General features: G+C 33.1%; 1 protein-coding gene across 1 annotated transcript; it reads right to left on the reverse strand.

Annotated features, from left to right (window-relative positions):
* Positions 1-6,748: 6,748 nt before the first annotated feature.
* LOC129219463 (60S ribosomal protein L13a-like) lies at positions 6,749-53,950 on the reverse strand. The gene is made up of 6 exons (XM_054853858.1): positions 53,850-53,950; positions 53,192-53,264; positions 23,110-23,175; positions 17,198-17,445; positions 8,359-8,481; positions 6,749-6,895 (listed from the first exon to the last, which is right to left on the reverse strand). Exons 1-6 carry the CDS (start codon positions 53,868-53,870, stop codon positions 6,809-6,811), a joined length of 618 nt encoding a protein of 205 aa, XP_054709833.1. The 5' UTR covers positions 53,871-53,950; the 3' UTR covers positions 6,749-6,808.
* Between the last annotated feature and the right edge of the window lie 18,139 nt (positions 53,951-72,089).

A 72,089-nucleotide genomic window follows, 5' to 3' on the forward strand; every position in this document is an offset into this window, starting at 1 on the left:
AATTCATTTAATGCGCAATAAAGTCAGGTATATAAGACAGTTTTGCATTTATATGTCTGTGGGTGTACGCAGGATTTTCTCCAAGGACTAGTTCAATTTTTCCCAAATACTTTTGAACTTTCTATCCCCCCCCCCCCTCAATCGCCCTCCCAAAAAATGGGCAGTCGAAAATTTCAACTAATGCAATACTTTTTTTGTATCAATATAATAAAAGCTAAAAAAATTTGGAAAATGTTAATAAATTCTAAATAATGTACGGTCGTTTTAGGCAAACGAATTTTTAAGGTTTCGAATTTCTTTTATTTTAAAGGAGATTAACCCCCTCTCTCCACCTGATTATACTACTGATTATCACTATTCATTACACGCCCGTTATTTATCGTTAAGGGGCGTGATAAGAGAAATGAGGACTGTAATGTGCTTCTGCAAGTAAAGTTGAAAAACCTTCAAGCGGTTGGGGAAAGTGGCAGGATTCTACGCATTAGGATAATTCTGTGTGCTTGTGTTCCCGTGCTCCCATAACGCTACAGAACGTGTGCACGACATTGTTTCACGTACACATAGCAATATACTCAAATCGTGTATCTATTAATCCGAAATGCAGAACAAAAAAATGTCCGTCTTTGAAGATAACTCTGTACTACCTTTGAGGTGAAATTTTGCGCAATAACAACTTTCGACCGATGCATCGGCCAGGCTGATACATCGGCGCTGATAGTTCAAAAATTTAGCCATCGGGATCGGCATCGATGCTAACATGGAGAAAACATCGGCTCATCGACCTTAAAAAACATCTAAATGCCAATGTATGACCGATGTTTTTTGGAAAAGAAGGGGGGGGGAGGAAGCTAACTTTTATTTATCTGTTGTTTACTGCAGAGTTAGGAGTAAGTACAGCATATGGCCCGAAGTCAACCAGCAATGGGACTAACATCAATTTCGGAGCATGCCGAATTTTGGGTCACTTACCGAAATTTTCCCAACATGCATAGCAGACACTTATTAAACAATCACTTTGTCGAGAGTTATAAGAATTTTACGCTCTTGAATTGAATTTTGTACAAAAAACGAGGTTCAAATTTGGGCGGGTCACTCAATATGTGTTGACGGGCTGCCAGTTGGACAGCCCTGATATAAACAATATAATCGAAATTTAAAAAAAAAAATTATATTAATTCGAATTTTTGGCATCTTGGATTCAAATTATGTTATTCGCAATCACGAGCGTGTGTGTGTATGAATGAGCGTGTGTGTTTGTGTAGGCGCATGTGTGTGGGTGCGCGTGTTGTGTATGTAAACTGTGTGTGCGTGTTGTGTATGCAATGCTATGTGTGTACGCGCGTGTGTGTGTGTAGGCGTTCGTGTGTGTGTGTATGTAGGCATATGTGTTTGTGTATGTAGGTATATGTGTTTGTGTGCAGACATGAGTGTGTATATGTAGGTATATGTGTTTGTGTCTGTGTGCAGGCCTGAGTGGGTGTATGTGTATGTGTGTGTGTTTGTGTCTGTGCGCAAACATGAGTGTGTGTATGTGTGTGTGTGCGTAGGATATGGACGCAACCTGGAGACGGTTTTTGCAAGAGGAGCAGCATCGTGAGGCCGGTCGACGCGACGCGACGGTGGTGCCGGCAGAGGGAGGTGGTGGGAAAATAAAATGATAGCACGCCAAAAACAGTCAAATGAGAACAATAAGCAATCGTGATTGCTCAAAAAAATTACTCTGCAGCTATTAAGGGAAGCGGCTAAAGTAAACAAAATCACGAAATTTAAATACTATTGAAATCTTTATAATCTTATTGAGAATTTAAAAAATATTCAAAAAACTACATAAATGCTTTTATTCTTTCAAGCCAATGGGGTCGTTTCCAAAATTTTAAAAGTATTTTTTTCTGAAAGAGCATGCTTAAAAAGTCTCTGACCAGTTTTTTAATAATTTGTTTAAATTTAATATTTTAAAAAAATTACTTAAATCGGTGCGCTTTTATTTTTTACATTTCTTGCCTTTGACATCACAAATGATGAAATGCCATTCTGTGTTGCCATTCACAGAGCAAAATATTTAATTCGCATCTTTACTCACGTGTATTGGCAACGATTTGGTTGATAGCAAGCGTAGAGCCCAATTTTAATTCGCTTCTCAATTATTATAACGTGGAAACGCGTTACAAAGATGCGCCAAAGAGCTTAATTTGTGACGTCATCAAGACCACGCCTTGTTTGAAAAACCGGAAGTTTAAAAAAATTAATTAAAAAATAACTGTTGGGAAAATGAAAGAATTTTCTGGGTCCATGTTTTTTTTTTTGCTCATTCTATCAATTTCAGTGACTAAAAGTACTACTTTTGACTGAAGGAAAGAACCCCATTATATCTTTCAGATAACTAACGAGCATTTTAATCAGATTCAGGATTTGTGAGCAGCGGTGCCCCATAGTTGTTGCAAATTATTTACATTATCTAAACTCAGGGGCGTAGCTAAGGGGGGGGTTTTGGGGACAAAACCCCCCCGAAAAGTTAGTCTCAAAAAAAAAAAAGAGAAAAAGAAGAGAGAAGAGAAAGGAAAAAATTCCAAGCGATTACACACACACACACACACACATATATATATATATATATATATATATATATAAAAGAAGTAACCCCCCCCACCCCCCCGAAAGTCGGGTCTAGCTACGCCACTGTCTAAACTCGCATTTTTTCTGACAATTCTTAATACCACGCAGTTTTATTAATTTATTTATTCATTTATTTTTCCTTGAAATTTAGTTCAAAATTACTTCGAGCCTCGGGGGTGTGCAGCTGGGGTTTTATTTTTTAAAATTCGAATTACTTTTTTTATAAATAATTTTTTTAAACCCAAATTTCGCGTAAATTGCCTATTAAAGGGGTGAAAAATCACTTGCATATATTAATATTACATATCGTTGGAAAGAGTAGAATTTTCCACATTCTACGCAATTTGTTTCAATGCTCTAACTTATATACGGCGGGAAATATTTGCGTTTATAGCTCGAACTGTTTTAGGCTTAGCTAAAATTTAAGCACTACTTTATTAAATCTAGTAAAAAGCTTTATAAAATCAGTAAAAAGCGAAGGAATAGTCCCCTTTTTAACCTGTTTCTAATGGTATGCGAGGGGCTTTTTTTTTTTTTTTTGTTAAGGAACGAGAAAAAAAGGAAAACACTTTTGCAGGTTCGAAATTTTTTTCTGAAATGTTTCGAAATGTCGAGTAGAAAGAAGGGGAGGGGGAGAGAAACTCACCGGTTCGCGAACATGTTTCAAAACTGTTTGCTGGTCCGCGGGTCACAATAGGTTCAGAAACGTTGTTTTAGAGAACTATTTACAGTTTTTAGAACTTGTTGGGTAGTCTTTTTTAAAAATCAATTTTTCTAATTTTCTGACGCCACATCAATTTTATTATTTATTTTTCTTTTATGAAATAAATTTATTCATTTAAATTTGTACTAAGCAGGAATCAATGTTCGAATTTTGGAAATTAAACACAGATACCTTACCACTCGTCTATCGATAAATATCTAAATATCTTACACAATGAACTATAATAGATTTATACATCTAAACCTAAATAAATATTTTCTGATTAAATTTTTACTGGCATATTTTCTTACTGTAATGGAAGCTTCACAATTTTAGACGGTTTTCGGAGACTTTAGATGAATAGCGGAGGAGGGGTGGAGGGAGGAATCTTTGGCAGCAATTTTACAAAATTGGACTTCTAAAATATTTTTCGAAGAACTTTAATGATGTTGGGAGGCGGAGTTAGGAGAATTTCCTGGGAAACATTTTAAAATGGAAGGCCTATTATCGCGATTGTAGACTATCCTTTGGTAAGTAAAAAAGATCGAATTCGAAGACTCTCCCATGTCAGTTTTTAGAATTTGCAGTTCCAAAAAAGCTATTTTAGACGATTTCCGGAAGTATTACGTAGAGAGGCCTATGGGTTTTCCTCTGAATATTTTTTGAAATACATTTACTACTTTCATACCGGCTTAAAAACGCGATTGCAGCCCGTCGTTTGTAACTTCAGAGATTTTAAAAAATCGAAGTTCCGAAAATGCAATTTCAGGTGCCACTTAGGAAAGAGATGATTTCAGTACAGCTTCTTTTCGCTCTCCTTGGCTTTTCTTTTCCAAAAACATTTAAAAGTAATACTTTTCGGTAAAAATATTTCTGATTTCTCTCTATATTTTTAATTATTGAAATACAGTAAGTCTCTAGATGAAGTTTTGCTTTACTTCCAATTTTCAAGATGTTGGTGTTCGCAAAATATATTTTATAGAAACATATCAAATTAGTAACGGGCGGCTATATAATTGCTGTTCAAAGGAAGATCTGAAGGACCACCAGCGGCAACATATTCCAGGTAACAAAATAGATGATTCCCATGTAAGAAAACATACAAGTTCCTTTCCTGTTATATCAAGCCATTATACAAGAATTCATAATCCCAGACGCAGATACTTAAATTCAGATCTTTCTATTGCAAAAATGTATAACCTGTATGTCGAACAATGTAATGAAGAGCCTATTGTACCAGTGAAGGAAAATTTTATTACCATATATTTTCGACAAAATTTAAGTTACATTTTAGGCAACTTTCAAAAGATACTTGTGCAAAATGTGATTACTTGGTAATGAAAAAACAATGTACAATAGATGAAGAAAAAAATGCAACTGAAGTTGAACATGATGAACACTTGCGAAATGCAGAAATTGCCCGTAATAGTATGGTTAATGATCGACTAAGAGCTTCAGACGAAATATACGTGTTTGGTTTTGATTTAGAAAAAGCATTACAATTTTCGAAACTATCCACATCAGTGGCTTATTACAAGAGAAACATATGTATACAAAGGATTTTCAAAAAATTATATGTATACAAAGGATTTTCAAAAAATTATAATGTGTTCAGATTCATGTTCAGGACAGAATCAAAATATAAAAACTTAAGTTTACTGAAATTGGTTCAGAGTGAAGATATAAAAGCTGAATCAATTGAGCTTAAATTTTTATTAAGTGGGCACAGTTATTTTCCCAATGATGATGCTGATTTTGCAGTTATAGAAGCTTATGCAAAAAAAATTCCGTATATTTATAACCCAAGTGACTGGTATCATATAATACAAAATAGTAAAAGAAAGAACCCTTTCAGAGTTGTCGAAATGAATCCACAAGAATTTCTTTCCACAAAACCATTCAAAGAAGCTGTTACCAACATAAAAAAAAAACAAAAAGTGGACTAGCAGTCAATTGGCTTAATATGAGATGGACAAAATTGGAAAGGTCAAAAGCAAGCAGCATTAAGTTCAAACATAATTTTGACCTTTCATGTAATTGATATAAAAAAAAAAATAATTCAACCTATATTATATCCTAATGGCAGAACAATTTCAAGAGAAACAAAAAAAGACATGTGTTTATATATACCTCCACTTAAACAAGACTTTTACAGGACATTAAGGACGACACGTGGAGATCAAGATTTACATTTAAATAACTCGGAAGATGTTTTTTATGATGAATAAACATAAAACGTATGACATTAAATGTTATTTTATTATTTTACATATTTTTTTCAACTGCCAAAAGGTACGAGTCCTAAAATTTTTTAAGATGCTGTCATTAATTCAATAAATACTTACGTTTTTATTTATACATCCTGTACACATCTTGTTTTTTTTTTTTTTTTTTTGCAGAGTTTATACCTCGAGCAAAGACTTGATACACTTTTCTGATTAAATTAACAAACCAAGAAATTTAAAAACTAATGTATCAAAAAAACATTAATTTTCTCAATTTTTGTGTTTTGGACTTAACCGCATTGGCTTCTGAGCGGCTCTCCTATGTCAATTGAGAATAGATAAAACGTAGAGAGAGATAGAGAGTGAAGCCTTCATTTCTTGAAAGCAACGATTTTAGGTCCTGAGATATATTTTAAAGTAAAGTACTGGAAGGTTCATTTAAAACGTGTGTTCTGTCGTCGTAGTTGAACCATGCGACCGGATCGGTGCTTTAGGTTTTCCTAGAGCCGCTATATAAATAGGCCGACACATCAGTTGAAGTTTAGCCACTTCCGATCGGATTTTTCATTGTTGCACTGTTTGGGTTACCACAGCAAAGTTCAGGATTTCGTCAAATTTGCATAAAAGAATATTTTATTAACAATTCATGTGCCGCTAATAAATGCTTACAGTGAACAATCACCAACGCGGTAACTCGCCAGAAAAGACAACCACTCAAAGAAGTGCTCCAATCCAAAAAGGTTGATCTTAAGCTGATGCGTCGGCTCGTATATATAGGGGCCTTGGGTTTTCTTAATCAAATGATCAGAATGTACCGTACCTAGCAACATTTGTTTCTCGGCTCAAATCCATCAGAGTTTTGGCACCAACGTCAAGAATACAAATGTGACGACCAGTAACAGGCTATGGGCCCAGCTAAGCTGGTCCTAGTCAATTAATTGGTAATCAATGAAGATCAATGGCCCTCTTAAAGTCATCCACCCCCTTGCTCATTACCGCCTCTTCTGGTAAGCTATTCCGTGCACACGACACTACTAAAGTAGTAGTTTTTCCTAATTTCCAAGTTAGCTTGAGATTTGAATAGTGTGGAAAACGTTTAACACAAAGCTGAAAAGACCGAAAAAATTAAATTTCATGTTGAACATATTTCGTGTTAAAAGATTTATATTATTTCTGTTATATTTCATACCTTTAAGGAAAATATAATAAAAATTTAACACTTTAACCACACTCCAAATATTGTACATATTTTATTGAACAGTTTTTATTAAACATTATATCCATATGACTGCAATATCTTTATGTGTGGCGCAATCTTCTTGGCTACTTTCTCTTTAGCAATCTGTTTCAGTTTCTGGAAATAAAAAAGAGATCAGTTGACAGCAGCACAAAGATTTTTTTAAAATACAGCTGAAAATTGAACTAAAGGAAGAAGAAAATGATAAACTGAAAAAAAGAACTTTGCTCACCCAACACATTAGGGGAGGGAACCAACCCTTTTGAAAATCATGTTTCCATTTATTTTTATTTTCAATATTTGAAATTTAAAAAAAAAAAGATTGATTTGGTGTGGGGTTTGGCTGGGCCTAATTAGCATAGGATCAGCTCTGATGATGCTCATTCAATTTTCTTTGTTTTCCAAGCAGATCTATTAAAATTTTAGTGTATTCCAGAATTTCCAATGTGTAAAAAAAATATAGTACAATGGGATGGTTTCCATCCGTCAAAAGTACTACTTTCAGTCACTGAAGTTGATAGAAAGAGGGGGGAAAAACCATGGAGCGACTAAAAACTTATTTTTCAAAGCCATTAATTTTTTCAAATGTCTGATTTTTCAATAAAGGCATGGTCTTTATGACGTCACAAGTGATGTACTTTGATGCGCGCACTACTCTATTGAAGAACTGAATGTTTACGCTTTGCTGTCAATGTGTTGCCAGGTTAGGGTAATTTGCCCTGTGCACTAATGGCATCAGTGAATGGCATTTCATCACTTGTGATGTCATGTGCAGAAACGTAAAAAATCCGCAAAAAGTCTGCGCACCCTTTAAAGTAATAATTGTTAAAAACTTTGTCAAATCCTTTAAAAAATGGTCAAATCCTACGTTTTTAAGCATGCTCTTTCAGAAATAAAAAACACTTTTAAATTTTAGGAGAAAAGACCACATTTTATTTCAATTATCACTAGATATGCTGTAAAAATAATCAAAAACTTAAATCTTAGGAGCCAGGGAAAATTTTAGACACCAGACATTACTGAACTTGTATGTATGAAAACATGGCATCGAACCCTGACTTTGAAATTTGTATGAATGACTATTGTTTAAATAAAGAACAATACAGCAAAATCCCGTTACAACGACCTTTGAGGGACCACAAATTTTGTTCGCTATAACAAAAATTGGGTTGCAATGGAATTCAAGCAATGTAACAGCATTTACATACAGCAATTATATGTAACAGCATTATAATTCATTTCATATGCAGAAAATTTATTTTTAAGACAGCTACAGAAATTAAAAATTATTACTTAGAAAAACTCAACACTTTACTTTTTCTGAAACTATGCATCATACATGTTTTATCATCAATATTAAATCTGAATGAAAAGTTCAATCCAAATTTTCGTTTGGATTGGGACTAAAAATTCATTTCTTTAAAATGGAAATTTCATTGTATTGGTATCATTACAATGGGATTTAACCGTATTATTTGAATTTGGGGTTAAATGAAATGTCAAAAAAAAAAAAACTTTAAAATATATTATAGTAATGAAGAATTACAAGTTTGATAAATAACAAAGTCAAAAGTTAATACCTCATCTCTTTTCTTTTTGCCATAGTAGGCAGCAGATTTAGCTTTCCTTTTAACTTCTAAGGTTTCAATCACCTTTTGATACTTCCACCCAACTTCATGAGCCAAGCGACTCAGGCTACAATACTGGAAAGAAAAAAAAACACTTAAAATATTTTTCTTAAGCTAAAAGACTTGCTGGTTTATTTGAGACTACAATGAAATATTGATTTCATATGCAGAAAATTTATTTTTAAGACAGCTACAGAAATTCCAAATTATTACTTAGAAAAACTCAACACTTTATTTTTTCTTAAACTATGCATCCTACATGTTTTATCATCAATATTAAATCTGAATGATAAGTTCAATCCAAATTATCATTTACAGCGAAACTTGTGATCGAGTATTTCATTGCTCAACTGATAGAGGTTGATGTGAGTGAGGACTAATTCTGTACCCGACAAAAACGGTCAAAGGTCAACTTTACAGGTTTTACTGTATAACATCTAAGAAAGCATTGTAAAGTAATGAAATTCAACAGTTTAAAACTGTCTGATGCATCCAATGAAGAATGATACAAATCATTGCCACTCAAACTGCATCTCTTTTCTTTAGCAAGGCCAAAGGAAGGAAATCAACAACTTCGTTAACACCTGTTGGCGCCAGCCTTGCATGTTGGTTATCAGACATAAAAATTAGATAGCAATAGAAAAATAAAATCAAATATTAGACAAAATTAGACCTTTAAATTGAGCATTTAAAAGATTGCTCTGATATCCTTAACATTATATATTATAATTTCTTATTTACAGTAGACTATCTGAACACCCTAATATTCTGAACATATTTTGAAGGTCCCGGCAAAGCTCCATAAACATAGTACAAGATAAAGGCAGTTTCTTTTTAAAAAAGTAATATTTAGCACAAAAAAGAGTGGAAAAACGGGAGGAATAGGCCTGTGCTCTATTTACGACGCAATAAAATCAAATGTGAAAAAAGCTAGTGCAGTATATGTAGCAAATTAGAATCAAGCGAGAAATTGTACAAATTCATTGTGTTTATGGTAGTTATTGAGAAATTCATTTATTATGTAACACTATGGCGTTTTGTTAGAACAGCCCCTCCTTCCCTTCAGATAATTTATTGCAACAAAAATGAATAGAACACACCTGAAACCAAATTTGATAGACCATATGCTTTTAAAAAAATGTTTCGTAAAAACCCGTCCAAAACAGAAGTCTGGTAACGACCTCTTGTGGGAACCCTGTGGAATTTCAAATATGTAAGCACATCATTAATTCTAATGTTTTATAGCCGAATGTTACGTAAAACCTTTTGATATTAAAGAGAGAAATGCAAGCATTAAGGTCCTACTGCGTTCAATTAACGTTGCACTAGCCACTAATAAAAAATTCAGCATCTTTATCTCAACTGGTTAACACAAGAAAGACAGAGGGGCCTGTGTGGCCCCTCGCATAGTTTGTTGTTTAATAACTCTTATAATATCTAACGGAACTTAATGGAATTTTCTGACTTTTCATTATATGACACTATTTGAATGCTTGTTGAATCATTCGCTCCATAGTACTGTTAATATTGATCCTTATACCTAGAAAGACAGGAGGGGTCACAGTGGCCCCTAAGCATCTTGACAATTAAAAAATTTATTTTTTTCTTTTCTCCTAATTTTTGTAGCATAAAAAAAATGCCATTCACTCTAATTTAACCTGTAACTTCCTTTTTATGCAGCCGATTGGATATCCAAATGCTATAAACAGTACCGACTGCTTACCATCCTAACAGTGGCCATTGCTTTTAGAAAGGAAAACTAATTCAACCTTTTGCCCAGTATAGAGAGAAAAACTAAAAATAATTAAGTTCTAAGTTTTTATTTAGTCATGAAAGAAGGTGTATCAGGCATGTCGACTCCCTGAGGAAGAATTTTTAAAATAATTCACTCCAAAAATGGGTAGGGGCCACACTGGCCCCTTCAGTCTTTCTAGGTATACAGAAAATGTCAGTCGTTCTAGTGTTAAGCCTGACAGCAAAAAGAAGCCGAATGACCTTGAAAACAAACCTCATTGTGTATCATTTGTAATAGGTAGAATCAGCCAAAAAGCACCTAAAAGAAAGAGTCGTTCTCACTTATCATATAGATTACTAAATAATAACAATGTTTTACAAACTATGTTTTTGGTTCAAAGTCATCTGACTTCTCTTCACAGTCAAGCTTTACAGCACCCTTTAAACATAGTTCACTAATGTAATAGAATATAGTGAAGCACCGTTTATACGTTTTTAAAGGGACTGTATGAAAAAGCATACAAATGAAAAAACTTATAATTGCAGGCCGAGCACTGCTGATGGCCTTAGTGAGAAAGGTGACAAATTTGAAAACAAAGGTGACTGAATGGTGACAAAAAAGTAACTAAAAGGTGACCAAAAGCAATTTGTTGAGGACTCGAAAAACAGAAAAGGATTATCCTTTTTTACTGCCTTTTACCAAAATAGCCTATATGCTTTTTGTAAAGATTTCTACAGTTTCACTTTCAATAGATGTTTTAATTTTTTCCATTTTCTCAGTTTCTTCTTCACAATCCTTTCTTTTTTGCTCTTCTTTTTGCTTCTGTTTCAATTCCAAATCCTTTTTCCTTTTACATTCCTCCATGTATGTTGTGTAATTTGCGCGTGCACATTTAATCATTTCTGGACCAATTGGTAAAGAAAGCAAATGAGGATATTCTTTTACAGCATCTTTAACTAAAAATCTTTCAGTCCTTGCTGTCTTATTTTCACCAAAAAGGTGCTTTGAAATAGAAAATAGTCTTTCAATGTCAGCATTACCATGTGATAATGCAAGTGAAGCTTTTATCACCTTAGAAACATTAGGAAACTTTAGATCGTTGGAAGTTGAGTCCTTTTTTGAAATGTGCTGCTGCCAGTAGTTATCAATGGTTTTGTTTTCGGATGCCTCATCATCTTTTTCAGCTGTAAAAGTTTCCATTCATCTTGCAACTTATCGAGTGGGACATTAAAAGGCATGATTTTGGCAACCTTTATCAAATCCTTACAGCTTCTAGATTTACTTCTCTTTCGGATCCAAAAATTTAAAACTTTTCAGTAACCCGTTTGATATGCAACTTTTTCTTTTACATACTTGCATGCAGTCACACAATGCTTTTTAACAGCTCTTAAAAACATAACCTTTTCATTTTCTTTCAGTTTTGACAGTTCATCTGTCACCTGTCTACTAACAACGAGATCTTCAAGAGGTAGTCTGTTACCAACTGCAAACAGTTCATCCGTGTCTACGTTTGAAAAATCAACTTTCTTTATGACAGAGGCTTCTGAACAATGGTCTCTATTTCTTGGTACAATTTATGTATCATAAGCGCTTGGCATTGAAAGCGTTTCGTGAACTGCATAAACAAATCAGCAGATGAAAAGATAAAATGCAGCTCAGCTTTTGTAGAAGGTCTTTTTAAAACATTTGCAACAGCTTTATTGACCTGCATTGCATAGCTGAATTCTTTTTTAAAGGCACATGTTTAAAAAAATAATACTGAAGAGCATCCCACTGTTCCAGTAGTCTGTTTGCTACAGGTCCAAGGGTAAGCCAATGGGTAGTTGTGTGTTTCAGGAACTTGTGATGAGGTGTATTTAGTTGAGCTTGCACTTCTTCGAAGTCCTCCTATTGGGAAGGCCAACCATCAAAATAGCTAGAAGTACTAAGAAGAAGTTCAGATGCTTCTTCACCTAAATACTGCAATGCTTTGACATACGCATTATGCATTGTATGAATACTGCAAGTACCAATATTTATTAGGCTTTTTTCTCATGTCTCAAGGATAATAGTGTCAAACAACCTAAAAACCTTTTTATTAACATAAGAACCATCCAAAGGAAAGCATGAGACATTTATTCATGGATAATTACTCTCGGTAAGTGCTTCACATAGCTTCTCAATTGAAATTTCACCAATTGCCTTGCCCAAGAAGAAAGTTTTGAGATGCCTTGTTGTGATGCAACATTGGCTTTCAGACCAATATTTTATTGTTCGTTGCAGTTTTTTTGTCTTTGACATTGATAGTTTCCTCAAAGCTCAAAGTATAATAGAATAAACATGCTTCTTTTAACATACATTCCCGAAAATAAGGAGCAAGTCCATCTGTAGAAGGGATAGAAAGACTGGTTCTGCTCATAGGGTGCAATTGCAAGTGATAAAAAAAATTCCCCGATTTCCCAGTAGCATAGCTATTTTTCTTAAACAACAACAAGGTGAGGGGGGCACATTTAAGGCTATTTTTTTAAATTAATTTCACTGTTAAAGCTATCATTCAGATACTTTTCAAAGATTTATTTAAAAAAAAAAAAAAATCCTAAGATGCATTTCAAGAAAGGTGACAAAAGTTGCAAAAGGTGACTAAAAGTAACCAAATTTTCAAAAGGTGATTAAAGGTGAGAAAGGTGACTGACTCCTCGGCCTGTAATTGGTTAGGCTCTGCAGGGGCCTATTTAAAAAACGTATAATTGATAAAAACGCCCAAAAGAGAAACGTATAAATGGTGCTTCACTGTATAAGCATGCATTTCCTTGTCTCCTTATATAATGAACAACCCCATAATCTGAACACTTTTGTTTGGTCCCATGAGTGTTCAGAATAGAGTAGTTCACTGTATATTACAAGTATAAAAACTAAACAATTGTAAAATGTTTTAAAAATTAATACAAAATCATTTGAAAGTTGTGAAAATAAATTAACTCAAAAAAGTAGCACTGTTTGATGCAACCTATGAAGAATGATATAAATCATTGCCACTCAAACTGCATCTCTTTCTTTTGCAAGGTCAAAGGAAGGAAATCAACAAGATTGTTAACACCTGTTGGCGCTAGCCTTGCTTACTATTTTTAAAGATCATCATAATAAGCTGAAACATGAACAAAGAAATAGGGGCAAACACACACACAATCAATCAAGAGACACTAGTTTAGACAGGTCAAAAAGTCTTTTTTTCTTGTCATAAAATGTTAGAACTATTGCTATGAACACTTAAAAAACTGAAGAATGGAAAATGTTCACAGTATTTTTTTTTACTGCATTTTTCTCCAAACTACTTTTTTTCAACTAGTGTGCATTCTAGTACAAAATGTTATTGGCCAGTCGTTCTGAAATTTTGTGTGAATATTCTTCAGGGTTCCCCCTCCATCTTGCATATAAAATTCAAGTACTTTTTAAGGACATTAAAAATAGAGACGTACCGAGTACTCGGTAATTACTCGGCATTCGGCCAAATTCTGATCAGATACTTGGCCAATACAGAGTAGTTGCAAAAAATTGAATATTGTCCAAGACAGATACTGAAATTTATTAAAATAAAAGTGCAAGCATTATATTCTGCAATCCTTTACAATTAAAATTTAGAAGTCAAATTTTGAGAATAATGAAGTCTGTAATGCTTCAATGGAATAAATCTTTGTTTCAATGTCCCTAAAGTTAATAAAACTTATTTATTAAAAATTATGCAAAAAAAAGGTAAGTATAGAAAATATGGAATTTTTATATTAAAAATGGATTTTTGCTACAAACAAAAATTAAGTTATAAAAAATATAAAAATACCTTTGCTGAAAAAATAAAAGGAAATAAAAACGTTAAAAGCACAGGACAGGAACACTGCAGACATGTGTTTCGGCGTTACAAGGAATTCCTTTTTCAATGCACAAAATGGGAGCTCGTGAATTTAAACGCATCCGACAAAAGTCCGATTTTTTTGTCGAATGTCTTTACATTCTTTCGCTCACATGTTATGCATTGAAAAAGACATTTCCCTGTAACGGGGGGGGAGGGGGCATAAACACGTGTCTGCAGCGTTCCTGCACATTTGTTTTATCTGCTTTTAAAAATTATTTATGTTTGGCGGACTAGAACTATAATTTGTTTTAATTCCAACTTGATTAATAATACCGTTTATTCATTTATTTTTAATTTTAAAAATATTTTTTTGTAAAATTCTTGACACAAAATTGTTTATACAATGCATAATTAAATTTCAGCAGGAATTTAGTTTTAAAAACTATTATATGGACAATGAGGTCTATTGGGTGGTATTTTGAACTTATTGGTCTACTATTCCAATAAGTTCAAAATTCATCACATGTGTGTCGGTGGTTCTTCTTAAAACATAATTGGTACCTGGTAACTCGGTCGAGTAGTGAAAGACCGATTACTCGGTACTCGGCCAAAGTGCTACTCGGTACGACTATTCTAAAGTTGTCTCTATATTGCTATTGAAGTACAAACATTTAAAAAATGTAGCCGCCCGTAATCCCTTACTGCGATTTAAAATGTTACGAAATTCGCTGTAATCGTTTTGGGAGGGAGCCCCTTTGGGGGGGGGGGCGCAGAAACACATGTCTGCAGTGTTCCTGCACATTTGTTGTATTAAAATTATTTATGTTTGGCGGACTAAAACTATAATTGATTGGTATACAGTGAAACCCCTCCTAACGGACATCCCTCAAAAAATTGTCCTGTCAGTTTCCGCATTAGAGGGATTTTACTGTAATTTGTTTTAATTCCAACTTGATTAATCATACCTTTTATTTATTTTTAATTTAAAAAAAAATTTTTTTGTAAAATTTTTGACACAAACAAAATTGTTTATGTAATGCATAATTGAATTTCAGCAGGAATTTAGTTTTAAAAACTATTATATAGACAAGGAGGTCTATACTACTATTCCAATAAGTTCAAAATTCATCACGTGTGTGTCGGAGGTTCTTCTTAAAACATAATTGGTACTTGGTAACTCAGCTAAGTAGTGAAAGGCCGAGTACTCGGTAACTCGGTACTCGGCCAAAGTGCTACTCGGTACGTCTCTAATTAAAAATTTTCTCAATGACTTCAACTCTAATGAAGGGTATGCAAAAAAAAAAAAATCAAGATTTGCTTCGAGAATGAAGTTTTTATCAATGAACTGTTCAGATTTGATGAGCAATACATTTTGTAAGTTTAAAAATTGAAATTTTTTGAAATAAAAGTCTTGCATTAGTATGAAAAAGTAAATTCTGGAAGAACCGACATTCAAGTGAAATGTTCAGTATTTTAGCTTATCCAAACTTGAATTCAAAGTAGTACTGTATAAGAAACTGAATGGTTGGATCCATGGACCTCATGGAAGGGACACTTATCAATTTAAAAGCTTTATCAATGAAGTAATTAAATAATTCGTAGCCATTGCCAACCATGCAAACTGCATTTGTTTTCGACAGACTCAGAAAAAATGTGTTTCGCCTGCAGAGAAGAAGGGCACTACTTTAGGAATTGTCCGAAAAGGAAAATTAATTCGAACTACAATAACTGGAAGCGTGAACAACACCGGCCAACATGAAATGGTTACGTAAAATCGCGGAAAACTGAAGAAAGTCCAAAATTCCAAAACAAGGACGGAGATGTAAGTTCTTTTCTCGCGAGCAATGACTGCAAATACAAAAACTGTTGAATTTGTGGTAGATTATGCCGCAACAGATTATTTCTGTGCTGATTACTATTGCAAAACTTTAAAAGTTTTCCCAACTCAAAAGCTGTTACTGCAGAAGGTATTACAAAAATTTGTGGTTCGGGTGACATTTCTTTAGAGATCATACAAAAGTCAGGTAATAAAACTCTTTTACCGAAAAATGTAATGTACACTTTAAATATGTCGCAATATTTGATTTTCGGTAGATTAATTGACAAAGCTGGTTTTTCATTAAAAATTAAAAACAGTAAAGCTGTAATAAGAAAACCGAATGATCAGTTTTTCGTAGAAGCACCTTTGGTAAATAATTTTTACATTTTAAAAGCAAATTCAGTGTAAAAACTTCTGAAATTCGTATTACTGTGAAGAATTCAATCATGTTAATGCATAAATGATATGGGCATCAAAATGCTTAAGCTTTAAAGAGCTTCAGTAAATTCAGAAAATGTTTACAGTTTAGAAAACTTAAGTGGTAAAATTGAAAATTGTGACATTTGTCAAACTTTAAAGTCCACTAGAGCTAGTTTCAAAAGTATAAATAAGATTACTACTTATAGTGTGTTGGAACCAATGCATTTAGATTTATTTGGCCCTACTGCAGTAAAATCTTTAGTTTTTAATAAAAATTATTTTTTATATGAAGAAATTTTATTTCTATCAGTTTTGCAAAGATCCCTAAGCATGTCGAACGACGATATCGTAAAACTACCGATACTATATCACTATGTTACAGAATCACGATATTCTATGATGTCTGATCCAGCACAGGGTGTGATATACTGCGATATTGTATACGACATTGTAACAAAGTAAAAACGATATCTCTGCACTATTGATTTGCTAATATCTTCCTATATCGTTTATGCGGCATGGTGAAGATATCGTAGACTACAGTTCTGATATTCCAACATCACTTCACGTTGTCTCACTGGAGACGTAATTGATAAATGCAGTCTTTGATATTTGGCTTTTAAATCGCTTTCACAACCTAAAAACAGCGGTAATAAAAGAAAAAATACAAAAAGTGGGAAACCGCTGATCTGCAGAATATTTTTTTCCTTGCAAATAACCGGAATGTGGTGAAAAGTAGGTTTTTTCCAGAGTCCAAAGTGTTCATGGAAACGGCCCGATTGGGGTGCACCTGCTTCCTAAGCATTTTAAAACAATCATCGACCAGCGTCTGGACACATGTGCTTGGATTTGTAGTCGATGCATCGGTTTAGAGAAATATTCTAAGCGGTTTTAATGATGTGGGATGTACACTGGTTTTCTGCTAGAGGTGTTAGACGCCAGAAATTTAATTAAGTCATGACACACAATAAACCAGCACTAATTTAAATACCTTCCTCCTGGGATGCAGCTTCAGAACTCTTAGAGCTGATGGAACGACCATCCTCTTTTTCTTATCGAAGGGTGGTGGAATACCTTCATACACTTTTAGACGCTCCAAAGCAGTATCACCTCGCTTTGTCTTGTGTGGCAACATGCCCCTTACTACTCTCAAAAATATTTTACCAGGAGCACGAAAGTGAAAGGGACCTCTGGCTGGATTTACGTTACATCTTTTTCGTAAGAATGCCAAATATTTCACTACAAAAAACAAAACATTTAAGTTACATAATAGAAGAAAAACCTTTGAATAAAACAATTTACTTATAACTGTCAACTCTTGATATTTCAAAGTCGTATAGCTTGAACACTAGTTTACTTCACAAGTTTTCTTGAACTTCTGCAAGAAATCTAAGAAAACTTTCAATAGCTCAAACTCCAAATTGAAGTTTTATCCAGTGCTTTGGCTTCCAAGAGTTGACTGTACTGAAACATTGCAAAGATATGAGGGAAGGGGGAAAATAGCACTGGTTATTATTACAACAAAGTAGGGATGCACCGGATAGTGATTTTGCTGGGTACCGGATATCTGATGCCCCCTTACCTGCCGGATTCGCATATCCGGGCCGGAATTCCGGCATTTCGATTGCATTGCATGTTCGCATATTTTTTTACAACGCAGTTTCAAAACAATAAATCAAACTTGTTCCACATATCATTTTTTTAAAAACATAAGTACATTCAAATGTACTTTTTTAGAGCCTCTATATTTTAATTGAGGAATTGTGCTATATATAAATTAAAGCATTAAAATATTGTTTTATTTTGACAGATTTTTTCGAAAGAGACAAACTTTTAGCAAAATTTAATTCTGTATGTAATGTACACATGGTTTAAACTTTTAATTATTCACAGTTGAAATCTTAAAGGTTGTATAATGAGTCGTATTTGTTATTAGATTTGCGGGACGTGTAGAAATTTTTTTAAACTTCATCAAAAAGTAATACATTTTCTTGTTTCCAATTTAGAAATAACAAAAAATAAAACTTTGCTTTGAAATCATTTGGTACCCCCCCCCCAGATGTGATATACCCCCCCCCCCCCCATTCGGCAACATCCGATTTTTTGCACAAAATTGAAATATTTTTCTCGCCAATGAGGCGATAAATTTTTAAGCATGGCATCCCTGGTGAAACTAACCTGCGGTTGGCAACGCGAAGGCAAACTTGTTCGAACTTGTTTACTTGGGTTCTTGGTTTTACGCAGGAGAGATACGTGTTGTTTTGTGCAATATACCTTACAGGAATGCTTATTTTGTGTTAGTTTAGATTCAGTAGTTGTGTTTTGAAGTAAAAACATTAGAAAATGCCAGTTTCTTCAAACTTGAAGGTTAATTAAAAGTTAACTCCAACGTGGTGTGTATCTGTAACGCGCCATTGTCAGATGATGTTTTGTTTTGGACTGAGTGTGAGGATTTATACCATAAAAAGGTAAGTTCTTTATTTTAGAATTCACATAAAAATTCTCACTTCGGAAATTCTTTGTTTTTTACAAATCCTTGAGGGGTTCTTGTAGCTTTTAACTTTATTTTTACTGTATGTTAATTAATTTTACAAAAATAGTTCGGTTATTTTGTTCTAAAAGTTAATTCTTATCGATGCCACGAATTATTTAGACATTAACGTGCCTCCTTTAGGTACTGAATTTTATGTTAACAATTGAAAGTTCTTTCGGTTGTACTCTTAAAAATGCTGAATTTTATTAATAAATCTGCACAATAATGGTGCATATTTCACACTTAAAACTGTGTCATTATTGTACACTGAACGGAAGGAGCCACCCTTGGGTGTACATACACATGAATATGCATAATATACATAATTGTGACCATACTCCGACTGTAATGTATATTAACAGTCGGAGGGATAACCAGGGTTCATACTCTATTTGGATGAAAAAATTCCATGACTTTTCCAGGACTTTTTCATGACTTCAAAAAAATTTTCATGACCTTGTTACATGACGAGAATAGTACAATTTACTATCAAACTTGCCAATTTTTGGAAATGAGCATTGGCAAAACTTCTGTTTGAATGCCACTACCTCATCGAAGCACTTACTTGTGGTTGAAAAAGTATTAGTATACACCTAACAAAACTAAACTATTCTTACTTGTCTTCATCATATAAATTTAAATAAAGTGAAAATACAGTGAATGGAAAATAATGATGCTAAAATGTCTAATAATTTTTCTATAAACAGGCAGAATGATAATGAATGGGACGAAGGTTGAATGAGTCATTACTAAGTTTCAATAAATTCGCTTCAAAAATGCCATTTAGTGTCAACAGTTCATATAATCGTCCAGATAACTTGACAATGACAGTGTTTTGGTTCTTTAAAGTAAAGCGACATTCTTCACTAAATTCCTGTTTCGAAACAACATATTTTTTTTTTTTTTTAAACCTTCAGTAGTGAATAAATCTTCTGATTCAAATGTACTTGTTTACTTATTTGCATTCTCAAATGCATATAAATAGGTTCTGTAATTCCAGAACATAGTGCTTGATCCATGACATTGAACATAGCAGTGGGGCATATGTTGGGCACATACTGTTTTAGAGCAATTAGAATTCCCCTATTTCTCGACTCTATCGCCTGTTATATTTAATAATAAAGTTTTTAAAAGTGATGGAAAAAGAAATTAGATGCAATTGAATTGCATTTTTTTAGTAGGCATGGCAAAATGAAGAACATACAAGTTAACTACTACACAATATAAAATAAAAGAAGTGTTGAAAATAATGATAAACTCAAAATGAGTGATGTTTAATCAGTAAAATCATACTGTGAAAAAAGACAAGCGGCTGCTACTGAAGTGGATGCAATGCGATTTCAAAATTTGGTTTTGTTTTTGAGATCACACAATTTTTCAGTTTTAATAGTTTTTATGAGCAATACTGCTAAATCACTCAAGATTTTTAATGCTCTTTTAGCAACTGTTACTTTCTCTTTGCCCAGGACATTTTTCCAGGACTTCAAATAAATTTCCATGACTTTGAATGAAAATTTCAATTTTCCATGACTTTTCCAGGTCTGAAATTTGCTTACCTTTTTTCCATGACTTTCCAGGATTTCCATGACCCGTACGAACCCTGGATAACGGACCGAGCGGAGCGAGGTCCTGGCGAGCCAGAGTCTCATTACGAAAGTACTATGAGACCGAGGGCTCGTATCCCGGAGAAATGATGAAAAAACAATTAATGCATTCATTTCGACTTGTAATTAATACAATAATTTATTTCATTGTATTTTAATATGTTTACAAAAAAACCCGGCCCTGTACATTTTTGAAGCATATATTCGTGATGTTTTTTGTTGTGCTTTTATGTTGTTTTTATATATATTGTGTTCTGAAGTGCTTTGATCATGTTTTTTTATCTGATTTTTTTCCTGTTGGCGCTAAAATAGCATCGCTAAGAACGATGTATGACATATGTTGTCATACATCGTTTTCTTGGCGACGCTTTCTTGGCGCCAACAGGAAAAAGTCGCCAAGGGTGGGGTATATCACATCAGTTCCAATCATTTTTATTACAGATAATACACGTGTAAAATTCTTGTAACATACAAGTTAAAAAAGAAAATATTAAAACAGGGCCAGTTTGACTCAAAAAACAAATAAACTTAAATAATCAACTTAAAATTTTACTTTAATTCCAGAAATAAAGGTACATTTTCTCTAAAGATGCAAATTAGCATCTTAAATACACGGGTGCCCCCCCTAAGAGCAAGAGTTCATCCCCTAAAAACCATAAATACTCCCCCCCCCCCATATTGGTTTCTTGATGGTTCTTCATCCTTTTAGTATTGCAGAAAACAAAAAGTTTCCACACCGTACTACTCTAAACATTGCTTTGTTTTAGTGCAACTGTTCCGCATTTTTCATTAGTTTCTTTCATTCTTTGTTTTAATGTTCATGAGATATAATGGCAACAAAGCGTGCATTATTAAACTATTAATACACTGTAACTATATTATTGCTTTATTAACATGTCTCTCTCCCATTGACCATTAATTTTGTACATCGTAACAGAGTTTTATGTTGAATAATACAGCTTTTTTATGCAAGAAACGGTAATATATAGTTAAGAAATGGTTCAAAATAGTGTGAGAGGTGTTTACAAATGCCTAAAATTTTTTAGTGTGATTCTAAAAATCCGAATTCATACATTTTTCTACTACGCTTACGTGAGAGGAGTAGTGGAATGCATTCCTCCCGCAAGTCGGAACTTGACTGTATTTTAATTTTCAACAACCCAACTTCAAGCGCTTTGATATGAACCATTTCAAGGTCGACTTTTCACTTCAGCGTGTTAAAGCAGAGAGAGTAATGCCAGAAGCTAGGTTTGAAGAGGAATGGTTGTTTTTGAAGCAGCAATTAAAAGAGAAAGCATCATCGAAAAGTTTATGAAACAGTGAAAGCTTTAACTGGAATTTTTGCAAAAGTAAATTCAAAATTAAATCCTCATTTTGTACTAGATAACGCCACATCAATCCCGGATATCTCACACATTTTTACCGGATAACTGCCCGGATATCCTGCAAAAAACTGTCTGATATCCGGAGTGGCTTGCCGGATCGGATACCTCATAGTTCCGGATAGTTAAAAAATAAGCCAGATAGGCCGGATACCAGATAGTTACCGGATATCCGGTGCATCCCTACAACAAAGTATATACACTCTCATGGGAAAAATAAAGAGGAACAGAATGCATTTTTATCGTCAAAACGTAAAAGTTGACTAGTATCTTTTTTTAAATCAGAAAAGTCAAATTTTTTTATTTTTTTAATTGTCAAAAAATGCAGTTATTAATTACTTTACACTAATAAACCATTAGGGTGTACCTCCTCCTCCCCCGAAAAAATTTACTTTCAACAGTTGAAAGTCTCACCCTCTAAAAAGTTTCCTATAGTGGACATTAAACCATTGGTAAAATTTTATAACTCTGCGAAAATGTTTAGAGGTCCCCTAAGAGTATTGAATTTTGCCTAACTGTCCCAATTTTAGCAAAATTTCACTAAAACAAGGGTTTACGCCCACCAGCGCCCCCTACATTATTTTTAAATGCAACCATTTATACATATACTAATACCTAATTTGCATCGATGTTTAAAAACACCGATGTTAGAAATTAAAACATTAGTTGTATTGATACATTGACCAAAAAACATCTATGTTTCCAAACATCGATCTTTTTATCAATGTATAACATACATTTTTGAATGTACTACCCTAATTTAAGCAGCACAAAAGAATAGGTACCTGACCAATATATTGAAGATACTGAACCTCAAATCATGAGTATAATTTAAAAAGAAAAATTTCGCAACAGCTTGGTATTATAGCAGGACAAAAATTGATAAGAAGACAAGCACCGATTAGTACAAACTAGTGATTGTAATAAGGAAGTATTTTCAATCTGAATGTAACTAAAAATAAATTTACATTAAAAAGAATCTAAGAAAAATTTATCATAGCACTTACTGCCAGTTGAATGATGAGAAAAAGTTTGTGCTAATTATTTTAAAAATACAAAATTATTCAAACAATTATTTTTAAGAGCAAGAAATGTGTTGTACTCTTAGTTAATAATTAAACACAAATTGTAAGTAGTAGAGGGACGATTTGTTGGGAGAAATCTAAAAGTAACCCTGGGTATTGGTGTTGACGGTTTGGAGAAAAAGAAGTTTGTTTACTTTGTCCAAACTTACAATTCTCTGAAGTGAGTGGTTTTTGCATAAAATAAAATATCAAATAGCTCTTTATGTTATGACAGCACTTGACAATGTATTCCCCTTTAGTCATTTGTAGTAAGACACCTTTACAAGGTACATGCAAAATTACAAAAGAAATAAACTTACATTTGTTTCTGAAAAAGCTTCCTGAAATGTTGATTCCTTCACATCTCACAACAACAACTCTTTGACCTAAGACAAATTTTAAAAAATTTCACAAAAATTGGACTTTTCAGAAAAAAAATTTAAATTATTCTCACAAATTAGCATTTTTTAAACAAACATTTTGCCTACACACAGTGAAGCACCGTTTATACGTTTTTGAAGGGACCGTATGAGAAAAGCGTATAAATGAAAAAACGTATAATAGGTATATATTAATGTGTATATTAAACTCTACAGGGGCCAATTTAACAAAACGTGTAAGTAATAAAAACATATAAAAGAGAAACTTATAAATAGTGCTTCACTGTACTTTCAAGTGCTTAAATTCAGGAGAGGATCAAAGAACCGTGAAATTTCTTTAATAGCCTTTAAATTATCTAGGCAGAAGTACTTCGAAACCCACTAAAAGCTAAAGTGTTATCAATACAGGAAAACCTGTGTAAGTTGACCACTTGCGGTGCACTACTTTAGTGGTCAACTTAAACATGTGGCCAACTTTACACATTTTACCGAACTTTACACCCTATTTTTTTTACATACACCACTTTCATACTTTGCTATAAAAAATTTAAAAAAAATTATTTTGTTTCTTTCATACAACTTTTTATTTTTGTGAAATTGTATGGCTAACAAAGATTGACTGTGTTGCTACAAGTTAGCATACTTGCCAACCTTCGAAGGAAAAAAAAACAGGAGATTCCACTAGAGGCCATGATTCACCAGCGCCATATCTTCAGAACAGTTATTAAATTATGGTTTTAAATAACTAACAGAATACTAAATTTAATATCAAATGGGGATATTTTGCAGATATAAGCTAATTGGTAGCAGCAAGAAAAATAGGACCAAGGAGAATTTGCTTAAAGCTTTGTACATTCCCAGTCTTCACCAAAAAGTAGCTACCAAAATTAGTTACTAAAATCTGAAGGAAAAAAAAATCAATACATAGTGAAAATAAAATATAAAACAAGTAGGTATAGGGTAGCACATAGTAAAACAATTCCAAACTTTCAAAATAATTAAAATATTTTCAAGATGCAAAAGGATTAAAATCTGCTACAATATTCGGGAAAGCATGTGCTTCGTTGAACATGCAACATGGAAAGCTTCCAAAAAATTTACTAAATTTGTTATTAATTGGAAAAATTCTTATTCACTGACATTGGTAGATGACTAGAAAGGGGCGCCAGTTATTGAGAAGAAAGTGAAACTTTTTCACGATTAAATGAAAAAAAACTGCAAAAACGGGAGAAAATTGTAAAACACAGGAAATTCGGATATGGAAGCTAAAGACGGGAGTTCCCGTTAAAAACAGTGATGACCGCATGTGAATGTTTTCCCTTGACAGTGGAAATGGAAAACAACCAGAAAATGTTTTAGAGAATTTAATACTTCCTGAAAAGTAATGATAAATGGAATATATGAACATATTACTTGAGTACAAACATGCTGGACTAATATTTACTGTTTATGTAAAGTTCTGTTTCTGCCTGCAAAAAAATTTAGAGCTTGGGCCTAGTCAATCCCTAAATGGTCTTACTTGGTTAGATACCTTCAAAAATTTCTTAATAAATATTATGTTGGCCTTAATACAACTTAATACTTCACTTGTAAAACTTGGAATGAAAAAACATGCCTGATTATTTATAATCTATAAAAATGAGAATTGTTTAGTTGCACTTGCATGTTTCACCCAGTTTATTACAACACTGTTTGATGCATCCTATGAAGAATGATATAAATCATTGCCACTCAAACTGCATCTTTTTCTTTAGCAAGGTCAAAGGAAGGTTATATTAACAAGATTGTTAATACCTGTTGGCGCTAGCCTTGCGTAGGGTTTGTCGGACAATAAGATAGCAAGCAAGAGAAAAATAAAATGAGTACATTGCATTAAACATCAAACAATTGAACAAAAATATTCAATATAGTAAACTCCCAATTATTCTGCTTATCCACAGCTTTTCACATTATAAAAATTTAAAAAGATTAACGGACCAAGATTAACTTGATTGTAGATAATCGCACACATTTAACTAAAGAAGTGCAAAATATATTTCCAGACATTTCTATTTCTTTCTTACCCCTACATTCCAATGAAATTAGACTTTCCATAGTCATCGAAGCCAGTTTATAGTTAAAAACATGGATTTTATATCTCTCCTTTTTATTGCTTCAAATCTACACTACTTATGTGCATAATAGAGTGACCCGATCAGTCTTGTTCAAAAAACTTTCCTACCCTATGTATTTTTGGTGCAAACTAGCTGGATCTGATTCAGGTTAATCTGTTTGTACCATTTGCTTGCGTATGCATCTAATCCACTTGCAATGAGCGATCCTTTTTCAGCTTTTTTACAAACATTTTTCCTGCCGTTTTTATTTTAACTATTGTTTAAATGCATGTGAACTTTATTGGTCTTTTTAAAGCCATACTTCACAACCTTCGAAAAAAAAAAAAAAACAGGAGATTTCACCAGAGGTATATACAGGGTTCATACTCTATTTGGATGAAAAAATTCCATGACTTTTCCAGGACTTTTTCATGACTTCATGAAAATTTTCATGATCTTGTTACATGAAGAGAATAGTACTATTTAATATCAAACTTGCTATTTTTTTTTTTTTTTTTGGAAATGAGCATTAGCAAAACTTCTATGTGAATGCCACTACTTGATTGAAGTGTACACCTAAAAAACTGAAGAACTCTTACCTGTTATCATCATATAAGTTTAAGTTAAGTAAAACTACAGTGAATGATGCTTAAATTTCGACTATTTTTTTATAAATCGGCAGAATGATAATGATTGGGGAAAAGGTTGAATAAATCATTACTAAGTTTCAATAAATTTGCTTCAAAAGTTGCCTTTTAGTGTCAACTTCACAATTTTTTGTTTCTTTAAAATAAAGCCACATTCTTTAGTAAATTCATGTTTCTGAACCAGATATTTATTTAAAAAAAATATAAATAAAACCATTTCATAATAAATAAATCTTTTGATTTAAATGTACTTGTTTACTTATTTGTAAATTTTCAAATGCATATAAATTAATAGGTTCAGAAATTACAGAACATGTTTGAATAATGACACTGAACGTACCAGTGGGTCGCATGGATTAGTTTTGCGGGCCGTATATTGGGCACTACTGTTTTTGAGCATTAGAATTCCCCTATTTCTGTATTCTATCGCCTGACTAAAGGTTGTCTAAAACCTTCAACAAATTGAGATAACGTCTGATAAATTTTAAAATAAAGATTTAGGAGTGATGGAAACGAACTTGGATGCAATGTTTTTTGAGATCGTTCAATTTTTCAGTTTAAATAGCTTTCATGGTGCAATACTAAATCACTCAAGATTTCTAATACTCTTTTTAGCTACTGTTACTTTTTCCCAGAAAATTTTCCATGACTGAAAATAAATTTCCATGACTTAGACTAAAAATTTCAATTTTCCATGACTTTTCCAGGTCTGAAATTTGCTTATTTTTTTTCCATGACTTTCCAGGATTTCCATGACCCGTACAAACCCTGATCATATATTTAAATTTTTAAAAAACTTAAAAATACGAATTAACTAATTTTTTCTGCTTAACAAATTAAAAATTTATGTGTGAATTCTTAAGCAAAATATTTCGCCATTACCCTTTAAAATTATTACTTTTTAATGTAATATATGAACCGTCACGTGCGGGACAAAGGGCTGACTTTTTCGTGGAATGGCCCTATATGTATTTATGCTATAGCTGCATGGTACAAAGTTTGTGCGCCTTGTCAGCAAACAAAAGTACATTTACATGCAAAAATTACAATTGAAAATTTAGATCCTGTAGATCGATTTCCATACATATACAATGTAAGGTGGACTGAGATCTTTTTAATGAGTGATATATCGACAGAAATAGTAGAGTGTGCGTTCGTGAGTTTACTCATTTGATACCCCTAAAAGGAAAAAAGGCGAGAGGGACCAGCAATGGTATGATAGAACGATTGAACGATCATTGTGCAGTAGGTTTGAAGCGCTTCAATATATATATATATTTTCTTTGGGGGGGGGGAGGGGTTGAGATCTGCGTTATGACACATTGGAGCGTCACCCGCGCAACTGCTGTCTGGTACCATCCCTCGCCGCAGTAAACAGAAAAGCCCTAAATTCCCTTTGTATTTCGATTCAATATACGGCACTAATTATTTCGACGATTATTTTAACTTCTTTACCAAAACAATAATCTTCAAACAATATTAGAAAGTACAATGTCTTGTCAGCTTGTTCTTCTTATGAACTTTTTATATGAATGATTAGTATATCACATAGCACAAAGATGACATGCATCAACAGCGAAAGTATTAAAATACAGTGAAATCCCGATACAATGAACTTCAAGGGACCGAAAAATGTGTTCGTTGTAACGGGAATTTCGTAGAAATGAAATCCAAGCAATGTGATGGATTTTCGGGACTGGAATTTTTTTTTAGGGTGGCGACAGGAACTATGAAAAAAAGTTCCCTGACTTTTCCCTGATTTCCCTGATTAAGTTCACCAAATTTCCCTGATTTACGTTACCAATGATAATGGTTTTCTTTCTTTGCTCTACTTGAAATCCATTGCATGTTTGTATAAAATGCAGCATTTTAAACGTTTAAAGTTGTGTAAAGTTGTTGAACAAAAGATATATTTTTAAAAAATGCTACTTTTTTTAATAAAATGGTAAAAATATATCAAGTCAATTTTTTGGGGGGAAAACACCCCTACAAAACAGTATATTAAATTTTTCTACAATAAAAAGATTATAGAAATTTTTTTTAAAAAACTTTATTTCCAGAAACCACTTAGCATAAGAATTTAAAATTACTCTTAAAAACATACGTGTATTTATGATAGAACTAAAAAGGAATTGAAATTATTTTGAACTAAGTTTTCAAACAGTATAATAATTGCTGCAAGAATAACAAGTAATAGTGAAAGAATAGAAGTAATGTAGTTATTCTTATATAACTAATTGACATATTTATGCGAAACAGATGAAATCATTTGACATCCATTCATAGGGAGCTTTTCTCTAATCAAGAACATAGGTTTTAATGAATGAATACAGCATTTTAACAGAAAAAAAATAAAGATATTTACTTAAGTGCACAAGTTAACTCTTAATTCAAATGATTTCAGTATGTAAGGGGAAAAAAAATCTTAAGATTGCTTTTGTAACAAACAACTTTGAAATGCAAGGAAAAAAAAAGAAAAAAAAAAGCAATTAGTTAATTTCAAAATACAGTGATCTCTCGCTTATAAGCGACCTCTGTTATACGCGTTTTTCACTTACGCGCGTTTTCTCGCGGGCCCGGCCAGCGATATAGGAAAACAATGTTAACTCTTGTTCATTTATACGCGAAACCTAAAATGCACCTTTCACTTATGCGCGATAAAAATTTTTCAAGTTTTAGTTTAATCGCCTGTTCACGCTTTGCTTATCAGAAGATTTGTACCCTTCTTGATGTCTCTTGGAATGCTTTCACACACCTTTATTCCAATGTTCAAAATGTTTCCAAGAACGCGTTCTTTCTCTCGCAAGTGTGCGATTGGGGGTGCAATTAGTCTTGTGATTGATATCGAGAGGGGAGAACGGGTTACATGCGAAAAGGTTGACCTTCCTAAAAGTCGTGATGAGCGGAAAGCATTGACATAGCCTATCGGGGATCTTTTGTACTCTTACAGACTAGGACACTGATCACGAGACAGTTTTTAGGTTTTGTGGAATTCGCTTACATACTGTACAGTGTATAAAAAATGACAAAACGTGCAACTTCAGATTTTACATTTTTATTACAATGCATAAATGGAAATTATGTGCGTATTTATTAATTAGTATCAGTAGTGTACTATTAGTATTACTATAACTGTTGATAACTTACTTATTTAAGCTTATTTTTGGGGGTTTTCACTTATGCGCGAATCTCACTTGTGCGCGAAAATTTCGCTGCCCCCTTTGGTCGCGTATAAGTGAGAGGTCACTGTATATAAAAGAAGAATACATCTTGGTTATAAAATTAAAGAATCACTTAGGTCTGAAGAAAAGAAAACCTTTATAGTCTGCGGTGACAATGACAACAAATAGTATAACGGCAAAAACAAAGTTTTTTTTATTGAAAGTTCAATTTGAGCAATTAAATTAAAAACGCGAAGAAGTAATAACTTTTAAGCTTTTATAGTATTAATTCAAAAACCAAAGATTTCTTCTTGAAATCATGATTACAGTACGCTAATTACTTCGAGACAATATAATAAAGGCAAAGGAGCTAAGGCATTAATGAAGGCTTTCTCTTTGCCTGTATGGTTGCTTATTTTACGTAGCATTGAAAGCGTAAAAGGAAATTTCAAGCTAGGTAAAATAAACAACCTAACAGACACAGAAGCAATCTTAGGAAGTTCATCCTGTGGTTAATAAGTAAGATTCAATACTTTGACGTTGAGGAAAAAAGATGCACAAATATGCGGCAGTCTATAATCTCACTTCATTAATTTACTTTTTTTTTTTTTTTTTTTGAACAAATAATTGGCGGAAAAATGCGTAGGGAATTGGAGTACTTAGTTTTGTAAAGCAAAAAAATTTTTTTTTTTCTTCATAAAATCAATTTTCCCCTGGTTTTTTGTTATTTTTTCAAAATTCCCTGATATTTCCCTGACTTGTCCCTGATCTCCCTGATCTGTCGCCACCCTGTTTTTTCATTGAAACGGATATTTCGTTGTATTAGTATTCGTTGTAACGGGATTTCACTGTAATACTTATTCAAGTTCAAGAAAGTATTTACGGAAAAATAAAAAGCTTGTTTACAAAGGGCGTTAAGTGAAATATTTTCATCCTTAAAACAATGCGATTTCGTTATGTAAGGTTTATTATTAAATTCAAGGAAAAAATAAATAGTTATTTCTTCCCAATGTTAAAAACAATTCGGAAGTATAGTTATTTAGAAATAAAATTTAAAAAAAAAAAAAAAAAGACAAACCAGGAGCTTTTAAAATGGGTGCCGTGAAATGTCCAAAGTATCAATTCATATAACATAACAGAGATAGGTTAAGGTGTCATGAGAAAATTTTTAAAAAATCAAAGGATCGAAAAAGTTTAGCCCCCCTCCCCGTTTTCAATAGGACAAAGCTAGGATACTAACTTCTCTTAGCCTGTTACTAATACATTGTTATACTTGATCTGTTATCTTTTCCATCGAAAAGTCAATTTTTGACTAAACGCCTTTTGGAAAAACAAGCTCTTCAAACTACAGTACATATAAGTTCGCACGAGCTTGATTCTCTTCTCCATTTATCGTACGGCCGGATTGTACGAAATTTGCTACACAAGGATATACTAATTACAAAATTAGGATTACAAAATGGGGAGGGATTGTTACTTGAAATTATAAACTTGATAATTTTAATGCGAAGACGACCTTTAATTAAAAAAATAATAATAATAAGTGTAATTTCATGTTGTACATTATTCCTGAAAAATTGACGAATGATATTTCATGTGACTCTCGTAGAAACAGGATTCAAATTAGAAATAGTTTCCCCATCTTCTCAGCCCCGGGGCTGTAGATCGTTTTTTTTTTTTTAATTTAAATAAATACAAATTTGATTCTTCCCCGATTCTTTAAATAAATATACAGTAAACAAAACACCTCATGAAACACGATTTTCTTTTTCTTCAAACAATCATTTTAAACTAATTTAATTTTACACAAGGTTCAAGTAGGAGAAAAAAATAAATGTTTTGACACTTTTAAACCAAAATTCTAATATTGACAAGCTAAGACAATCAAGATACTGTATGCATTAATTTCCATAATTTCGAAGCATAAAATGTACCAAATTTAAAATCTTGCATTTAATTATCAATACAGCATAAAAGGATGATAAATTTATTGAGTTGAGCATCCTTCACATTTACTAGAGAATGTTGCAACAGCAAAAGCGGGAGCCGTCAGAGAAAGTGACAAGAGCGAAATAATAAACATCTGCAACAATTCTTAAACATCTAGCTTATTAAATTTATAATTTGTTCTAGCATGTGCAATATGAAGTTCATCATCAAATGAATTAAATCATTAAGGTATTTTCTTTTTTCAGGTTCGCACTTGACAGACCGGAATTTTGCAATAAATAAAATTTGACATGCTCCAATTTGTTACGTTTAAACGTGGGAAAACCCAATGAATAGGTAATGTAGGAGAAACTACTCTTATTACGCTTTTTCACTCCCCCCCCCCATAGCAGAAGCTTTTCTTTTAAATCTTGGTACTTGAGGTTTAATTAAGAAGTTAAATGATTTTTTCCTATTCCGACTTTTTTGCCTTCTAATTATGTACCAGCATCACAAGATTTTAATTAACAGAAAACTTGAAAATATTTAAATTTCTGAAATTGAAATTAGCGACTGACGTTTTTTTTCCACATAATGTTTCAATTACAAGACAAAATTTAAATTACAGTTCTTATTTTATGTTTTATTTGCCCAACTTTTAGTAACGTTGCTACCGTTATTCCACTAATTTTCATTCAAAATTATCATAGTTTTTTAAACTTTACTTGTAATTAGTATTTCCCTGATCTGCATTAGTTCTAACATTGAGTTCCATAGGTTTGGCGATAAATTGAAGAAATATTGCCAAGTGGCATCATTTTTGGCGCAAATTGTAATGCCGATTAGGTGATAGCTCAATTTTGTGCAGAGTCCATAAAAACTTAACCAAGATCAACAATGGGTTTTCAATTGAGTGCTCACCTATATTTTAGCATGAAATTAGTTGAAAACAATTATAATTCATGCTCTAATTGTCTTGGAATATTGGAGCAAATTTTATCTGATGCAGAAAAATCAGGGGTTTCTATAGATATTTAATTCTAATTTTTGCGAGCGTTTTTTCGTTCTCATACTGGCGGATTGAAGCAAAAATGTCGATTAAAATTAGACTAAACTAGTGATTATTAATTAATTTATTTTGATTATAGAATATTGCATTGTCATCGGGTCAGAGGTCGCATGTGAAAGTTCGAAAGAAACCAATCACAGAAGTGGGTCAAATTTGAGTTGCAAGATTTGAACAAGATATTTTGAAATTTTGAGGTAATAGTAGGAATTGAAAAGAGAAGCCAGAAATATAGCACATGGCCTGATATATAGTTTTAGTATGATAGTTTAACGAAGTAACTTATGTATACTTAAGGCAGACTAACAAAAGCTTTTTGCACTAAGAAAATTTCTTTCCGTAGAAGATAAATTAATACTTTGTGTCAAAACTGCGAAAATAAAAACAATAAACAATGTCTTTTTCCCAGCTTCTAAATAATTTCTGCTTCTAACGAAACCAACATTAAAACTTTTCCATTGCTCCAAGCCAGCAAGAAAGAAAAAACGTTTCTAAGCGCCCTCGCAAAATATCGAAAGGAAAGATAACCTTACAACTAACGAGCAAAAGTTGGAGAAACCCCATAGCGCAAACATTATATTTCGTAATAAACTAAGCAAATAAGCCTAAGGAAGACGTGAATTTTCTTTTTCTCTGCCCTGTATTTTCATTGAATAAAATTCCTTCCAGGAACGCAAAGGAATCATTAGCCAGAAAACCACTCCAGCAGGACGCAGTAAATGCAGATTGCCAGAGGCTTAAAAAATGCATCCGAAGCTTTTTAACAAATGTACAATCATCTCGCAGAAGCTTCGCCTTTAGTTACATTTATGTCTGAAAGAGGAATACTTTGATGATTCAACTTTAGCATGCTCTGAAGAAAATACTGTTACTTCAGTCAAAATAAAGACCAAATTCTCAGAGGAACTACAAACATCAGAAGCTTCAGCAAGGAAAAAAAATCTATTGAATGCAATTTCTGCGACTTATTGAAAAATGTTAACACAATTCTGATGTTTAATATCCGCAAAGCATAGGAAACGCGTTTGACAAGAGCATCGAATGTACTGAAAATAAAAAATGCTGATGAAACCAAGAGTAACTCTAAAATTGAATGCAAAACTTTCGAATTGTAGCTTACTAAAAACAAATATTTTGACAACAGAATTACGAAATATGAGCTTTTGAATTGTTTTTGTTAGAAAAATTTATTGAAAAATAAAATATGGCTGATAAAAGCAAAAGCCACTCTAAAATTGAATGCAACAATTTAGAATTGTGGCAGCGAGAAGTAAAGGGATGTAAGTGGACTTTTTAAAGTTTTGAGTAAAACGGATTTAAAGTTCAGGTCCAAAGTAAGCTTTTATTTATTTATTTTTGCTAAATCATTATGTATAGCAGAACACACCAGGGCTTCGTGTACTAGCTCTTGCCCCAAAGCAGAAGAGAGGTTCTCCTACCATTTTTACTGCAAATTTTTAATCTTGGCATTTAAATCCCTTTGCTTCTCACTGCCTCCATTGTAGCTTATTACAAACAAGTATTTTGGCGATAAAATCACGAAGTACGAGCTCTTAAATTATTGACTAAAAAGAAATACAGAGATAAAAAATAAAATGTGCTGATGGAAAGCAAAAGTCACCATAAAATTGAATGTAAAATTTTAACACAAAACATTTTCAAAGAAAACTACCTCGTTAGAAGTAAAAACGCTTCATAGAACAAAACGATAAACAGAAAATATATACAACATTTTACCTACTGCTATGTATGTGTGTGTCATGATCTTAAATGACATTGAAATGTAACGATTGTGCTGAAAAAACAAATGGCACAAAAAATAATTAAAGCACATTACTGCAATTTTATACTTTAAAAGCAATGCTTTTATCGTTTACAAATTTTATAATTAATTACTATCGTACATTCCATTTTAACATTTTATTGCACAGATTCAAACTTGAAGAGTCAACTTTAATCAGCCATGAGAGCAATGCGTAAAAATTCAAATTTTGCAAAAATAATATCATTTTGCACTAAGAAACTTCTTCATACTCGGATAAACGTAAAAAAATAATAATAAATGCAGAGTATTTATGAAAGGTACAGTAGTAAATGTTGGTTAAAATAATTTTACCACGTTCGATTCCTGATCGTACGTGTGTGTGTGTGTGTGTGCACTAGCTCACTCAAGATTATTTTCAAAGGAATGACATCCTTATAGTATATAGTAGAGACGTACCGAGTAGCACTTTGGCCGAGTAGCCGAGTACTCGGCCTTTCACTACTCAGCCAAGTACTGAGTTATCGAGTATTCGGCCTTTCACTACTCGGCCGAGTTACCGAGCACCAATTATGTTTTAAGAAGAACCACCGACACACATGTAATGAATTTTGAACTTATTGGAATAGTAGTACAGACCTTCTTGTCTATATAATAGTTTTTAAAACTAAATTCCTGCTGAAATTTAATTACTCATTATTTTAAAAAGTTTGTTTATGTCAAAAATTTTACAAAAAAATATTTTTAAAATTAAAAATAAATAAATAAAAGGTATGACTGATCAAGTTGGCATTAAAACAAATTATACCAATCTATTATAGTTCTAGTCCGCCAAACATAACTAATTTTTAAAAAGCAAATAAAACAAATATGCAGGAACACTGCAGACACGTGTTTCTGCATTACAAGGAACGTCTTTTTCAGTGCATAAATTGTGAGCTAAAGAATCTAAAGACATTCGACAAAAAAATCCGACTTTTGTCGGATGCCTTTAAATCCACGAGCTCACATTTTGTGCATTGGAAAATTACTTCCTTGTAACGCCAAAACACGTGACTGCAGTGTTCCTGCACTGTGCTTTTAACGTTGTTTTATTTCCTTTTATTTTTTAAGAAAAGGTATTTTTATATTTCTTATAACTAGTTTTTGTTTGTAGCAAAAATCCATTTTGAATAAATAAGTTTTATTAACTTTGGGGACATTAAAATAAAGATTTATGCCATTGAAGCATTACATACTTCATTATTCTCAAAATTTAAATTTGAATTGTAAATGATATCAGAATATTATATATACTTGCACTTTTTTTATAAATTTTAATAACTGTCTTCGACAATATTCAATTTTTTTGCATTTTCTCGGTATTGGCCGAGTATCTGATATCAAAATTGTACCGAGTACTCGGCAAATTGGCCGAGTACCAAGTAGTTACCGAGTACTTGATACGTCTCTAGTGTATAGCATAGCGAATTCACTGATCGAGTAAAGTTGATGTCATCATTAATGAAACTCGATCCACGCCATGATGATTTGATTTTTTGGTAATATTTGACATGCAGGGAAATGCTTTATTTTGACAGGGCTGAACTGGATCCGATATCTTAACTGTTTTACTGGTAAGAGTCATTTTAGGAGAATGAAGAAACGAAAAAGTGGTCAACAAGTAATGCTATCTACTGGAGTTTAGAATTAATCAACTGGAGTTAGGATTAAAATTTTAACCATCATTATATCACCAAACAGGTAGAGGTGTAGACTGGTATTTTTCTTTGGTAGCCAGTGGCTACCAACACCAAAAACTTTGGTAGCCAAACATACACCCACACATATATATATATATATATACAGAAAAGCACCGTTTATACATTTCTCTTTGGTACATTTTTTGAATTGGTCCCTGCAGAATCCAATACATTTTAATGCATACCTATTGTACGTTTTTCCCCTTATACACTTTTTTCATACAGTCCCTTCAAAAACGTATAAACTCTGCTTCACTGTACATATATTTTATATATCTATGTATTAAAAATCTTAGCACAATAAAAATCAATACCAGTGAAGATTGGTAAGTATTTTCCTTCTCTCATTGAAGAAATCTGAGAAAGATTTGGATTGAAATAGGATGGAGGAACACATTAAGTTAAAAATCTAATATTTGTTTGACCTACTTCACTTTTCATAGAATCCCCCTTGCCAACATATTTGCAAATTTAAATTTGTAGGACCAAATTTTAAAATTCAAAACCACATAATAAAAACAAACTAGAAAAATATTTGTAGTTTGCGAACAAATGGTTATTTTAAAAGTCTGAATTAGAATTGAACTAATAATAAAGTAGCTATCCACTACTCTAGAAATCTGCCTCTCAACATACGACATTTAGTATCGTTTATAGAAATAATACATTTCAAATTCAACAGCAAAAAAAAAAAAAAAAGTTTAGATTTAATATTTTAGGATAAATTAAATTGATTAAAATAAAGCCTGTAAAAATAAATATATGAACAGGATTTATTACTTTTTAGTTATTAAAATATAACTTTCAATTATCAAAACTTCTGAAGTATTCAAAAATGCAAAAAGATTAGCAAAACTGGTGTGCAATGTCGGCACGTTTCCCGAAAATAATTGCATTTATTATTTATTAAAATAAAACTTAAAATAAGCTGACAACTTCCAACTGCCAAAAAAATTAAAATATGTTGGTACAAGATGCAAAAGGAAATCTAAAGCACAAGATGCAATTATCCTCAAAGTGCGATTCCAAAGTTAGCATGGCTCCAAAAATAAATTCTTTTATTAAAGTGGAACATGAAACAAGCTAATCTAAGGTAGCACACATCAAAATAACTTTTGCTTATCAAAAATATGAAGACAATTGTACAAGATGCAAAAAGATTGAAAATTCAACCACGAGGTGCAGCTCCCCGCGAAGTGCGGTTACAAAGGAAGCATGGTTTCAAAAATAAATTCTTTTATAAAAATATAACATAAAACAACTAATATAAGGTTGTATTTGTCTAAATAACTTTCGTCTGTCAAAAATATTAAGATATGAATAAGATGCAAAAGGATTTAAAACTCAACCACGTGGTTATAGTTATACGCGAAGTACGATTACAAAGAAAGCACGATTCCAAAAATAAATCAAGTCTTTAAAATAAACATAAAAATAAGCTAATTTAAGGCAGCCTGTGCCAAAATAACTTCCGATTATCAAAAATATTAAAATCTGTACAAGATCCAAAGGGATTGAAAACTCAACCACGAAGAGCAATTCCCCGCAAAGTGCGATTACAAAGGAAGCGTGGCTTCAAAAATTAATTCTTTTATTAAAATGGAACATAGACCAAGCTAATCTAAGGTAGTATACGTCAAAATAACTCTCATTTGTCAAAAATATTAAGAAATGAACAAGATGCAAAGCTATTGAAAACTCAACCACGAGGTGCAGTTCCCCGCAAAGTACGATTACAAAGGAAGCATGGATCCAAAAATAAATCCATTCATTAAAATCAAACACGAAATAAGCTAATTAAATTTAGCCTGCGCAAAATAACTTCCGATTTTAAAAAATATTTTTAATATTTACAAGATGTAAAAGGATTGAAATCTAAATCACGAAGTGCAATTTTTCGCACGAAGTACGATTTCAAATTTAATATGGCTTCCTAAATAAAAAGTCATGAAAATTAAACATTAAATAAGCTAATTTAACGCTGCATCTGTCAAAATATTTTCAGATTGAAAAAAAATTATATTATATTAAAATATTCGCAAAAGATGTAAAAGGAACAAGGGAAGCAGATTTTCGCGAAGCAAGTCGTGAAAAGTTTCATGACACCCGGTGTAAGTCGGCCACTTTAAAGTAATTTGGTACTTCTAAAAATTGATTTTTAAATCGATAGCGTATTATACAGCAGAAAAATAATGTATTTGGTGCCATGTTTAGTTTGTTACACACGTTACAGTAATCTTTCCAAAAAAAAAAAAAATTCTATAATAATGAAAAATGAACTGACTTGATGCTGGTTGTCTTCGTTTTGAAGAACTGAAATAAAGTCTTGGAAGATGTATCCAATTTTATTCTCTTTGAGCTACCTCTACTCGTCATTTTCAACCTTTTAAAAAGTTATTAGAATTAGCTACGCCGCCGTATTTACGTTTCCCCTCCTCAGGCACTGCAGATGCTGCGGTGTTGACCTTGATTGGGTTCAGGGATCATGTCTGCTGGACCGCGGGGAGGTTTCAGTTTTCAGAACCCCCCCCCCCCCTTCCCGAACAATGCTCTAAGCCCCGAACGCAGTGTAGGTGTAGCAAACGGGAAGTGGTCAACGAATCAGCGAGGAGAGGGGCAACATTTCAACTTTTCTTGAAGGTCAGTAAGTGACCTAGCGTCTAGACGAGTGACTACCACAGCATGAAAAACTGGATCTGAAAGCACAGTGCAATCGATAACTTCAACTTGGGGGGATTTTTTTCCCCTTTGGTCACCCGGTGGCGATCGGCGCTGAAATCTTTGGTAGCCATTGAAAATTTTTGATCGCCAATTGGCGAGTGGCGACCGCTAATCTGCACCTCTACAAACAGGCAATAGCTTCGTTCAAATGTAGAAGTAATTTTCGCCCGTCATACCTTGAAGGGCGATTTTCTAGTTAATAAAGATTGATGAAATAATATCGGCGAAGCAAGCGTACTTTACTTGATGCACTTTTATGTTTACAAAGAGGGAAAAATGGGGAAAAGCAAAACAATTTTAAGTAAATCGAAGTCTGAAATTTTCTCAAAAAAGAAAAAAAGAAAGAAATGTAAGAAAGGTCAGGAAATCTGATCCCTGTTTATACCTTCATATTCTCTTCTCAACAATTTACAGTTCTGATTCATTTGAACAAACTGGTAATTCTCCTTTCATTAGCGCAACTACAATTTTTTTTTCTGAGATAGGGTATGGTTAACAGCAATCCTTATTTGTGTCCCCCCCCCCCAACGAGAGTGTAATTTCTAAAAGGACAGGTAAAAGATAAATAACAGTTTTTCGGAAAGTAGAATTACTTAGCTTCGTGTAAAACGAATGGACGGTTTGTTCTTGCATTAACAGCTAGCTGCATTTACAAATGTTTGATATAGCAATTGTTCCGTGAACCGATCAGAGTTTTGTGATCCCAAAGAGCCATCAGCTTTGTTTGGGCCTTCAAACATTTGCACCAGCGAAAACGAACCCTTTACGAAATTCCCAATCGCTAAAACGCACACTTCACAAAATTATTGAAATGCATGCTCAGCATAAAAAAATTCGTCTAAAATAAATTTATTAAATTATTTACCGTATCCATTTTATACAGCGAATTTTTACTTGGATAATACTTTCTCAAATTTACTGCTACATTATAATTCAATCATACCGTTTATGATGCTAAATTTTACTAAATTGCCAAAACAGTACCAAAAAAAAAAAAAATGATGATGATGATGATGATGATGAAGGAGAAGTCGGTGTTGCTCAATGTTCTAGGAAGAAAGTTTTCCTTTAAAAATAAGTGAAATGTCTAGTTCATTGACAAATGTAGAAATTAACAAGCAATAAAAGACGGACGTAATATTCAAACAATGAAATTTTGCTTGAACAATAAGCATTCGATCAAATTATATGCACGCCACTTATTCATGCTTAAAAACACTTCTGCCTATATTAAAATCGACTAAGAAAAAAAAATAAGGAAATATTGCAAAATTTGTTTGTATCGACACAAAACATTGGGAAGACTTTTTTTTTTCAATACAAGAAATTGTTATGTAGTTAGTATTTTACCTGGAACAAAGAAAGAAATGTTTATTATAAATTGATCACGAATGTATTGAAATGAAGAAATGATTTTTAAGTTTAGTTATTTATACGCTATACATTTTTGAAAACTTCTTTTTTTCGTGCTTTACTTTCTTTAGCTGCTATTATTTCCATTTAGTTATCACTTCTTACCCAAAGAAAAGAGGCTCATGACAAATACTAGCTACTTGATCATAATTTAAGTTGAGAGAATAAATTTAAACCCACACAAACATTTTGAAGCTCCTTTCCCCCCAAGGTAAAAGCACTTCTCAGCGTTATAAACAGTTCCGATCTCTGTCTGTCTGCTAAATATTTAAGACCTCAGTCTGACTGCTGAATTTTTAAGATCTCACTCTGTATTCTAAATATTTAAGCTAAGACACTAACAGAAAATCGCATGAGCATCCCTGCTCGATTACAAACATTCTCTAAAAAAATCAAGTTTTCATTCCAAAAAATGCAGAAAGATTAAGAAGTGGGAAATCTAAGAAACCTTTCAAATTCGAAGAATTATGCCCAAACAAAATATTTTTTTATCGCCACACATGCAAAGAACAAATTTTAAACATCAAGTAAAAAGAAGTTAAACAAAAGATGAAAATGATTGGAGGAATGAACACCAAAAAGAAAAACTTTTGAAAAAAAAAAAGAAAGAACTTCCATTAACAGATGACTCGGAAATTCTTGCTCCGGCTATAAATTTTTCTCTCCCAAGAAAGATTCTTCCTCTTCACTTCGATTCTATTCATTTTATGTCTTTTTTTCCCTCTTATTTCATTTTAGTTTTCTCATAGAATAAAGAATTGTCTAACAGAACACCACATAAATGAAAAGTATTAAAGGATGGCGACGAGGAGGGGAGTGTGCAAAAATCTAAATACTAGTGTTGTTGAAATGCGTACGTAAGAATCTGAGAAAGAAGATAAAACAGTGCAGTAAGCGAAAAATGGAGGAAAAGATCAGCCATCTTTCCATTTCATTTCATATTATTTTTCGTTTTTAACTTTTTACAGTAGAAAAGTTCTATGTGGCCATTTCGAGTTCCTAAAATACCATTTTCTTATGCGAAAAATAAACCTTAAAGGTTCTTTTGCAGAAATGGCAGAACCAAGAAAAGCAATTCTCTGAAATCTTTTTTTCTTAAAAGCATATTCTTCGGAATGCTCGAAGAGTTGGACGGAATGTCAAATGTTCTTTTGAGAATCCGAAAAATAAATGATATAATCGTGAAGGAATATTCAAGTGATGGCAAACATCATAACGTAACCCTTTAAAAATGATGCGTACCTATGATACGTCCTTTTACAAATAAAAAAAAAAGTATGCAGTAGTAAATCAAAGCAGGCTCTGACCATAAAATTATCATTAACAGTTTGAAATACGGGTCATTCCACGTCAAATCAACCACAAAAATGGGATTTTAACACCCACCGTCTCGGAATTTGATAAAACTTGGTATACTTCATCCCTTTATGGTTACAAGCAACACCCTAATTTTTTTTCTTTTAATATCAATTCGTTTTGATTTTGTAGCCTTTTGAAATCTGGCGATTTTGCATTTTTTATCATTTTTGAGACACTCAAACTGAGAAGATGTTGTTTATTAAAAAAATTGTTTCTTGGTAACTAATGCTATAATCTTTTTGAAAATTTTTGCACACAATGTCAAGACTTCGAACATGTTGATACAAAATATCTTAATAGTTTTAGTTTACATAAGAAATTTTTAAAAAATTAGGAAAGTGAAAATTTAAAATTTTTTTTGTTAAAAAAAGGTGCTGACATAATTCTGAATTTCAACAAGAGGGTCAGCTTTAAAAATCATAATTTTTTTAAAAAATGATCATGAATATGTATTCTAACTTATCCAATGAAAAACATTAGGGGACTTTGAGGGATTCTACCCCCCCCCCCCCCATTCTGAAAAAAAAAGCAGGAAACATCATACAGACAATCCCTTCCATATTCTTAAAAATAGAATTGTCAGCAATTACAACAAAAGTTCAAATATACAGTGTGTTGAACATTGAACTCAAATGTAAAAAAAAATCTAAGCTTCTTTTTCATTTGAAATAACTTAAAATATAGGGTAGTTCCACCTCAAATCTACCGTAAAAATGGGATTTTAACACATACCATCTCAGATTTTGATGAAACTTGGTATACTTCCTTATTTTGTGGTAAAAAGCAACCCCTTAGTTTTTTTTTCTTTCAATCTCAATGTATTTTGATATTATAGACTCAAATTTTTTGATTTTGCATTTTTAAGACATTCAAACTGAACTGCTGTTTAATGGGAAAATATTGTTTCTTAGGAACTAATAAATTTACCATTTTGGAAATTTTCAAAAAAAAAATGCTAAGATTTTGAATATTTTTATTAAAAATATTATGATAATCTTGGTTTATACAAAGAATTTTTAAAAAATTGGAAAAAGAAAAATTTTGATTTTTTTTTTGGTGAAAAAAGCCATTGTCAAATTTTTAACATCAGGGTCAGTTTTAAACATCATGTTTAACAATGAAAAATGATCATGAGTATGTGTCCTAACTTCCCCTATGAAAAAAGTTATGGGTCTTTTAGGGATTCTGCCCCCCCCCCCTCTTCAGAAAAAACGAAAGCATCATAGAGAACAGCTCTTCTATGTCTTTGAAAACAGAGTTCCCAACAATTACTTTAAAAAAAATTAAATATAAAGTGTGTTTAATATTGGAGTCAGACATATAAAATTTAATATTCAGGCTTTTTTTTTAAATTTGAAATAGTTAAAAATTGTTTAAAATATAGACATTCTGAAAATAAGATATCATGAAATTTAAAAGTTACAGACAACAATATCTGCATACAGATTACTGCATTTTAGTTAAGAAAGCGGAAAACAAAAATTAAGTCTTAACACCAATTCATAATCATGCAGTTTCTAGCACTTTCAAGATCCCCCCCCCCTCCCACCGCCACCCTTATGTTTGAGAAAAATTGCTATAGTGGAACTGTTTTTCATTTTAGTGTTACTGCTGTACAGCAACAAATTCATCCTTTTCATTTCTTGAAATTACAGTTAACACCCCTTAAAAGTTAATAGCCTGATTGCTTAGTAATAATATGTTCTAAATAAAGTAAATTACCTTCCCCCCTCCCTTCATAGCAAATGAGGAAATAAATTGCATCTCTCATATTCAATGGATTTTTATATATTTTTTAATGAGAATATGAAACCAAATTAGTATTTGCAAGGAAAAAAAAATATTTGTCCGGATCCCCCCCCCCTCCCCCAACATAACTTGCATCTTTTCCTCAACTGCTTTTGGGGGTGTACACTAGTGCAAAGCAATTAAGTGCAATAAATAGAATAGAGAAAAGAAATTGGTATAAAATGTGCTAATTCAAACTACAACGGAACCTCCATAACTCGACAAACCAAGGAAACATGAAAAAATTTCGACTTAAGTGGATGTCAACTTACTGGGGTTCCAAAATTTTAATTCCTAAAGAGTTTCTGTGTGTATCACTTACTTACTGATGCTTAATATTCACATTATGAAAACTAATTTTAGTAAAGGAATTTTCTATTCTTTTCGTTTTCTTTCTTTGAAAAGTATATAGTAAAATCAATAATATATTTGAATATATTGTGAAGAATAAATACATAATTGTTGAAAAGAGATAAAAGTTCTTGTTAGTCATGTCTGTTAAAGATAAAAAGTCCTGCTCACACTTGTTTAGAATACAGGTATAATGGTGCCTTCTTTCTCTACAGTTTGGTATATTTTATCCTATCCTTTTAGAATTGCACTAACAGCACAGAGTGGTTGCTTACTCCCCTGGATGAAAGATAGAATTCTCTAAAAGAGATTTCCTAAAACTCTGAGAAAAAGTTAATATGAAAGAATGTTGGTAGCAAAAATTGAACTAGAATAGCAATTGGGTGCAGACTGATAGGGGGTTCTCGCAAATGTGTGTCAAGTTAGATAGATTTTCAGCCATTGAATTTGGTACTGGGCCAACCCTAAGAAAAATAAATGTCCAGTTACAGGGGTTAACAGTGTGTCCAGTTACTGAAGTTTCACTGTATTTAAACAGGAATATTTAGAGTAGAATGTTTATAAATCATTTGTATAAAATAAAAAGTGGCTTTAAACAACATACCGCCCTTCAGGGGTGAATACAGAAAAATCTTTTGGAGAAGGCACGGGAAATTGAACTTTTCTGGGGTAATCTGTTTGATAAGCGGAAAACAAATCCATGTTTCAGTTTGACACTAGATTAATGAAACAAGTTAAAAGCTCTGCGAAATAGAAGTGTCTAGCTTCGAATTTGTCTTTTAGTCCGTTCTTTGCCCAGTTGGTAAGAGAAATCATTACTGGACAGATATCAAATTTTTACTTGTATTTGGCCTAGATCTGATTACACACAACACAACAATTAGAATGACACACGTTTTTCTAATCTTCTTAGTAGAAAAACAGACATAAAGGTAGAAGGAATTTAAGAACTATGAGCTGGTATTTATAGGATTTGTAATACTTTGTATTAATTGCCTAGTTATAAATTAGAATTAGATGATTTTTTTTTTAATTTCTATGTTGTCTTAATGCATACTAAACAATAATTTTTAGTATGCATAAATTGTTGTAGGAAAATTTCGAATTTCGCGATAACCTGTTTTTATTGTCTATTATTAATTTATTTAATAAACTACTTTCAATGCAAAAAAAATCTTGAGTATTAAAATGTTTAAATTTGGGTTCAAACACCAATGTATGTCATTCTTCAAATTTTCTGTGATGCTATTAGTAATTAGCTAAGTTTGTAAGATTGTGATCGATTTTTTTTTCTTTTATCAAAATAAGGGGGGCAAGGGGGCAGAATCCCTTAAAGTCCCCTAAAGATTTTCATTTTATATGTTAGCACACATGTTACTGATCATTTAAAAAAATATATAAATTATTTTAATTTAGACCCTCATGCCAAAAAATTAAAATTTTGAAAACCTTTTTTTTATTGAAAATTTTTTAAAATTTTCAGTTTGTTAATTTTTTTTAACTGCTGAATATAAATTTAGATTTTTGATATATTTTTTTCTAAAATGCTTGAAGTCTTAATGTATAATGTGAAAATTTTCAAAAACTTTTTATCTTTAGTTGTTGAGAAATAATTTTTTTTGCAAACAGCTGCAGTTCATTCTGAGAGAACTGTGAATGACAACTAACGCAAAATCTCAAAACTTTGAAGGGTCATAAAATAAAAACTATTTTTAATACAGAAGAAATACTTTAGGAGGTTACTTAGGACTATGAACCATAGAAGTATACAAAGTTTCATTGAAATCTGAGATGGTGGGTGTTGGGGTGTGGTTGAACTGACATGGAATGACCCATACTCGAACACACACTTTCTTTCCTTTATGTGCCATTTTGGCACAACAAATTTGTCTCGTCAAAATTAAAAATCTTTTTGATGGTACTCATTAAGAATTGGACCTCAAGTCAGGGTTCATACTCTATTTGGATGAAAAAATTCCATGACTTTTCCAGGACTTTTTCATGACTTCATGAAAATTATCATGACCTTGTTACATGAAGAGAATAGTACATAAACTTGTCTTTTTTTTTTTTTTTTTGGAAATGAGCATTAGCAAAACTTTTATGTGAATGCCACTATCTGATTGAAACAATATCAGTGTACACCTAAAAAACTGAATAATTCTTACCTGTTTTCATCATATAAGTTTAAGTTAAGTAAAACTACAGTGAATGATGCTTAAATGTCGACTATTTTTTTTATAAACAGGCAGAATGATAATGATTGGGGAAAATGTGTGATGAATCATTACTAAGTTTCAATAAATTTGTTTTAAAAGTTGCCTTTTAGTGTCAACTTGAACAATTTTTCGGTTCTTTAAAATAAAGCCACATTATTTAATAAATTCATGTTTCTAACCAGATATTTATTTTTAAAAATTAAAAATAAAAGCATTTCATAGTGAATAAATCTTCTGATTTAAATGTATTTGTTTACTTATTTGTACATTTTCAAATGTATATAAATTAATAGGTTCAGAAATTCCAGAACATGTTTGAATAATGACACTAAACGTACCTGTGGGTCGCATGTATTATTTTTGCGGGCCGTATATTGGGCACTACTGTTTTTGAGCATTAGAATTCCCCTATTTCTGTATTCTATCGCATGACTAAAGATTGTCCAAAACCTTCAACAAATTGAGATAAACTCTGATAAATTTTAAAATAAAGATTTAGGAGTGATGGAAACGAACTTGGATGCAATTTTTTTTGAGATCGTTCAATTTTCCAGTTTAAATAGCTTTCATGGTGCAATACTAAATCACTCAAGATTTCTAATACTCTTTTTAGCTACTGTTACTTTTTCCCAGAACATTTTTCCATGACTGAAAATAAATTTCCATGACTTAGACTGAAAATTTCAATTTTCCATGACTTTTCCAGGTCTGAAATTTGCTTATTTTTTTTTCCATGACTTTCCAGGATTTCCATGACCCGTACGAACCCTGTATATAGGTGATTCACCAGCAACATATCTTCAAAACATAATTATTAATTGTGCTTTTAAATAAAATGAATACTAAATTTAAAGTAAAATGGGGATTTTCCGCAGATGTAAGCTAATTGGTAGCAGCAAGAAAAACATACTGCAAAGGAAAAACCTAATAATAAGTAGTGAACTTGCTTAAAGTTCTATGCATTCCCCAGTCTTCTAGAAAAGTAGCTACCAGAATTTAATTCCTAAAATCCGAAAGAAAAAAAAATCAACATATAACGAAAATATTATATAATAAATAGGTATAGGGGGTAGCACATGTTAAAATAACTTCAAACTTTCAAAATAATTGAAATATTTTCAAGATGCAGAAAGATGGAAATCTGTTGCAATTTTCGGCAGAGAATGTGCATCGTTGAACATGCAATGTGGAAAGCTTCCAAAAAATTAATTTTTACTAATGGAGTTATTAATTGAAAAATTTTTTATTCCATGACATTGGTAAACTAGAAAGGGGCGTCATCTATTGAGACTGAAAAAACGGGAGAAAATCGTAAAAAACGGAAAATCGGGAGATGGAAGCAAAAAAAACGGGAGTCTCCCGTTAAAAACAGTAGAGTTGGCAAGTATGTAATGCTATCCCATACATTAAAATAGTTTTTTACTTACTTTGTGGAGTGACTGGGAAATTCGCTTATACTTGGTTATCGTACCACCTTGTTCTGCAGAAGAGTTTACAGTATGGGAGAGTGGTAATGAATAGGCCAATTTTTGGTTTTTAATTTTAATTTTTTTTAGCTTAGAATTCGCTCTTTTGTTACTTTATTTGGAAATATAAATAAAGTCATAAAAGTTGAATTAGAAAATGTCTATGATAAATGATAATAAAAAAAAAGAAAAGAAATTTGGCCCATTCATGCCCACCCATGGGGCGAATGGGCCATTAAGGGAATGAATAGGCCACTATATGAATTCAATGAAAACATGTGGAATTGGTCAATAAACCTATTCTATCAAGACCATAATCTAAATCTATGACAGCAATTCATGTTCCATCCATAACCATGATATAGTCGCCCATTCAGCCCCACTTATACTTCTGGAGTATATTCAGGTTTTTTTTTAATACATAAAATTCAAATAACACCAAAATACTTCTTACAATTAGTTTACAGTTGTGGAAAGACATGCTTATACACATATATGCTGTGAAATAACATACTTTTTAGCTAGTATTTATTTTTCTGAAAAGGGAAAAAATTACTTTTCAATCAGATTCTTGACCATCCTACTCTAGTAGAAAAATTGCTTCTCTAACAATTGAAAACTGGATTAATTTAGTAGAACAAATAGCTCTATCTATTAGTGGCATTTAAAATAATTTTATGCAAATACTTTTTCATGTTTTGTTAGTGGTCCATTCATCCCCATGGCCCATTCATTACACACCTCCCCGACCTTTCTTTTCTCTTACTTGTTGAATAGCAACATAATCACTTTCTTAAATCATGCATCATAATTTTTAATTATTAGTAATTAATTCAAATGACTGTTCAAATACAACAGTCATTAAATTCATCAACAATGTTTAAAACAGTATTGTTTGATGCATCCTATGAAGAATGATAGAAATCATTGCCACTCAAACTGCATCTCTTTCTTTTGCAAGGTCAAAGGAAGGATATCAACAAGATTGTTAACACCTGTTGGCGCTAGCCTTGCTCACTATTTTCAAAGATCATAGGGAAACAATAATTGATACAAGAACACTTGAAAATGAAAAAAAAAAAAAAAAACAAATAATTATACAGTGAAAATCTATTACAACAAATAACAGTACAATGAAAATTTTGTTTCAGTTTAAATCAGAGTTAAACGGGATTTCGCAGTAGAATAATATTCCCTTTTCGGGAGAAAATTACTAACAATCCTGCGTTTTTGATTTTAATATCTATGCGTCTTTCTACATTGATGAGGGGGATCATGTCTCACTAGCTCTAAGGACACTTGACTAATTTACAGACTTTATAAGTATATTTTGTTTAAAATCAGTTCTACTTAGAATTATACTAATACTTTTAGTAGTGTTCCTGCTAGGCCGTTTTTCAAGGGTGCAGCGCCCTGCCCTTTTCAAAAATAAGGAATTACTCCATGTGTTTTTAAAAAGATACCACAAGCATCTTATCGGACCCAATGATATTCAGCAACTTCCTTTGCCCAGCAATCGGTCACAAAAACATCCAAGTATTGTCATTGTCCCCAGAATTTCACCCTGAAAACGGCCCCATAAATAAAAGGAGAAGCAAACACCTAGGCAAAGAGAGTAAATGAGATTCTCAGAATTCAGACTGAGTTATCAGTTGGGTACAAAAGCAAGTTCTTCCTTCCTCCTAGAGGGGCTTAAAAGGGTGTGGGAAGGGGTCCTGTCATCTGTGAAGGGGGGAGGGAGAGATTGTTTCATTCAAGTCCCATCTTTGTCTTCTGAGAATCAACAAGGAGAGTAAACATTTCATAGTACAGTAAGGAACCAATTATCCGGGAAATTCAGGACCATCGCTACCCTGGATATCTTAATTACCAGGTTCTCTGGATCGCTAAAAAGCATTATTGGTCGATTGTTTGTATAAATCATCATAATAAATAGTTATGCATATTAAAATAAGAAGAAAACAGTTCAGAAATGCTTATAAATATCAAAATATTAAAAACTAATAGAGAGAATAATTTGAACACCAAAAAACTTAAATTATTCATAATACATGAGACCCTCACATTTTGTTTGGAAAAGAAAAAAATCCACCATTTTTCGATGTTTTAAAAGGAAAGAAAACGACGGGAAGGACAAAAAAAAAAAAGCTTTTGAACCTAAATGTGCGATTTTTCTACTATAGTGTACAAAAGAATTCACTTTCATGATCACGTTCACCTATCACGTTTCACGATCAACTATCCGGAAAATTCGCGAATCTGGTTTTCAGCGTTTCCTACACTTTTGCGACGTCACTTATGCCAAACGCCTTTAACTGGAGGTCATTCAATAAAATACTGCATTAGAATGCGACAATATTCATTTCCTTAGCTTTCAGTTACGATAAAACACTAAAATTTCAGACTTACGAATGTACTTTTTAACTCAAGAAAATATTTGGGAAGTTTTGCCCCTCATAAGGGACAACCATTTGAAGTTAGTTTTTGAAACATTTTCCGAGTTTTCCATGTATAATATGGTGTTTATTAAGAAATCGTTCATATTCTTTTTGGTATTTCAGAAAAAAGCTTAATTTTTCAAAAAATACCAAAATAGCGTATTTTTTAAAAATGGCCGGATAAAAGGTTCTGCACTGTATTTTCTGCTGTAGGATCAGGGGATGTCTGTTCCAGGAAAAGTAGAAGGGGTACTTGGAAAACGTCCAAGTGAGAACACAAATGACACGTGCCTTCTGCTAAAAGGAAATTTAAAGAGTTGAAAGAAAATAATATAGATGCCAGCAGATAAAATATGAAGATTAGTGATGTTTCAGGCCTTTTTCCTTCTGCAAAATAGAACAGAAGAAGGGTTGGTATGCTCTTGATAAAACTTGAAAAGGGCTCGGGAAAAAAGTTCATCAATATGCTTAAAACGTGCATCGCACAAAATTGTCCACCACGCTTGAGATGTCAATCCTTTTGCATCTTGTAAATATTTTAATATTTTGACAATCAGAAATTATTTTGACACATGCTGACTTATATTAGCGTATTTTATGTTTTAATTTTGAAAGGTACTTTATTTTTGAAAACATGCCAACATTGAACTCTCATTTCGCAGAAACGCGCTTCTCATCTTTGAGATTTATATCCTTTTCCATCTTGTAAATATTGTAATATATTTGACAATCGGAAGTTGTTCTGACATATGCAACCCAAGATTAGCTTATTTTATGTTTTATTTCAATAAATCATAACACTATTTTTGGGATGTTTCACGAAAAAAATACTTCCAGTGTTTGAGATTTCAATCCGTTGCATCTTGAAAGTATTTCAGTTTTTAAATGGAATGTATATTTTAACATGTTTGACTTTAATTAGTATATATTGTTTTTCATTTTAAATAAAAAATTGTCTTTGTTTTTAGTCTTGTCTATTAATTATTGCAAACAGGATTTTAATCATTATTTCCTCACTAGTTATTGCTGATTTTCTGCAAAAAATACAAAATTTAAACAAATGAGCTCAAGGTATTTTAATTTGTTTGGCTTGAAATGCAATCTTTTTTAAAAAGTTTAATTTACATTCATCATGATTTTGATGTCTACTCAAATATTTCACGGTATAATGCAGATTACTAGGGAGGTAGGAAAGGGAGATCCGTAATTAAATATTTTTCTTCTTACATTGCAATTCAAAGGATTTTGAAATGCCTCAAGTTTTTACTCTTACAGAATAAGTAGTCAAATTTATAACCCAAAATGATGTTGAAAAACACCCAAAAGTCAAAATTCAGCATTAGCTTTGAATAGTGCCCTATTTATGATGAGAGTGCCCTTTTCATAGACCAGCACCTTGCCCTTTTTTCTATAGAGTGAAAACTAATGAAGATGACCGACAACGATCCCTTTACAAACTACAAAAAATGTCAAGACTACAAAATGAAGATCTCAATACAGAAAACTAAATCTATGGTATTCCGGGGAAAGGATTCGGTAAGAACTAAAATCGTCCTCAACAACCAAATTATTGAACAAGGTCAAAATTTCAATTACCTTGGCTGCAACATTTCATACCAACATGATTCTGATATCCAGAACAAAGTTTTTAAGTTCCAACATATTTGTGGTACGCTGATAAGAACCTTAAAAGGAAAGACAAGAAGAGAAACTCAGATGAAATGCTATGGGGTTATGGCAGTGCTCGGAAATAAGGACCATGAACTCCTAGATAAACAGAATTCAGACGGTGGAGATGCGATTTCTCTAAGCGGTCAAACATTGCATCATCCTAGACAAAATAAGAAGCGAAGGTATACGAAAAGAATTATAGACCTACAGCTTTAACGGAAAAATTACCGATTATCGTATCAAATGGAGAGACCACGCACGAAGAATGTGGAGACCATGTGGAAGACTACCAAGGGCTGTCTACTACTATCAACCCAAAGGCTAACGAGACTGCGGCCGACCTATAAAGTGGTGGGCAGACCAGGAAGCAAGAACAGGCTGAAAGCCTAATCCATGAAGATGATGAAAAACTTTCCTGGATTTTAGAAAGATAAATTCTGAACAAAAATGATTCAAAAGCTCTTACTTTGTAATTCTATTCTCAGTATACATGCTTTTAATGGCTTATAGGTGCATAGCATAAATATTTATTTTCTAAAAGATATTGGCATCCAAAGTGGCTATCAAAATTGTTCACATGAAAAGTAGCCTATTTTTAATTCACTGTATCTCAAGTTCGTCCTATTGCATCTTCTCTTCGTTGGTAGCATGTAGAAAAAGATATTATTTCACACAGAAATATTTTATTCTGTTGTAATATTTTAGCGGCCCTTTTACTTTAAAATATCTGAGCGGCCGCACAGTTTGCCACCCCATAAGCACGGACCTGCTTCTGCAGAATTTTTTCAAAATCAGTCTTTAAAACACATTTCAGACTCTCTTGGACGATTGTCTTCTGAAATGTTTTCAAATTGAAGTTCTGAAAACACAATTTTGATTTATATTTTGATGGAATGTGTTGTCTCTAAAGGAAATGTTTCAAGCTTGAAGGTCTATAGATGAATTTTTTTTAAGTCACGTTAAGGGAACAGACAGTGCTTGAGGACTCCCTACAAAATTTGACAATAAAGCTAGTAAAGCAATATCAAGTTTTTTTAATGATATTGTTAGGGGAAACAGATTCTGGAGCCTTCCATCCTAAAAACATATTTTAAAGCTCACTTAGGTGACGATAAATATAGAAAGGTGTAGTTTCACACTAAAAGTAGTTTGAAATTGAAACTCCAAAATAAAATTTTATGTTCGTCCAAATTAAGGGGTGAAGATCATGTTAATTGGGGGAAGAAAAAAAAAAGCTAGAAAATTCTCCAGAAATTTTCGAAAATAGTGTATTAAAAATGCCATTTTAAGTAATCTTTGATGATATCCGAGTCTCACTCAACAAAATTTTCTGAAACTAGAGGCCTAAAAACAGTATTAAGCTCTCTTTGTAAAAGTATTGCAGTATTTAAAATCTCCGAAAATTAGGTTTTATCCAGCGCGAGTTCTGATCTCATTGGGGGGGGGGGGGGGGGGGCTATAGCCCTGCTAGCTAAAGCTGAAAATTAGCGGTCGCCACGTGGCGATTAAAGTCACAAAAAGGCAATTAAAAAATGTGTCATCGATCGCCACTCCGTCGCCTCTCTTGCTCAGTCACTCTACAAATTCATTTTTCTTAAGATTTAAAATACCGTAAAACCTCGAAAGTACCCCACCCCATTTTCAAAACTTGTAAATTTTAGGAGAGGGGGGTTATTAGAGATCTTTTTGGAAAATTAGCCAATATAATTGTTTTTGATAGCATTAATTTTAGAGTACAGAAAAGAAATAAGTAAATAACAGTTAATATTGATGAAGAGTGAGAAATTAATCAAATCCTTTCATTATTCTCCTGTTATAATAAATTGCACATGAGCGCCTTTTATTTGAAAGGATTTTGCACAAGGATTTTTGCAAGTTGGCAAATCCTCTACAATTTATCGCTTGAAAATTCATCATGTGCTTAATGTAAGCAGTGAACCAAACCAAATCTGGCTAATGACAGTGTGAAAATTTATAAGAAACATTATCAATATTAAAATCTATGTTGAAAGTGCAGAAAAATAACCAAAATTGCAGACTTGGAGCAACAATGAACCCTTATGTTAAACTAATGCAAAAAAGTGAGCTTTTACGTTACATATTTTTATATTGGGGGAAAAAAGTAAATTAAAGTATTACATACAATTTCAAAAAAAAAAAGGCAGAATGAATGTATGAGGAAAGTATTTCACTTACCATTCAACAGGGTTTTTGCAGTAATAGCTGCTAACCTTCCAAGGAGATGACCCCTACCATCAATGATGATGGGCTGTCAATAAAATTTCAAGACATTTTTATAATGCATATTACGTTACTGAAAGGAACATTAAGACAATATAATCAGGAGTATTTATAAGTACCCTTTTAGCAGAACATATATTAACACAGTGAAAAGGATTGCCCCAGTACTAATTTCGATTGAAAGATGTTACGTTACAGCAGCTCTAAGAGAACAATTGTCGTCAGTAAAGAAACTTAAAATAACTACCGTGAAACAATATAAATATATACTGCAATAAAAATATTAACCGAAAAATGGCGTTTACTTGCTATTAGGCCTAAATGTTAAAGAAAATCTAAAACGAAAGAAAACAACTAAGTAATACGGGGCATATACAGTAAGGAAAAAAAAACTACCATATAATTTCATAACCAGTCATGAAAAGCTTCTTAGACATGTATAACATTTCAATATCACAAAACATGTACCAATAATGTACAACACCAGTAAGAAACTTACCACGTGTACCTAGCATTGTAAGAACTTTAAAAGAATTATGCGCGAGTATTGGAACGCAACATTTAAAATATGGGTAAATATATATATGAACAAATAAAAAAGAATAATACATACTTTTTCTGAAAATCCAGTCATTGTTATAACTTGAATTGCGAGGCCAACTCGCCGACGAATTTTGCAATTTACACGAGTTGAAGTTTCAAGTGTTGCCAAAACAAACAGCGAAATTTTGCGATAATAAATCTCAACCAACAAGTCATGGCTACAATCGATCCACTATCCAACAGGTTGAGATGATTAATGAATGTACTTTTATCCAGGGCTGTGGAGTCGGAGTCGGAGTCGAAGAGTCGGAGTCGGACTGATTTTCGGATAAAGGAGTCGGAGTTGGAGTCGTTAGAAAACATGCCGACTCCGACTCCGGGCTTCTTTTTTTCTTTCCTTTTCACTGACTCTCCTTGCATTTTTTAAAAACTGATTACCAATTGGTTCGATTACATGTATAAAAAGATACTAATGAGAAAATAACTGCCATTATGGCAATTAGCTAGCTTGAATGCTTACCGAACTTTCTGTAGCCGTCCCCTAGTTTGCTTGCTTTTAACTTAACTAATAGCAACTGTCAGCAAACGGTTTTGTTGCCTAACATTTTCAAGTAATCACTTTCAAATAAAAACTCCGCAGCCCTGACTTTTATCTCCCTGGTAAGTGTTTTGGAACAGATAAAGCCCTGTAAAAACAATTTTAGATTTCCTTTAGAAACTCCAAAGGAAAATGCAGAGGACTACCCGCGAATTTTCTTTGTTATTGGGAGCATTTTTACATATTTTTACTAAAAATTCCGAAAGGTCTCTCGAAAAACTAGAAAATTATCCTTAAAAACAACACTCTAAAACTTTTGCTTGCGCGACCTTTTATTAATGAGCTAAAATTGCGTAAAAATGTCAATGGAAAAATCTGCCCATGTCCCTACTTCAGTTGTTATCATTATAATAATTTACCAGGACTGCCAATCCCCATCAAGTGCTGTGGCCACCCTCAATTTTACTAAACAACCCCCCTTCCCTCAAAAAAAAAAAAAAAAAAAAAATACACGGCTCCCTATTAATCAAGAGACTGAAGTCCTTTAAAGATAAGTTCACTGATAATATCAAAATGATACATTCAACTTCAAGACACACCCCCCCCCCCTCCCAAACGGGTTTCCCTGCTCCCTGCTCGACTAAACTGTACTTATCAAGATGTTCGATGACTTTCCTGTATTGCAGATCTTTTCTATACTATATATATATATATATATATATATATATATATATATATATATATATATATATATATATATATATATATATATATATATATATATATATATAAGCAGACGATGTTTCTTTCTTTGCACCCGATGACCGGAAGATCCCATAGCACCTACAGCTCTGAAACTTGGTACAAAACTCAAACGTGTACCACGGGGAGTGCACCTCGAAGCCCAAATTCTAAATTTCTAATTAGTTTTTTCTTAATCAAATGTTTTAAGTGATTTTTAGCCCTTTTTTGAGTTTACTTCGTCACACACCCCCAACCAATCGCGCCAGGAAAATATATTTTGTATTATACTGTAGGGAATTTAATTTCAAATATGATGACCGAAAAAACTTTGAAGATTGACCAATTTTTGAATTTTTTATGAATTTTTGAAAAAAAAATTATGTTGCTGTTTTTCCCTGAGTTTAACTTTTTTCTAAACCCATCCCGCCATAAGTGTGAGAGATTTTTTTCTGTAAATTTAGCATGCAGTAGTCAAAACATTTTCTCTCTCTTCAGAAAAAAAAAAGTTTTCAAAAATATGAAAGTTTTTTTTTTTACAATTTTTTTTATGCAATTTTGATGATGAAAATTTAGTATGTAGTAATAGTTAAAACATTTCACCTTCTTCAGAATTTTTTTTTTTTTTTTCAAAAATTTTCAATAGCTCTATTTTACAATTTTTTAAATTCAAAGTGACACATTTGGGGGCACGGCAGTGCCCCCGTTAAGTCGAGCGCGAAGCAAACACTGCCGTACCATCCTTTACTGGAACCATTTAGCCGCATTTTCAGGCCCCTATTTGAGACTCTTCTGATGAGACCAGAACGCAGAAATTTTCGTCATCCAGTAAGCTATAATCACATACTTGAAATCCGAAATTTCAAGTCTGTAGGTCATTTAGTTCCGAAGTTAAGCGAAAGCAAAGTTTCGCATTTGACACTCACTCACTCACTCATGATCATCAAAATAGAACTAGTACTTCCCATAAACTCAGAGAGGTGAAATTTGGTACAGAGTTAGGGTTTGATGGCCACATAAAGGGAAAACTATAAAAACTAGGCTAATCGAAAATCTGGAGTGACCCTGATTAGAAAACACAAGAGCCCAACCAAACTATTAGAGATCGACATATCGCCTTAGCAAAAAATATTCAACTTGGTGTGCCGCTTTATTTGATGTCAAAAATCGAAAGTCTGAAGTATCTAATGAAGAACCCGCAGCTGGTCTAAGCTGTATTAGAGATATGATGGTAATGCCCCCCTTCTGCTATTGGTGCATAAAAAAAATCGACTGTCATTGCAAAAGTCCAGCGTAGTGGGAATAATCTTCTAATTTAATATAGCCTAACTTTAGTCTACTCGAACATTACACAAATTAAATGTTTCTACAAAAAGAAGTGAAATCCCACCAAAAACATTCTGTAAAAAACTAGCCAAGTCTCGATGGAGCTGCTTGTTTATCTCTAAAAAGTAGTGAAATCTAGACAAAGTCATGACAAGTCTAAGGTTCCTTACTGCGATTTCTTTATTATTATAGTTAATGTGTGTGATTTGGCAGTTAAAGGGTACACAAGGGTACAAAACCAGGTGCTCCATGATGACACCATTGCACCAATCTTTCGCCAGAACCACTACCCATTGACGATGGAAAATTGCCACTTGGAAAACGTGTAAACAAAATTGACCTGTACCCACTATAGTATAAAGAATGTCTAACGGCCAAGTCACGCAACATTAACTATATTAATAAAGAAATAGCAGTAAGGAACCTTAGACTTGTCATGACTTTGTCTAGATTTCACTACTTTTTAGAGATAAACAAGCAGCTCCATCGGGACTTGGCTAGTTTTTACAGAATGTTTTTGGTGGGATTTTATCTTCTTCATTCCAATCAGGGGGAAAAAAGCTTTCCTCCTTCTGTGACGTCATGAATGGATTTTCGATTGGAGTTTCGCTGTACCTATTTTAACGAGTTTTTTTTTTTTTTTTTTTTTGAGCTATTTAATTTAAAGAATAAAGAGCACAGTTTTTTGAAAACTGGTGATAGATCTAGAAAATATTTTATTCAATTAATATTGATATAGACAGATATAGATTGTTTAATACCGCCGCCAAATTTATTTAAGCAACCGCCGAAGGCGGCAATCTTTGCGTAAAAAGACGAATGATAATATTGATATATAATGAGATACAGATTGATTTTTATTTATATCATCGCCAAATTTATTCAAGCAGCCGTCGGAAGCGGCAACCTTGGCGTACAAAGGCGAACCAGCTAGTCGCCGTAGTCGGCTAGTAATGTATAAGATATAGCTGGGGTGCTCAGCTCCCCTCAATTTTATAACCCCTACCCACTCCAAAACAAAAAGCGCCACCATCTATTAAAAAAAGTATACAATCCTTATAATTAAAAACTTCTGTAAAAATTTCAATGGCATTGTCTGCCTTATGATACCTCCCCCCCAACCCATACAAGGGCTTCCTGCTTTTGCTATTATTATTTGCATAAATTGCTGTAATTTTCGCCTTCCAAGATGCGACAGGCCATGTCAGCCTAATCGAAAACTAGGGGCCCAGGCCTGGGGGGGGGGACTCCGAGAAAAACGAAAACGTAGTTAAAGTAGCGTTTACTCAAATACAAATACAAATACAAATGAGACGACCAGCAACAGGCACTGGGCCCAGCTAGGCTGGTCCTAGTCAATTAATTAGTCCCCAATGAAGATCAATGGCCCTCTTAAAGCTATCCACTCCCTTGCTCATTACCACCTCTTCCGGTAAGCTATTCCAAGTGCCCACGACCCTGCTAAAGTAGTAGTTTTTCCTGATTTCCAAGTTAGCCTGAGATTTAAATAGCTTAAAACAATGACCCCTTGTCCTGCTTTCCCCGCAAAAATTTAATCCATTTACATCTTTCATTTTGATAAATTTAAATAACTGAATCATGTCCCCTCTGACTCTCCTTTGCTCCAGGCTATACATGTTAAGCCTATTAAGTCTGGTATCATAATCTAAATCTGAGAGTCCCCTTACTAATTTAGTTACCCTTCTTTGAACCCTTTCCAATACAAAAATATCTTTCTTCAGATAAGGCGACCAAAACTGAACAGCATACTCCAAATGAGGTCTTACTAAACTCCTATATAAAGGCAGAAGAACTTTCTTAGATTTGTTTGAAATAGATCTATTGATGAACCCAAGCATTTTGTTGGCTTTGTTACTAGCAATACTGCACTGTTGACTAAACTTGAAGTCCTGATTTATAAAGACACCCAGATCCATAACATTTTCTGCCTGATTTATGACTGAACCCTGTAAACGATATCTCATACGCTTATTTCCATGACCTAAGTGTAGCACTTGACATTTCCCTACATTAACTGCCATACCCCATTTATCTGCCCACTTAGTAATATGATCTAAATCCTCTTGCAGCTGTTTTACTTGTTCTTCATTTTCGACAATCCCCATAACTTTTACATCGTCAGCAAAACAATTCATGCTTCCAGAAATATTTTCATTGATGTCATTCATAAATATAATAAACAAAAGAGGCCCTAAAACTGATCCCTGAGGAACCCCACTTAAAACATCACTCCAATTAGAATGATTTCCTCTCACAACTACTCTTTGCTTCCTACCAGTAAGCCAATTTCTAACCCAAAGTAAAGTTTTTCCTCCTATTCCAATGTCAGCTAACTTGCTGAGAAGAGCAACATGCGGTACCTTGTCAAAAGCTTTTTGAAAATCAATATAAACAACATCCACACATTTTTTGTTATCTAAAGCTGAGGTAACCTTGTCGTAGAAATGCAATAAATTAGTAGTACAGGATTTACCTTTCCTGAAACCATACTGCAAACTAGTCAACAGACTATTAGTCTCTAAGAACATCATGATCTTAATTTTGATCAAAGTTTCGAAAATCTTACAAATCACCGAAGTCAAACTTACAGGTCTATAATTCCCAGCAATACCTTTAGACCCCTTCTTGAAGAGTGGCGTTATGTTAGCCAGCTTCCAGACACAATGCAAAACGTTTCTCCGTGGAAGGCTGAGTCACGTGGTCTCCCCTCACTTTCCCGCGAATTTTCCTGCCTGAACAACAACACTCACTATGGCCGTATCAGTGTGTTAATGATCTAAGGTTTTAAATTGCTTCCATGACAAAGAGTTCTTACTGAGAAGAAAAAATTTAAATCGATTCTTTTTGGACGTGCCACGTGTTTCCAAACCCCTTTCGAAGCAGTTAGAGCTCCTTGAAAAGGACAGGCTGACTTATCCGACATTTTGGTTCCAAGACAAAATTGGATTCAACCTCGTTTCTAGTATTTATAAATACGTTATAATATTCGCTGGTTGCTATGTCGTAAAGCAATCGATGATAAGTTGAGTAAAATGTCACTTAAGGTAAATCTAGAAAGATTACTTAGTTCACAAACACATGAAAAACGTATCAAGAAATGTTTACTGTAATAAACCTCATCTTTTCACCTTATTTGTTTTCAATTTGTATAAATTAAATCGTCTTCAGCTACAGAATAAAACAATCAAACATCAATCAGGCAACACATCTAAAGCTTTGACACCACTTTTCTGAAATGAGACTTTTGCACAAATACTATTTTTTTCGCCCTACAATTTTGGAACCAAAATGTCGGATAAGTCAGCTCCCCTTATATAGGAGCCTTAGAAGCAGCTGGAAACCGGATTACCTCACCCCACTGTCAGTCATTTAATTTTGTTCAAGTGAAGGGCTGTTTCATACGGGAGAAAAAGCGGGGACACAACCGATTGGCTCGTGACGTCATCCTGTTGACAAGAACTCTTATTTCCCCCATTCGGCGTTTACTCGGGGCTCAACAAGGAAAAGTTTCAGCAAACGCTACTAAAAATTTATTTGTTTATTTACTTTCTAGGAGAGAAAAAAAAATGTATCACCAATTTCCATCACATCATAAAACTTACAAATTTCATGAGTTTAAATTCCTTTAATTTACAAATCTCAGAATGCGTTACAAAGTTGCAAGCCTTAAAACATAAGCATTCCAAAAAAAAGTTTATTTTTCTTATTACTCTCCTGGAAGGCTGCCGTTAATTTTTGCACTTTATTGTAGAAAATATGAGAGTTAAGATTGCTTTCGAACAAATCGTTTTCTTAAAAATTGGATACTGACTTTGTTTCAATTAAAGATAAATATTAATTACTTCACACTGTAAAAAACATCTTTAAAAAGTATTCATTTCAAAAATTAAAAATATGACACCCCCCCCCCCCATTAAATGTTATATTAATTCAATAAATGGGTTAAATTATTTCCGTCTACTTTTCTTTTGGAGGCAAACTATAATTAATAATTCGGCTAACAGTAGAAAATACAAACGAAAATTGGCAACCAAAACATACTACTGCCTACTGATACAAGATTAAAGTTGTTATAAACGATACAGCTTAATTACGTGCCTCAAATTTAAACTATTATGAACATCAAGAAAAAACTTCGCTACAAAAAACTTTCTTCCCTAAAAAAAAAACCGCATTTTATTAGGGAAAAAATCTGAGCTTTTCAATGGCAATCAAGTTTGTCTGAACAACAACAACGGAACAGAATATAAAATGAAATAAATAGAATCATTCGCCACTCCAATCCTTTAACGTCTTCAAGTACAGCTTAAAAATGTACTTTTAAAATTAAATTTTTAAACATTGATGTTGGATATTCCCTTAAGAACGATGTTCTTAATTCTCCACCCCTGAGTCGTTTTCGGAGGGGATCACTTATGGAACCTCTTACACCTATAGTTTACTAAAGACGGTCTAAAATCGCAATTTTAAAACTCCAGTTTAATTCATTTTTTTAGAAAGCCCCTCACCCCCCGTTTTCTCACCTAAACATCACCAAAGACAGCTTAAACGTTGCTTTCAAAACATCAGCTTCAACAAATATCTCGGGAAGGTATCCCTATACCTTTGCCCGAACATTAAAAAAATGGCCCAAAATTGCGTTATTAAAGCTGGAGTTTTTTTAATTAAAAGCCCTGAAAATTCCGAGTATCCCCGTCTGTGGCCTCCTGAGCCTCTCTTTTATAGTGTTAAATAGATTGCATGAAATATATGTACATTATTGAAATATTTCTCTGATAAATGCAACTGAATGCACTTTTTACTTATCCAATAATTACACGTTTTTCGTCAAAATTTTCATCATAAGTTTTTTAATTTTACTTCATCAAGTTGTACATTTTTTTTTATAAATAAGACACGGTCATTTTTCAAAATATAAAGTTTTTTATTAACACGTCGAACAGCAAATTGAAAAATTGATTTAAATAAGACAAAAAAAAAAAAGGTAAATTTGAGTATTACCTTCTAAACCAGTGGTTTTAAACCTTTTGTTTCCCGGTCCTATTTTTTAAAAAATTCCAGGTTCCATATATATACTGAGACACACACATAGATTTATACAAGCTTATATAAGCTTAAGTAGCTTCAGAAATCAAACCAAGATAGCTGATATAACTCTTTGCATATATTTCGAGCTCAGATTAGAAATTCAAACATCTTTTTTTTTTTTGCTTTTCTATGCATTTTTGTTAAACTTAAATTATGAGACTCAAATTTCATAAATTTATAAAGTGTAACAAATAATAATAAAGGTTAGGGATCTTTGTTCCAAGCATGATCGATAGCCAATCATCAGGATTACAATTGTATATTTTTTAATTTTAGTTGTTTAGATTCTTCTACAACTTAAACAGCGTCGTGAGTAAAAGTTTATTTAAAACAAAATGTAAATGTTCAGAGATGTAAAAGTGCTTAATGTACAAATACTAATGCATAATGTACACGAAATATGAAGCTCAACGATCTGCGAGTGCTAAGTTAATTTTCAATTGTTGAAGTATGATGTAATGAATAGTAATGGAAAAAAGTAATTTGCATTAAAAATGTTCCAAACCGGTCCAACAGATTACAAATGAAAATTCTGAAATCGACAGTTACAGATGAAAATTCTGAAATCGACATCAATGTTTACTAATACTTTCTGCGTAACTTCGCAGAATTTGGCACACGTGATGAAATACGTTACAATTTCGTAGCCCAAAAGTCTTTCAGATAAGTTTATGACTGAGGGGATTGAAAGAATGTAACAAAATTTGCAGTATAAGTAACAGCATATTTTTTAATGGTGTATACACTATATAGTTTCACCAAACAATCTTTATCAAGCCATCCTCGTTGCAGCAAAGAAAGCAACGATTTCACAAGAGTGCCCAAATGGGACCACATACGCTTTCAAATGTGTTGACGAAGTTGTCTGGACTCTTGTGTTGGCACACGAGGTCAGGGCCGATCCTAGAGTGTCGGCCGCCCATGTGCAAAGACCTACTGTGCCGCCTCTCAAGAGTAATTTGCATATTTTGACTAATCTTTAACGTCTATATAAATCTTTCTTTAAATTTCTATCCCAAGTTCGAATTATAAAAAGGGGGGGGGGGACAGAAGAATGATCTTATAAAAAGGAAGAAATTTTTTATAGTAAGAAATTTCTTAGGTACAATTTATATTTTTGAAGAAAGATACCAAAATTTACTAGTCGTAAAAACGCATTTTATAGTCTTTCTTAGGTGACATCAGAGAAGGGACGGAGGAAGGGGGAGCGTGGGGGGAGGTGTCAGGGGTTCAGGGGAGGAGGATTGCTCCAAGAAAATTATCGAAATTGGTGTATGAAAAATATTTTTAGTTAATCTTTAGTTGTGTTTGGTTGCAAGGACAAAAGAGTCAAGTATATTCAAGGTGCATGGAGAAATTTTCGAAATTGACGTCAAATAGCGCAATTTTAGGAACTTTTCCGAGACTTTAGGTGAAAGTAACGTTGCAGTTCTTTCCTAAAATTCTTTCAAAATTGCTATTTTTTAAGACCGTAGCTTAGGAAGGATCGGCGTTCTTCCCGAAAAATCTCCGAAACTGAAATTTTAAACCCGCAATTTTGGGTTACCTTTGTTGACGTTGCGACGAACCAAAATATTTTTCGGAACTGCAATCCATTATAGGCTATTTTTGGGAAGGAAGGATTTTGGAGCTCTTAAGCGGATAATTCTGAAATCGCAATTTTATATCATCTTTGGTGACATTAACAAAACTGGGAAGCTTCTACGGATCTTTCAGATATTTTTCAACATTAATATCTGAAAAAGATAACTATAGACTTTTGTCCACCTCACCTCGACGATTGATGGATATGCCCTAGTGCCGTAAAATTTACATAAGCCTGGCAGTTCTCCTCCGCAATATTTTAGAAATATAAGTCCCAAAATCATATTTTAAGCATTGTTTGATAACGATGGAACTAAGAGCGGGTGGGGGTCCAGCGTGCCCTCACGAATTGTGTATTTGAAACTGAAGTCAATTTCAGGCTAGTTTAGGCAGGAAGCTGTGGCTTCACGGAACTGTCTAAAAAGGAAATTTTCAGGTTTAGTGATTGCGTTGGAAAAAAGGGGGATCCGGGGTCTTTCCCCAAAAGTTCTTGAAACTGATGTTTGAAAATAGCAATTTTAGTTTGTTTTTCAATACGTTAAGTGAAAGGGGGTGGAATTAGGGGCTTCTCTAAAGACGCTAATTGAGACTGTCTTTGGTAGTAATGTTTGCGAATGGATTTCGGGGTCTTCCACTGCAAAAATTTCGAAAACTGCCAAAGCAATTTTATATAACGTTTGATGATAGGAAGGGCTGTCGTCTGAAAACACGTTTTGGATTTTGGAGCCAACATTTTTAGGCTATGTTTGATTAAGTTAAGGTGGAAGAGCTGAATCAGAGACTTAATTGGGTCCTAAAGATCGATGGTTCAACCAGCGAAATTTTCCGAAAGTAAAGTACTAGAAACGCAATTTTAAGCCTTCTTTAGTTTCGTCAAGGAGGTCATGGTATCCTTTTGGATCTTCGTTTTGGAGCTACATTTGCTTCCCGGGGCAAGGGCCCTGTCCTCCTACCTGATCTGAAACCGGGCAGTTCATTCAAGATTTTAATCAGAAAAATTGTCGTAAAGGGGGAAAAGTACAACATTTTAGTTCGTCATTCATATATGTTACTCTCATGGGAGTCGCAATTTTCCACTTTCTCTCCACGATTGTTAAACACAGAGTTTGTTACATAGTTTGTTGTTTGAAATGCTTGCGAGAGTATGAAATCAGTATAGCTTTTTTTTAATAAATAAAGTATGTCTTCATTATTTAGGTCTATAAAAGCTTGGGGGGTAAACATTAGTGGCTGCCCTCGGTGCTCCTTTTAGACGGCACAATTTCATGCGTCAGAAGGGGGGCCTTTCCCCTCCCCTGTATCTTGCCTGATTACCGGTTCTGTCACAAACTTGGCAACCAAATGAAGCATGTGTGTTAAGAGTAGATATTAATGGACAATGAACCAACACAATGTTCCCTAACATTCTATTTTTCTTAAACTATGCTATGCTGTTGGGAAATCGACACATACTTTGACAATTGAACATTTAAAAATCAGCATATTTATTCTACTTATTATAAGTTATCTTGTGAGAAATTCTTAAGGAATTTCGCTTGATTATAGGAACTATATGATGCTGCCTGCGGCCGCCCCTTGCTTTGGCCGCCCTTGTGCGGCGCACACTCTGCACACCTGCTAGGATCGGCCCTGCACGAGGTTCAGTATCCAGAACCAGGGCTGCGAAATCGGAAGAAAAGTGACCGATTCCAATTCCGACTCCGGCTTTTTTATTTATTTATTTTTTTTTCGAATCCCACCCCTCATGAGAAGGGTGGAAATCCCCTGAACAGAGATTGAAATATTAATCCCTTTTTATGAAATTTTCGCGTTGAATTTTATTGTAAACCTAAGCTGCATACAACGTAAGAAATTCAATTTGAAAATCAAATTATCCAATAGTTATGATTTCAGAAGTGAGATTACATAAAAATCTCTTTTAAAAAAAATGAAAAGGATTAATTTGCTCTCCTTTAATGTTTAACAAATAGATGTTGAACAAACCCTGCGCTTTAAGTTTTTCAAAACTGTAACTTGAGAGGAAAAAAAAAAAAACTTTTTTTGCTAAGTCGAAATATTTTCTTGAGAGGGGGTGGTCCCCCCTCCCCATCCCGGGCGACACATATCTGGTGGATGACATTTCAACTTAATTTCAGAGTCTATAAAAAATGAAATACTTTGATTCTGAAACATATCCTCAATAAGAAATCTTAAATTTCATCTTAAAAATTTCAACGAAAACATTGCACTATATTACAGGGGGAGGTCGGGTATATGTATATCTGGAGCAAATTTTGCACAAAATGCGGCTATATAAGCTTTGTATGAATAGCTTTTACTATACCTATATTTCTTGGCTCAATTTTAATTTTAATTTTATTGGCAGTTTTAGAATCAGCTTTAGTGCGAAGGTTTTTAGGATTTACTGCAATTATTGAAAGTTGCAACCAATAAATCATGTACTGATTTTATTTTGTACTTTTTAGCGATAACCAAGCTTTCTTAGATAAAGTCTTTAGATTTAAAAAAAAAAATTTATATTTTATCGGATGTTATAAATTTGCGCTTTCGTACCAACACTTATTTGAATTTACCAAGCACCGTTAGAAGTTTCACGACTTGTTCAAACGATACATTTCTTTTACTCTTTTATAACTGAGATCGAGGTAAAAAAAAATTATTATTATTTTTATATGAAAGCGATTCTTTAGAAAATGTTAGGCACAAAACTGTTTGCTGACAGTTGCTACCAGTTAAATAAAGTTAAAAAAATAAGCAAACTAGGAGACTACGGCGTAGGTAGCTGTTACAGAAAGTTCGATAAACAATCAAGTCAGCGGGTTGCCACAATGAATGTTATTTTCTTCTTAGTAGGCATTCATACTGGTAGTCAGCTTTTTAAAAATTGCAAGGAGAGCCAGTGAAAATCAAAGAAAAAAAGAAACCCGGTGTCGGACTCGGCATGTTTTCGAACGACTCCGACTCCGCCTCCTTTACCCCAAAATTAGTCCGACTCGACTCTTCGACTCCGACTCCACAGCCCTGTCCAGAACACATTCGTAACATTTTTGAAACATTTTCCTTATGACGGAGCATATTCCGAACAAGTCATAGTGCACATTCACATATCAGGGTCACTTTTCCTGAAAAAAAAATATGTTCCAAATTGTGAAGGTTGATTGGCAGTGTTCCTTCACATTCTCGAATTCACACACACATTAAGACTTCTCTTATTATTTCTTTTTCTTCCTTTTAATTTAAGGAAGAGTATGATCAACGAGATGTTGAATATACTCCCTATTGGTAGATTTTAACGGAAAAGAATTATTCAATGAAATTGTAAACAAAAAATAGCGACAAAATCAATTGTTGATATACCAGGAAAGAAGAAATGCTCGTTCAGTTTTGGACAGGAATATTTTCCCTTACCGTCTCTTCTCAACTTCAACTTTAGCTCTGTAATTCATTCTACCTATGTCACATTCGAAAGCGCTTTCGTATCGTTCCTTCCAATTTCCTCTTGAATCCATCAGTAATGTGAACTTAACACTTCCCTCGAGTGTCAATCTCACTTTGATTCCAATCATTAGAGATACCAGCATGGCGCTAGAAATCTGGAGGAATTGAAAAAAGAAAAGAAAAAAAAAACGGTCTTCATTTTTTTTATCTTTTGGTTCCAGGTTTTCGCTAAATTTCGTTCCTTCCACACGAGGAGTACAACGGGAAAAAAAACTTTCCAGCGTAGAAACTAAATTATTCTGACACAGCGTAAATCGGAAAACAATTGCTCTCCTCGCCTGTGAAATGTTCGTACAGTGGTATTTCATAGAAATCGGTAGGAGAATACTGTGAACTGTCATTTAAGAATAAGGAGTCGAAACCCTTGTTAATAGGACACATGATATCTTTCCAACGAGATACAAGTTGAGAGACCCTATATGTTCTTAGAATTGGTTTAACTTAAATTATTTTACAGCAAAGTGGCCCTTTTCTGCCAGCGCAACAAGACACATCTGTCGCAGTCATGTTTGACAATCAAACAATAGGCTACTCTTTTGTCTTTTCTTGAAAGCTATAAATCGACGAAGTCAAGAAAATGCTTTTTTATACTCCCCCCAACCCCAAAAAAATGCGAATATTGAAAAGCGATTAAGTTAAAATTTAAAATGAGTAATTAAATTAATTAATTATAATAAAGGAAACACAACCATTATACAAATTTAAGTAAACTGATTAAAAGCAACCATTTAAGATTGGAAAAATAAAATGTTTCAAATGGTTTGTCTTTAAGCAGTGGTGCATCCATGATTTTCTCTTGAGGGGTGGGGGGGGGGGGAGCTAAAGGTTTTGTGAATTACTCTGATGCATGAAAGCAAAGTCAATAAGTTTTCAAAAGGACCCCCTGGCCATATTATAGTTTGTTTATTATATGTCGTACAAAAGAGGTTTTTATATCGAATTATGAGTTTTTCAGGCCACAGATATTGTTTTGTATGTGGAAAATAAGCTTGGTGTTCAGTTAGGTGCTTTTTGTTAAATATGATTTTACTAGCGGACCCGTCGTGCAGAACTCCGCACTCTGTTTCGAATCGTTTCATGTGGCATTTCTCTCTTTAAAAATTTCAAAGAAGAACATTATGAAGAAGAATCAAAAAAAGTAAACGGTTTTAAGTAAACGGAAAAAAGTAAACACAAAGGCACAAAGGCACAAAAGAACGCATGTAATTTTAAAACATCAGCAACAATGCCTCGTTGAATATGACGTTGTGATGATGTAATCATCGCTCACTTTTTGGTTTTACGTATTTTCAATGCAAACATAAATATCAATTAAAAGTTTGACTGAGTGACTCGTGAAAAAGCAGTAGTACTGAATGTGAAAAATTGGTTGTTGAAAATACAATCCTGCGTTTGTGAGCCTGTGACGGAAAAAAAGAAGCAAAAAAGAGATATGTATTGGCACAGATTCGAACTGGCGCCATTCTGATTGTCAGCATGACACTCCAACCAACCGAGCAACTTCGCCTTCGTTTTCGAGTGCTATTCATTGCAGCAATGTGCAATAAAAAACAGCTAAAAAGCTTTTTGCCAAAAAAAAAAGAAAAAAAGACTACGCGTCTATGTTTTGTCATTAGCCAGCTGATACGCTTTAAAATTATTTGTAAAGCATAGAATTTGATTAAGGAATGAGGAAAATCTCGCGTAGCGATTGAAACAAACATTCTAGAGAAATAATATATTAGATTAAAAATATTTTTTTTTTACTTTTGAAAGTTGATAAAAATTTTCACAGCATGCTACTTTAACCGTTACGGCTTGAATAGCAACACATGTTTTTCTTTTAATCGAACAATTAGAATTCAAAACCAAAACCAGTTGAATTGAATCCGTTTTTTGAGTGTAATTTTTAGATCGTAGAAAAATTGCATTTTTTTTCCCGCCGAAAGCAGAGAATAAGAAAATGATTTCTTATTTTTGAAGTTTATAATAAATTTAATGTTATACCTTGTAATCGAATAAATAGTTAAAGGTTTATTGGGTGAGACTTGTAATTTCAATTTGGCATAGAGTGTTTTATTTATACAAAAGGTCGATCACTGCTAACAGCAAAATCTACATTTCAGCATACAATGAAAAGTTTTTCTGCGCAAAAAGAATTCCCTTGAGGTCTGAATTTTTTAATCTAATATTTTTTTATGCTTACATTATGCTTAGTAATATGAACGGAGTTAAAGCTTTAAAAAAAAAAAGAACACATCCTTTGATTAATAGTCAATTTATCTGAATAATAACTGTAGCCTGCATAAAAGAGGTGAAATGCCAATGAGCATTCCCGTCGCGTTTATGTTATTGCCTTACGTGTGTTATCTGTTGTAATGAGTATTGTGAGGCTATGAAAAGTAGAGATCCAACTCTGACAATGTTTACCCCTGTTTCGGAAAATAGGTTGCGGTAATTGGTGCTAAACTTTGGTGAGAAACTTTCTTAGTAGTTTTTCGCAAAATATTCCAACTAAAATCCGAGCCAATAACGCGTCTATTTTTCACTAAACTCCCCTAAAACAAGTAAACATAGTCAAGGTCACAGCTCAGCTAACCAGAGCTGCACTATACATGCAATGCGTAATATTAATCTGTAATGCGGTAATATTAACCTAAATTAGCTATAATGGCGGACCCGAAGTTCAGCTTATTTATAGCCGAAAGCTCTACCAAAAAAAAAAAAAAAATATCAATGAAACCGAACAACTAAGCCAAGTGCTTTTGAGCTTTATTAAAATTAAAAAAAAAGGGTTTAATCGTGACTTTTTTTTTTCGACGAAAGCGGTGCAAAAAATTGGAAATTGTATTAAAATTTTGAATTAAAAAAAAACTGCATAAGAACTACAGGCTGCATCAAGGTTATGCAAGAGCAAGGTAAGTTTCCGAAAAATTGATTTTTCGACCGTAAGTCTGATTTCTCTCATCAGCCGGCTCGATAAGCTTTAAAATGAGGGGTAAATCAAAGAAATCGATCAAGAATTGACGAAGATCCCGCGTAGAAAGAAAAAAAACAGGCTTCGGAAATAAAATATAAGGACAAAAAAATAATCCACAAGAATAGTACATAAGATAAGATATTGAAGAGAAATGTTTTTGTTTTTGAAAATTTGTACTATTTGTTATCGTAGGCTGCTTGAACCGTTAGGCTAAGATGGCAGCGCGTGTTCATCATTTAAACGAGCGGTTAAAATACAAAATCAGTTGAACTATGTTCGTTTTTTAAGAGCAGCTTTACGAATGTAGTAAAAATGTGATTGGCTATTTGTTTTTTTGCCGAAAGAAGAAAAATATGATACTTTACCCATCACGTTGTTAGTAATTTTAAAGTTTTACTTCGTATTCTAATAAATATTCATAGGTTAGCTAAATGAAAAGTGTAATTTCAATTTAGGGTAGTAATTTTTTTTGTTTGTCCAAAGAGTCAAAAACTGTCATTAGAAGATATAAATTTTAGTATACGATTTTTTATTTGAACAAAAATTATTCCGTTGCAGTCTGAAATTTTAAACCTAATACTTATATTTTCGCTAACATCATGCTTTATTTTTCTGACCTTAGCAAGCTTGAAAAAACAAAGCAAAAAGAAAAACCTTATAATTAAGAATCAATTTAGCTACAGGTTGCATCAACTTTTCATAATAGCAAGGAGCGTTCCTATTTCATTTATTTTATTCCTTCCCTTGTGTTATTTATGGATTATAAGTGTCCATGTAATGCATGATATTTGTCTAATTTTTCGATGCAGATCATCCGGGACGGAGCCCGAACACACGTTCTTCTGGTTACCAGGCGAGCGCTGTACCAATCAAGCTATTCTACTCTGCCTATCGCGGAGCAAGTTAAACTTATAAATTCAACCGAAAACCTCAGTCCGGTGCTTTATTACAGGTTTTTTAACAGAGGTAGAGAAATACATCTGTAGCTATACTACCTGTTTTTGCAGCTTTTGCACGAGCACTGAATGAAATCAGTGCATGAATCAGAAATTTCCAGTAATTCCGACCATTTCAGCTGCCAATATTTGTCATCCAACCACGATCCTCATTCGTTTGTAGACGGTGCACGTAGGATATGTTTGTGAGCTTGTTGTCAAATGTGTCCAGCCTGGAAAGCACTACGCAATACTTTTTGCTGTAAGACACTCTTTGTTGGCTGCAAACTTTAATCAAGAGGCCGATTTTTTGTCATAAACTAACCTTTTCTTTCATCATTAATAGTCTTGCTATTACTAGTGGAACAGTACAGTAATACTACAATGTACCTTTAAAAAAGTCAAAAATTTCACTCGGTATAGAACTTTGAGGTTGCGAAATAAATAATAACGCTGCAGTTGCTTTTTTGAATATCCTCCATGCCTTCCAAGTTAATTTTTTGGACTTCACAGTGAAGCTAGAATTGCAGTCACACCCTGTGAAGGCATGAAATTCTGGTGAAGTTAAAGCCTTTTCTTTTCGAATAACTTCACATATGGCATGAACTGTAATGACTTTGTTGTTGTTTCCTGTTCCAAAATCAATCCTAAGTTTATCCAAACTTAATGCTGACAAGGAAAAAAAGGAAGATATTGCTAAAACTAAGTCATCTAAGTCAATGCGAATGACATTATTCCTGAAACCGTTTTTTCACCATTTCTTGAAGATGCAGTATCATTCATTCTTAAGTGTGCTTCCTCTTGGCCAGGGCAAGTAACGAGAATGAGGGAAGTTTTTGCAGTACTCTATTTCCTTCAACGTCTTCATTGTAAATCTGCAGTACTATTTCCTTTAACGTCTTCACTGTAAGTCGTAAGAAACTGCACATTTGTTATGGTACTTACAGCTCACGTACCTAGCAGAGCAAGAGCTCTTTGTTAGTTGAATTTCTTAAAAAAAACCTTGCCAATTTTTAGGTGAAGTACCGTATGAAAGAACTTGTCTTCTTATTCCTGCTCCCCTCTTCTCTCTAAATTGATCTTTAATGGTTTCTGTAACATATCTGTCCCCCCCCCCCCAAAAAAAATCAATTTTCTGGCATTGGAAAGTTTCAAATTTCTTTACAAACGTAAGGATTAAATATGTTTTCGTAGTAATCAACGAATGTTTTAGAGCTATGTGCCTTTAAAATATGAGTGGGCAATACCACGGGTAACTTACTGATATTCACAGAACAAAACGATAAGTATTTTGAAACATAAATCATAAAATATTAATTCTTAAAAATATATTTTCGCCTCGCTTATTGTACTTCTTAAGCTGAATTACATGGTATAGTTGAATTTCCAAAATACATATTGGGTGATTTCAGAAAAATTGCTAAAAGCATGGTAACTGACTAACATGAATGCAACCTGTGTGAAAAGTAAGACCGATTCAACAAGATATTTCTCTAAAAGTAAAAGGAATTTTTATTAAATTCAGATCAGGATCAAAGATTAATTAGAGAAAAAAGTATACTGCAAAATTTCCAGTGAAAATAATCATTCTTAAAGAAAGAAAACGGCTAATGGAAAATT

Source organism: Uloborus diversus, chromosome 3 (assembly GCF_026930045.1).
Source record: "Uloborus diversus isolate 005 chromosome 3, Udiv.v.3.1, whole genome shotgun sequence".
In the NCBI taxonomy this organism is placed as follows: domain Eukaryota; kingdom Metazoa; phylum Arthropoda; class Arachnida; order Araneae; family Uloboridae; genus Uloborus; species Uloborus diversus.

What these genes read in the sequence shown, in the direction of transcription:
- LOC129219463 (XM_054853858.1), bottom strand. Translation starts at nt 53,870, where the DNA reads ATGACTGGATTTTCAGAAAAA. An exon ending in TGCAAAAACCCTGTTGAATG is followed by an intron (nt 23,176 to 53,191) that starts GTAAGTGAAATA and finishes AATTTGTCTTAG; the next exon opens with GTCAAAGAGTTGTTGTTGTG. An exon ending in AGCTGCATCCCAGGAGGAAG is followed by an intron (nt 8,482 to 17,197) that starts GTATTTAAATTA and finishes TTTTCTTTCCAG; the next exon opens with TATTGTAGCCTGAGTCGCTT.